This window comes from Sinohyriopsis cumingii, chromosome 9, assembly GCF_028554795.1.
Source record: "Sinohyriopsis cumingii isolate HCF-2022 chromosome 9, ASM2855479v2, whole genome shotgun sequence".
Classification (NCBI taxonomy): domain Eukaryota; kingdom Metazoa; phylum Mollusca; class Bivalvia; order Unionida; family Unionidae; genus Sinohyriopsis; species Sinohyriopsis cumingii.
Window position 1 is genome coordinate 96834505 of NC_142969.1, and position 72089 is coordinate 96906593.

The following is a 72089-nucleotide window of genomic DNA, read 5'->3' on the forward strand; positions in this document are numbered from 1 at the left end:
CCTATGATCAGAAATATCTCCTGTGGTGATCTTCACTGGGTTTGGGACTTAGTTCATTATTTGCATCAGAAATAGAGCATGCTTTATACAGAATATGCAGTAATGTTGTATCAATTTACGTGAAGCAGAAAATTCAGTTTATTTTTGCGTGTATTTACCGAAATCGCTTTTATTTTTTGTAGTAACCGTTTACCAATTATTAAGGGACGTAACTCTTAAGTCTCTTCCACTCAGAAATGAGTCAGACTGTTGTTGCTAATCAGCTAGGACACAACAAACAGAACCTTATTCTACACAATAGCCGCTAAATAAGCTGAAAAACACCGGAACTTGTGAAGTTTGAAAGCACCTCTGCATTATTACAAGTTCTATCGTAAGTAAATTTTGGTATCGACCAGAAGGTGTGTGAACTGAACTGTACACGAAACGACTGCTTGTATTCCCAGTTGAATAGGTGTGGATTGTTTACATCCGACTATAGGACTCTATTTTGATCGACAGGTATACAGTTGAAGTATACTGAACAAGAGCTTCAGTGAAGACCCAGTTAAATAACAAAATTTTTTTTTTTTTTTGAGAAACCGTCGCAGTGCTTTTGGCTGGTATTTCATTATATATTCTTGTAAACTAATACCAAAAATAGCATTATTTTAAGAAGTATGAACGCGGAATAGGATATACGAGTATTCTGTGGAATGTATCACAGTAATAAGAGAATATATCCAGCTATCATAAATACCGGTTGTATGTATGTATGTATGTATGTATGTATGTAATATTTGTTAACGGCACATCAACACAAAAGTGGCCACGTAGTGCCAACAAAAGGTTGTATTACAAAATTGCAAAGACTCGATTTAGGCTAAGATTTCTTTTAATCATAATATATACCACATGTACTTCTATAGTTGCTTCACGTTTAGCAGCAGAGAGGGCGAACAGACTCTAATTGACTCACTCGTTATTCGTAAAAAAGAGGCCTTCCTGGAAATCGTAAAAAAATTGTAGCGAAAAGAGATTGCGGTGACTGAGTGCCGAGTAGGAGACGTTCACCCTCTCTGCTGCTATAGTTAAATAAAATTATAACAAATAATTCCAGAGGGAGGGCGAACAGACTCTAATTGACTCACTCGTTATTCGTAAAAAAAGACCTTCCTGGAAATCGGAAAAAACAAGGCTTCGAATGGAAAATCGTAAAGAAAAAAGGGATTGCAGTGACTGAGTGCCAAGTATGAGACTTTACCTTCGTTGGAGCTATTAATTCAAAAAAAGTTATGTCAAATAATGGTTCATCCGGAATCTTATACTGCCCGGTTAGCTCTAGAGCGACTAGAAGCAGTTAAGAAATTTCTTCCCGTAAGAGATTCTTTCAGAAAAAACCTACAAAAAACGGCAAGAAACTCAACTTGAATACGCAGAAGGTACAGAACAGTTATTAAAACCTGTTACTAAAGTTACTGAAAGAGTTTCAACAGCTACTGAAGGTCTTCTTCCATCAGTCAAACAAACCGCTGAACAAATTGCAAAGATAGCTGCAGCTCAACCTCAGCTTGAAGATGAAGGTGACGAAACACTTAAAGGTGCTGTTGGTGAAAAACCAAAAAAAAAGGAAAAGGAAGAATTGATTTTAGGAAAAAATTTACTGAAAAAGGTATACAAGAAATTCGAAAATATAAATTGAAAACTTCACAGGATAAAGCCAAGTTTGGTGAGTTTGCCGCTAAAAATTATTATTCAAGAGATAAATTTTTAAAACCCGAATACGTTAAAAAAAGTAGATAGTGGTACATGGAACGACTGGGTGTTTAAAATAAATCAAAATGTTGATTATGTAAACAGACAAAAAATATTCATTATAAAATGTATTCAGCAGAAGCAGAAAATCGTAAAACACTAAAAGAACAAAGAGAGCGAGAAAAAGAACAACAACAAAAAGAAAGGGGACAAAAACAAAAGGAAAGGGAGCAAAAACGAACACAAAAACAAAAAGGGAACAAAAACGAGTACAACAACAAAAACGACGACAAGAACGACAACAAAAAGTTTCCCAGCAAGAGCCTACCTATCAACTTCCTCCTCCATTGCAACAAATGGAAAAAGAATCGACTGAAGACTTTTATAAACTATGTGGAGAAACTACAGAAGAAGAATCTTACGATGAGCCTGACATTGGTGTTACTAGTAGTGGTTTGGGAAGTAGTCTTGTTACTTGTCCTAACAATATTCTCAATGACGTGCAACGGTTAGAAGTTCTCATAGGTGGAGCGCGTGCTGGTAATAATTCTCCGGAAATAATTAATGAAGCAGCTGATATTTGTCGGCGATTATTTCAAGGCGGTATCAGGGATATTAGCGTTTACCGAGAACTTATCAATGAACTCGTTGATGATTACAGTGATTAGATAAATGGCAAGTAAAATAAGATGATCATACACAATAGTCAGCGTGGACCTGTAATGGTCAGAGCAGTAAACTCACGATTACCAACCTACAGTGTGTATTACGGAGATGGACTTGGTGATGTTGTTCAGGGATTATTCAGAAGGTTAGCTCCAAAAGTAGCACCTGTTGCAAAACAAGTATCAATGAAGGCTATTGACGTTGTTCGTGAAAAAGCTCCTGGTGCAATTGTCAATGCTGCTGGTAAGGCGTTCTCGGCAATCAAAGAAAGACTAGCACGATTAATACGACGAAAATCACAGCCAGTAAAATGACCAAGTATTGAAGTTATGCCTGCAAATGTCAGTAAAATAATAAATCAAGCTTCAAATCAGAAACTGGCAGCGCTAGCAGATCAAGGACTCGGTGAATCGGGGGATAATATTTCAAGTTTAATATCTGCAAGCGGAGTTTCCTGAAGAGGCTATCCACGTGTTAGACGAAAATGATTATAATAAAAATGTTTAAGCGCATATCCGACACAGCATTTTACATGGAAGCACCTGTCCTTAAAGATGAGTCTGTGCGTGATTATCAGTTTTATTCTTATGACGCACGACTACCAAATCAGCGTGGAAGAATTGAACTGCAAGTTCATGATACAAGTAGATACTTTTTATCCGCTGAGGCTTTCACTGAGATAGAAAGTGAAATTATAAAAACAGATGATACTGTATATGCAAATGGAGTAAGAGTTGGCTTTGTCAACAACGGCGTCATGGCATTGTTTGATAGCGCCACCTATATGATCGATGGAAAAAATATCGAGACGATTCAGCAAGATGTTGACGTTGCGACAACAATAATAGGATTGGCAAGATAGTCTGATGATTATACAAAATCAGCAGGCCCCACAGTGATGTTTATGAAAGACAATTCTGATCACGCAGACAGCAGACCGTATAGTATAAGACGACCAAGAAATTTTGCCAATAACGCTGACGCTGATGTGTGGTCGGTGATTCATGATGGTAATCCTGAATTTAACCTAGGATTTACAACACGTCGATCATTGTTGGAGGGAGATCGTAGAATTTTTTCATGAGCAATTCCAATGTCGCATATCTTTGGATTTTGCAGAAATGTTAGAAAAGTTTTCTTTGGAGCTAAACACACAATTGCTCTTGTGAGAAGGGATACCGACAACAACGCTATCTGGAGACCTGCTGGTGATGCTGGTAAATTAATACTAACAAAACTTTCGTTATGGATGCCGGAAATGACACCAACGATCGCAGAAGAAGAGCGACTATTATCTTTTATGGACACAGGTGGTAAATCTCTGTTGTCCTGGTTGACAACAACCACGGATAGTATACAATCTAACATTAACGGGCAATTTACATGGCACATAGCATCACAGCAAAGTGTTTCTGCACCACGACATATATTTATTTTCAGTATGATAATCGATTGAACTCGCAAACTCACTCCCATATGATATTTGACAAACTTTGTGTTACCGAGGTTTCTTTACGGATAAACGGACAACAAGAACCAACAGAAAACATATCATATAGCGCGTGTATACCACCGGTTAATGGCATTTATGGGACGTGATCAAAACGTAGATACTGGTTTAAAAATATCACAGTTAGATTATATAAATCTGTATCCAACCTATTACTTTTCGCTGGAACATCTTGATTTATCAAAACAATCTGTCGTTGATATACACTTTAGAACTCAGGTAACACAACTTCCTGTTGTCGCGGCTGGCCCACCAGTTGTTCATGGTTCTTACAGAGCAATTGCAGTTATACTTAGCGACAAAGCAATATTACTTGAAGGTGGTAGTGGTTGACTGAGAGTCGTTGATGCACCAGTGGAAAATCTTTAATCCACGTTATTTAGAAACACGAGTATTTTATAAAAATGTCAGACCATCATGCTAGTGTCAGTCTGACTCCTGGTCAGATCAAGAAGGTACAATCCACATCAGCAAAAAAAGTGTGGGACCACAATAATGCTAAAGCACAATCAAATTACAGGCGGTGAAAATAAACTGTCGTTAACAGCGCGCAAACTTAAACATCTCAATGATGCTAAACAATCCAAGACTGGAATATGATTTAAACTTTCTGCTGGTGCTATCAACAACATGGTTAAAACCGGAGGAATATTCCCACTTCTCGCGGAAATACCAGCATTGATAGCTGCTGATGCTCCGGCTGTTGCAAAAGCTGCTGCGTTAGGTGGTGTTGAAACCGCTGCTGGAATGGCATTAAAAAAAGCAACGGCAAAGGGAGTAAGACGTCCAGGAACTTATCTAGGAAAATGTCATAGACTTCCGGGAACTTATTTAGGACGATCCGTTCAAGGAAAAGTTTTGAGACTTCCGGGAACTTATCTACGTTGAACTCACAATGGGGTTTTACACCAATGTCAAATTCTGATTTACTTGATGCGGCTTAACAACTCAAAATAAAAACCTTCAGAGGTTTTTTATGCGACATCAATTACCACAACAACCAAACAACGCTGAAACAGGTATTATTATCTCGATTCACGTGTTGGACCCAGTACTTATTGGGTAGCATACGCGATTGACCCTTGTGGAATTGTTTATTTCGATTCATATAGGTTTGCTCCATCGCAGGAATTTTGTCAAGTATGTCAAACAGTCAACGATTCCGGTTTGGTTCTCAACGGATAACATCCCAGTGTTTACTGACGTCGGTAGAATGAGATATTCTTCAAGTATATCGTTTACAACCATCAGACATGCAATCGCTAATCGTTTAACTAATACAGGCGACACAATGACATGTGAACTCAGCATGAGCGGAAATAAAATAATAACGCTTGGAGACCCAACATCCGACGAAGACGCGGCAACAAAAAATATGTGGACGTTAACTACTGTACCGTAGATAATACATTATCCACGTTACGGGCCGAGTATGACGTTCATTTGAATATGTTCACGAATCTTCGTAGAAATTTTAGAAAAATTAATGAAATCGCAGATGTTTTCTTTGGTACTCCATTGACAGCTGACATGAAACTCTCTGATATCAACACGAACGTTGATACAATTAAGAAAACACTCGAAGACATCGTAAGTGGAATTTCTGATATCGTTAACAAAATTAATCTGATTAAAATTCCTCACAAACAGATCACCAACGTAGTATATACACAGTGTCATCCCTGTTCGCAACATGGTCGCAGCAAAATAAAACTCTCAAACATACTGCAACAGTTACTGGTGTGTATAGACTGTCTGTGTTCAGTGCTGCAAAATGTGAGATGTTTACAACGTATCCCTGGCGGCATTCAACCGATCCGTTTTCCGGGCTTGCGTCTGTTGTGTTAAATAGCGGAACCGAAGAAATATTTATACTGTAAGCAGCTGATAAGAAATTAACCGCAACATCTTACTGGTGGTGTCTGAAATTTGTTGCTGAGACGCCTCAATTGGTTACTGCGTAAAATAATAATGGCGTTGACAGAATCAAGTGTTCAGAAATATAGATATGATCAAGTACGTGAATGGCAATCAGCGCTAAAAACAATAATCGACAAATATACCGTGAAAGTAAATAAGTACAAGCGGCGTGCAGTTGCCATTGATGTTGTAGTTTATTCAGTGTCTACGGTAGTTGCGTCCACTGGTATAGTGTTATCAGCGCTGACTCCGATAACAGTAGCTGTAGCAACAATATGTGTTTCATCATCAGCAGCAATTGCAGGTGTTTTTAATATTATCGCGAAAAAGATATCCACGTGCACGAATACAAAATTGCACGATTATGTTACGCGGTTACACACGGCAACAGCAGCATATTCTAAATTATCATCACTGATATCATCCAGCCTCGACAACACAACAATATCAAATTTCGAATTAACCAACAAGATATACAATGAAGTAATTGATTCAGAAAACCGCCATTTGAAAGAAAATGAAAACAATAATGACCGAACTACTTCATCAAATAGCCGCAAACACAGCGCCTTAAAAACAACAATGATATCGACAAGCTCAACGAACGCTGAATTCAGTAAAAGAAATCGCTCTTGCACAGTTGCGAGTATGCCACAGTTGGCCAAATATCAGATCAAAATCAAAATATTATTACAACCAAATAATTCGCTGGTGTTTGCTAAAGAAAAATAAACCAAATGGAACCCCCGACTGGACCATCGTTGGAATACCGACCGGCAGTTATCAAATCGAACAGATCAATGATGAATTTGCACGCAGAATAAAAAATATCACAGGTCGGGAATCCGAAATAAAAATAACAGTTCATGAACCAACATTATCATCTGCAATCGAGATAACCTCTCCCGATTCCGCCGCGGATATCTATCAATCATCGATCAGAACAGTGTTAGGTTGGCCTGATGTTGGCCCCACCACCACCACCACCAGCTGAACCAGTGCGGGATGATTTTACGACGGATAATGCTTCATATCCTAAGGGAGAAAAAGATTTTCTTAGAGACTATTTAAAATGGTTTGGTCCTAGTGGAGCAACCGGATTTATGAGAAAAGATTTAAATATTACAGCATTTAGTCTTTCCAATAATGAGTTTATTTGGGCGGACCCTCAAGGTGCAGAACTTGATGGAAGGAGGATCATGGGTTTCATCGAAGCGACTGTTAGAGATTCATATGAAATAGCATTAAAAAGGTTACGCCGGTATTTCACAGAATACCTCATTGATATAAGATCCCCCAAAATCAACCCTGGAGGATGCAAAATGCGCCTGCCACGTGTTCACATGGCGGGAAGATGTGTTTATCTGTTGAGTTTCGAAAACCCCAATAAAGAAAATGTGTCCTATAGTATATATACTGGACTGATACTTGGAAATTCAAAGACAGGCATGACTTATATTCTTAATTTTTCTTAATTATAATCGCAGAAAAAATGTAGATGAACCAGAAAACCAGACGGATTCAGTAAAACATATATATCGTCTGTGAATTTTTTAAATTTATCCCAATAATCAATTACACCTACCCGTGTTGACAGTCATTGATAAAAATCTACGGGAAGTAATCGGAGATAGACCATAGTTATTTTACTTCCGTGGTAACCGTTCCCACAAAAAAATATTTCTTACAGGTTTCTGAATGGACAGAGAAAAAGACTAAACGAGGAAAGAATGATAATTTACCTTCGAGTCTATTTTACATTGAGAAACTGTAAGCGGCTCATTGATTTTGTGCTTGTGTATACAACTATAGTGATAGTGAAACTAGGATGCGGTTTAATCTGTACAGGAAACGAGGATAACTCTGTCAACCGCGTTACATATCCTCGGTAGATTTGTCTACGTTCATTGCCCGAACATGACGAAATGAGATCCAATTTTCATACTTGTTTGAAAAGGCCGATTTTTGTATTTTATCTTCGACTCTTTGTACGGAAGGCTTGCAGATGTCAAAATACTTGGCAGGTGCGGTCATTGACTTAAATATTAGTTCGTCGCTGGTTTCTATATTGAAAGATTTAGCTCCTTAGGGTGTGGACCAAGACTCCCCCTCCTCACACTTTGCAAATATTGACCGCAGAATTCCTTCACGCATGATTTATTACAAGGAGTTGAAGACCCTATCATCAACCACTTGCACTGATTTCTTATTTGAGCCATCGTATATATAATATTTTTTATTTAAATACTTGCCTGAAATATAATATGGAAGAGTTTGAGAGATTATCTACAATCCAGCCTTGGAAAACATCCAGATTCGATCTTGACAGAAGAACCCCTGACTTGCGGAGGCGAACTCTGGCTGATCCGACTATTAATCTGATTAATATTATCAGGGATGCTAAAAAAGAATTTCGTGATGATGGGGCATCTTACGTATGGCCAACATTCAAAACTGTACGCGTCGCTGACGAAGTCAATGACGACGAAGGCATTGATGCTACAATGAACGATAAGGGAGCGGAAAAGATAATCGATTACCTCTGCGATCAGAAATATTTTTTTCAGAATAAAGTTTATTGTGCTAGCAGAAACAGATTCCGCTGAGTGGATTATCCGTGACAAACGTGACCCTGTCCTTGCAAATGGAAAAACCGCTGTGTTAAGTAAAAATTCCAAGCCAGGGATGTTGACCGGGATTGATAAACCATATTACGCTCAAGCGTATCAGGTAACAGCGATTGTTTATGCAATTTCTCAGCTAAATGATAGACCCATCGTCGATGATCTTGCACCAATGAGATTTTCATTGTTGACAGAGTCAAGGCTGAATTGTGTAGCATAACGAGTAATTGAGCATTTTACAAATGCGATGCGTGGAAATGGGTTAACTGATCTAAAACGTAAAAAAATAATTGAGTGGAATGAATCGGTTAAGGATACCGGAGCTACAATAAATGATGTCGCCGACTTATCAAGTAAATTAAAATTTCTAAGAGTAGTAAAATCATTAACCGGAGAGGTTTATATAAATCAAAGAATAAGTCGAGGGGACCTCCTTTTGAAACTATTGATCATAGCGCACACGCGTGGACCAGCGCATTCACAATATTTCCACGAGATCGAACTGCAAGATTTTACCGAGGAGGTATGTTTGATGTTATTCACGAAATAAGTAAAAACGATCCTGTGTCATTATGGTTATTTTCAAGTTCAGATGATAAAAAATGTAATCAATTTGTACGACCTAACGGCGAAATATATCGTAAAGAATCTCTTCATGAAGAAATGAAAAATCTTGCGCATAAATTTCCAACAGAGAATACTGAGCAATTATTAAAAAATTGTTTTACAGTTCCGTCAGTTGCTTCCCACGCTGCCAGAGAGAGAAATTTGTGGAAGCTAACGCGATTTGAATTTCTTAAAGGATGTTCAGTTAAGTTGTTGCGAATATGGCCATGGTGGTTTGTGGAATACCAAGTCAAACCGCGTTGACGTTATTTCATTTAATATGGCCGCGTATTATCCGACAAGTTTTCTTGGAATGGGTGAGTGCGCCAAGTATTTTAAAAGTTTTGGAGACCCCAGGCATGAGATGACCAGAGTGGCAGTTAATGGACCACTACCTGATTTTGTTCTGACAGGGTTTGCTTGTGTTGTATCGTTCGAAATATCTAAAGGTCTTCATCCGATCTGTTATGTTTTTGTTTAGCAGTCATTTTTCAGAAAAACGCTGGGTACCAATAGTTTTATTAGGATATATGATTTATAGTGCAATACTGATATCGTTGAGGTCAATGAAGCTATTATATCATATCGGAAACAAACCGATGTTTGGTTACAATCACCAAAACCACTCCCTTATCCTACTGACCTTGACGACCTCGATGCGCGATTAGACATTTTCGCGAAAAATACCACCGAAGAAAGCCACGTTGAGGAGTAGTTGAATCTAATCTGTCGATTGCAGGTCTACCCGTGGATCTTACCACACTGGAAATTTTGTATGTTGTAATACTCCAGATAGGATCAGTTACTCTTTTTTTTAGCCACCTTCAAGTTCACCAGGTTCATATAAATATCTTACAGTCACATTACCTAATACTGGCTGCATTGAAAAATCACGTCGTTGTACTGGAATATACGCGCTTGTAATTGCATTATTAGGCTTCATGTTGGTTGTTCGAGTAATTTCATTATTTAACGCAGCTATCACACTTGGTAATGTTGCAACCCACTCGCGAGATCTCATATCTTGAATTATTTCCTTCGCGTATTGATATCCAAATAACCGCTCAGCAGGTGTTCGATTAAATCGTTCAACAATTGCCTGATCGCGGTGAATTGCAGTATGTTCTCGTCGTATTTTGACATTATGTTGCTTCATCAGCGCCCTGAAATTCTTTGCCAGGATCAACCTGTAGCAGCTGTGGCCATCGTAGACCACCTTGTGGTCCGAGTCCTCGTTGATAAATTCGTTTAAACGCAGAAGCTACTTCAGCAGCTGTCTTTGTCGATAACGGCTCTGCTTCTTTATATCTACTTGCAACATCAATAACACTTAGCGCGTATTTGTACGTTACTCGAGGTCTAGTATCATGTGGTAAAATAAAATATCAGCCTGATCTACTTCATTAGGGACGCTGACATCAAAATGCGCATATTGTATTGTTTTAGGTGGTGGTAAATAAATTTGCCATATTGCCTGTCGGGCTAGCCATTTTTCAGCAGTAGAACGTCCGATCCCTGCTGCATCAGCGAGGTTACTAATCACTACTTTACCTTTCCAGTATCCTCTTGGGAATAATAAATCGACTCCATTATTTTAATAATCGGACGATTAGTTACCGTTTCCTAATACAAGCTTACCCTTCATTGCAGATCTCACAAACCATTTAGCTATTGATTCTTTGAAAGATTTATTTTTATGGAATTTAGCGCGTGATTTAATTTCACATCTGCGATGTGCCGCTGATGAAGATCTTTACTTTCATAAGCTACATCATGAGCGTGACACGCTTTATCAATAGCATTTATTGGATACTCACCTGGTTTTGGTTGGTCTTGATTGTCAAGTCTGATATCAAGTCGAGTTCCAGGGCCACAGTAATTATATTTTGGGAGGTGTTTTTCTCCTGGGTACTTAGCCCATGGTGTTTTTGGTAGTCTGGCTAACTGGGCGGCAATAACACCTCCTCGCTTTTTTTTTAAAACTGACTTGTCAGCGGGAATAAATTAAAAAATGTTTGTACCGCATCGTTCACACTTACCTGTAACTGCTGACCTGTTATTTTTTGTTGTAATAGTTGTTAGATCACTTGTGGGGGTACGCGCCCTGCATTTCACACAAAATAAATCCATATTATTTATTATATTTCTATAACATGGAGGTCACTGACTTTTCGGCGGTAAGAAAACGAGAACGAGTTAAACATCATGCTGCGCAACCAAATTCTATCCGAATGATTATCATAGGTCCGTCTGGATCTGGTAAAACGTAATTGTTACTTAATTTAATAATGAAGTGGATGACCTGCGACAAGTTGTATTTGGTAGCTCCGTCAGTTGATGATCACCGATGCTATGATGTACTTAAAGACTTTAATGAAAAGGCAAGAGCGTTAAATGAACGCGGTTATGATGTTATTGAATTTATCAGTGACATCATTGAAGCACTGTCTGTAGATGATATTGATGGGTTTATTAACAATTTAGTTGTGTACGATGATGTGATGTTGGATAAACAGGCAAACCCTGCTCGGTTATTTTCTCGAGGAATACATAAAAACACAGATGTGATTTATGTAACCCAGCGGTATGCACAGATACCAAAAGTGATCTAGGATAACTGTAATATTCTTGCTGTGTTTAACGGAGTTGATACACACACGCTGAAAAATATTCATCAAACCTGGTGTAGCTGTGATATGGATTATAATCTTTTAAAAGATTTATTTAGTTATGCTCAGTTATCGCCGCATGGTTTTATAACGATAAACTTGCATGACCCACGGTCACGATATCGAGTCGGTCTTGATACCATTTTTAATTAATAGCAGCAACGAGGGTGAAGTCTGATCCTTGGCACTCAGTCACCGCAATCCCTATTTTCTTTAAGATTTTCCATTCGAACCCTTTTTTGCGATTTCCAGGAAGGCCCTTTTTTTTTACGAATAACGAGTGAGTCAACTAGAGTCTGTTCGCCCTCCCTCTGGAATTATTTGTTATAATTTTATTTAACTATAGCAGCAGAGAGGGTGAAGGTCTCCTACTCGGCACTCAGTCACCGCAATTCGTTTTCGTTACGAATTTTTTTAACGATTTTCAGGAAGGTCATTTTTTTTACGAATAACGAGTGAGTCAATTAGAGTCTGTTCGCCCTCTCTGCTGCTCGTTTACCTGTAAATAATAATGTACTATACATAGTAACGTTATTCTATGTAATATATGGTACCTACATCATGTCATTTGCCTTTCAAGCTATTCTAAACTACGTTTTCACTGTTATTATGTGTTCATATCCGTTGTTGACCTTTTCGTATGCCTGCACATCAACTGTCCGCGTAAGGACCAGTAGCTAGATCAAGGATATATTTTAGTCTGGCTGCATTAGGGTAGGTATACATGGTGTATTTGTTGGTGCCTTTACTGTTACTGAATACTGAATATGGATAAAGCCTATATTGCAACAGTAATTATTAATTATTGAACTGCCTTACTACTGAGTGTGAGAATCGAAAAAAGCATCTTACTAATACATTTTGTATTTGCATGATACAAAGTGGAGGAAAAAAACCCAGTCATGGTGTATAACTACAAGAAACAACGCAGTCCAATTGTACCTATGTACACCATCCTTTGCTCAACTGACGGTGTTCTTGAGAAAAACGGGGGAGAAACAAGAGCAGCAAAGCAACAAATCAGAAAGATTGAAGATACACCAGGTAAGGCTTAGAACAACGCTTATAGGTATCACGCGATGTAGGTTTAAACATTCTGCTTTGGAACGTAAGCAAATCATAAAAGTGGCAGAAAATAAGTTACATCTGTGGACGTAAAATCCTTTATTAATATGTTTAAAATTGAGAAAAGAAATCGTATAACCTTGCATACGTAATGCTTATAACCATGCGCTAGTCATATGTAGTATTTTGAGCATAAAGATTACCATTGTTACACATCACTTATTAAGTTGCAATACGCCGATAGGTGCAGATACAACGAAGAATTTGAATGACGGTTATTTACCTAATTTCGGTGATTCATTATCCTATATAGCTAAATGTTGCCAAACAATTATAATGTTTAGTCCATCATGGGAGCAGTCATTGTTTACATCCTACCAAGCGATATGCTGTCCGAATGGTTAATTGATATGACATCATCCTGGCGCTGAGTCAAATTATCCTTGCACCATCCTTCAATGTATATTTGTAAACCTTCAAATCTCGATCCAAAACGTACACACATCCAGGCATATAAACAATATAGGATTAAATGATCATGGTTGTGTATTGATTGATGTGTAAATTTTACCTAATCACTCACAAAGTATATAAAGTCCGAAGGACTTTGTTAGCTTTGTGAGTCTGAGTGACTTAGTAACACTTTACACATCGATAAATAGCCAACCATGATCATTCAATCCTTATAATTCCAATTTCCTTCTTTTCTGTCATCATATCAGCAGATTACATCAACAAAGGATTCACTTTTAGGTATATCCAAGTTTTCTTTCATTAGTCTTTTCACGGCGACAGAATACATAGCCCCATCTTTGCCAAGCGTCGTCAATTCTTTCTTTGTAAAATAGGGTAGAGTGTCAGAGCGGGTCATGCCAGTGATCTAGGGAGCTTGTTACGATCATTTCAAAAAAAAAAAAAGAAAAAAGAAATTAGTTGATGATATTTAACCCAGGCTTTTTTTATTTTTAACATTAAGCTTGCGTATGGCTATGTTGTTATAGCATCCGTTATTCTTGCTTTGTACGCATTTAGATTTTTCAAAAGCAAAATCGTGTGTACATATAGTAACATCCCTTGCTCTTCAGATGGCCCTGACCTTTAATAACAGCTGATAGAACATATTGTCGAGGCACAATGTAATACATTCTGAAGATTAGCGTGTATATCCTGCCATATGCCCTCGTTGGCAAAAGGGTGACTGCTGAAGTGCAGGAATGACCGTGCAGTTACATTGTTTTAACTTCTAATTGGTGATTTTAATCAGGTGTTGCAAATTTTGGACATGGGTGGTGCTTGCTATTATGATGGTGTAAGGCGTCATTATAGACGAAGATTCAAATACAATTACCTGGGAATTGGGAATCAAATTTCGTGAAATTGACCCTTCCTAATTTCTTAAGAAGAGATTCTTTGGATAATTTAGGTATACATGTTTAGTCATTTGAGATATGAATAATTCTTTGTATTAGGTGTTTGGGTCGTGTTTTGTGGTACATTGGAATAAAGTACTAATCTTCGGCTTGGAGAGGCTTATTGATGAGTCAATCAAATGTGAAACAAGGAAAACCATGCAAGTGTGAAATTAGCGTTTCATTGTGTGTGCTCATTAGGTGATTAGGAGAATATAATTTGTAGTTTTTAGACGTTTACTAAATAATCAGTTGACAACGAATGTTGCCTTGAAGTCCTTGGAAATAAGGAAACAGTGGACTAAAAGTCAGACTCAAGCAGTTAGTGAGAACATTTGCGTGTAACAGTAATGTAAGCTTGATTTTTATTCCATTGTTTTTATCTACACGTGACGTTGATTTTAAATTCGGATGGTTGACAGTCTTCTTCTTCAAATCAGTTGAAAGCCCAAATGCCGCCGTTACGTGCAGAAAGTCCTATGTGCTAAATCATCTGAATAATACTAAATCTTGAAAGATGTTGGGCCTAAAAATCGTTGGGTTCCATTAAAACAATATAATACCGATGTTTCATCACATATTGAACTATGTAATTTCCCCCTCGATCTGAAACACCTGCCATTTTCCACGTGTACGAATTAATCCGATGTTGATTGGCAACATCCGTGCGTCAACCGATTACAGTCAAATGCTGGCAGACAAAATTTGATGATGTCTCTGGTGTAAACATAACAAGCTAACACCATACCATGTTAGACTGTCTTCAGCCCAAGTTCGTCCTTCAATGTATATTCCAGCGCCCCACCAATATTCATCTGAATCCTATTTTTATCTAATACACGATTTTTTTTCTCAGATCCGCTGAAAGAGCGGGCTTGCCTCTCTTCAGTTGTCTCTCGAATCAATTTGTGCGCCATGCGCGAATGTTGTTATTAGATTAGACACTAACGGAATTTGTCGAACATATCACATCACTACTTTTGGAGCACCTTGGAAAAAGATCGGAATTACGAGCGACTTCGTCGACTGAATTAAGGGGTGGTACCTCTTAATTCTAAACTGAATATTTGAACATCGTTTAAACCTAATATCTTGATTATTTCAAAGAACGGTTTATGTCAGATAAATTTTATTTTAATCAAATCATTTCCTTCCTTCCAAACTTTAGTTAGATTGGAAAAATTATGAAATTTATGATAAATGACGACATTGGGACTTTGAAGGAATTATGTCATCCCCCCCCCTTCCACTCAGTAAGTTTATAGTCAACCATGGTCGGCAGTGGCCAAAAATTTACGGAATTCGCTTGTTAGGTCTGCAAAGAATAAAATATAATTAGCCACAACTAACATCAAATTTTTTAAAAACAAAATTGCACAGTTTTACATCTGCGAAAATTACCCATTTTTACAGAACGGTTATGATTTATTTCTGATCATAACCCTATAATAAGTACCATAGATACGAATGAATATAAATTCTTTTAAACAATTAAACATTCCATAACATTATAATATATAATAGAAGGAACGCACAAAAATATTGCAAAAATATCGAGTCTAGATTGAACTTTATCGTGAAAATCTCAAACATTAACTGGTTCCTATACTTTATAGAAGTCTACGAACACAGACGATGCTTGCCTATAAGGAAAGACAGTCTTCTGATTCTCGATGAATGAACTGATTTTGCGTAAGCTTGCTTTCAATTTTGAACGTGGTAACACGACCAAATATGGACATTCTTCTAGATACTTGTGTTCATTCATTTCGAATCAGAACGAGGCTCTCGTCCTTTCCTACGGAGAATTCTGTTGCATCGGCTTATTCGTTTAAAAAAAAAAAAAACAATGCGCGAAGCTTACACATCCATTAGGAATTTAGGAAGTTGCCTGTTCAGCAGCTTCGCGCCAAGTCTAAAATTTTCTGACATTTCGATACAAGAGAAATTTATTTTATGGATTTTTGCACTTGCTCGTAAATGCGCAATCGTTATTAAAATAATATACAGTTGTCGTACAGAAATAGATCTCAATATATATATTAGTGGAAAATTACTTTCAATATAATTTAATGAAAAATTACTTTTATACAATTTAGAGAAAATTTCAATCTTAATACTGTAACGTCGCCCTCTTAACCTGAGGGGTGGTTAATTGGATTTGGCTGACGTTATCTAGAGGATGACCTCTCTCGATATTATAGCCCGGCGGGAGTGAAAGAAGAAAATAATTTCAATAGAGAACTGAGCGGTAATACTGGGAAGAAATAAAGCAATATGAGACCCTTTGACAAGACAATAACACATTTAATCAGAACAAATTAATAACAACAATTCTAATTCAAGTTAGATTATATCAATATAATTTAACAGGAGTGTCCAATTTGGATTTATTTCATCATCATAACGAGAGGTGAAAAGAGCGCAATGTCCACGATTGATTTGCATCCCTTTCCTCCATTGAACGTATATCAACGTCCTCCTAGTTCATCAACTTCCTAAGCTCTATGCTTTGCCCCTTAATGGACTTCCTGGTCCTTTTATTCTGATCTCGTCCTTCTTTTTTCTCGGACGTCTGTCTTCAGACTGTCCCGTCTCTCTCCCTGAAAGCTGTTCCTTAAAGGACAAAATATCCCTAAATTTCTGTATACCCCACCCTCTAAGACGTATATAAAATTTCCTCACGTTACTCAGAGCATGTTGGCTACCCAAACACTGCGTAAATTCTGACTTAGTACGGTAGGACATTGTCCTTGCTTCAAGCGGCAGGTCTTAAATTACCACGCGAGCGTCTATCGAATATTACCGTATTTCTATTACATATGCTACTACACGTTCGATTACTATTGCATGAAATTCACAAATTGTAACTCACAGCAATCCTTAGCCTACAAGATTATTCAAACATTACAAAATCTGATATAATCAGGTAAGTATCGTTAACTCACGATAATCTGTGTCGTCCTAACAAACAAAGGAAATTATTTCATATAAACCTATTAAATATTACACATATGAACGCATGCAATCAATTCTACCAATGAACTAATAGCTGTAATATTAAAAGGTAAATTGCATAACAATTTTAGCATCAACACGTTCCATGAAACTGAATAAAAATAAATTGCATAACAACTTTAGCATCAACACTTTCCATGAAATTGAATGCAATAAATTGCATAACAACTCTAGCATCAACACATTCCCATGAAATTGAATAAACGATAAATAATTTGGAAACCTAGTCACAGCAAACACAATCGCATAAAACAACTAATCAAATAATAGAATAGTACTTGAAACTAAAATTGCGTACCTTATTATTGTTCTCTTTCAGAACTTGTGCGTGGTAGGACTAAAACCTGTCTTTCTTTTTACAAAACAGCCACCTGGTCCCTTTCTTGTTTAACGTGGAAAGCACTATTCTCTTTAGGCTTCCATGCAGTCAAGACTATTTTCCTCTTTCAGGAAATTTCAGACTAAAGAATTCGACTAAGGTCGTCATTTTAAATTCTGATTGTTTCTAAAGTGTACGCATTAATTTATTCTGCCCAATCATAGGAAACCGTCCCTAATTCTTCCCAAAGAAAAATTCCTTTCATCGGATTTCGACAGCTGGGAATCTGTGGATGACGGTGCGTAACAATTTCCTTTTGAAAAATGATAAGTTGACATAGGTTCCTATAAAGCGGTTTAAGTTGGTAGCTCAAATGTTTACTTTCTAAGGAACAGCTCTGGTGGCCTAGTGGTTAGAGCGTCCGCCTCGTATGCGGGAGGTCGTGAGTTCGATCCGCGGCCAAGTCATACCAAAGACTTACAAAAATGATACTAACAGCTACCTCGCTTGGCGCTCAGCGTTAAGAGGTTAGTGTTAGGACTGGTCGGCCTGGTGTCAGGATGACGTGACTGGGTGGGACATCATGCTACATATCTGCGGCATGATGCCCCGGTGCTAGACATCACTATAAACTGTCACACTTCAGACCTCGTAGCGATATGACTGATTTTTTTTTAAAGCTATGTTAAAAGTCCAAGTCTCTCTCTCTCTCTCACACACATACACACACACACACACACACACACTTTCTAAGGACCGTGTCAAGAGACCCCGGTCAATTTCACCGAGATGGAATGCTGCCCCTTTGAAATTTACACTGACATGGGGGGGGGGGGGATGAACGAAGAAAGATTGAAGTGACCCTTCACAAAGACTCTTCTGGCTTAAATGCGAAAAAAAATGTAATGCTCAATGCATTCAACTTTAAAGTTCACTGCAATTCAGAATTCGACACTTCACAAATACTCTTACTCAAAGTTTCTCTCCTAATAGAGTTATTGTGTAGTCTAACTATCGAATAATAGTGATGCAACATTACTCAGATAACAAAAGGTAACATGTATGTAAATAAAGAAGGATTACATAATTTATCATGATTAGTTTTATGCAAGTAAAATGAGGGATAATCAATGTTGTCCAAACATACGCTACAAAGTTGTGCTCATGTTTCAAATAACATTTGTTAACCATTTCTTTGCATCAAATTTCTACTACTATTGAGAAAAAAGCGTGAATTCACTAATGTTTTTGATATGACTCATAACATTGTGTTTTGTTGTTGATTTTCACGTTATTTGTAACATTTCAGTACATGGAATCTGACATTGTGTAAACAAAAGAAATGTGATACTCATGTATATCAAACTTTTCAATTCATACCACGTCAGCATTGTATCTAATAACTTCATAAAAAATATTAAAACATAAATACGCGAAGTAAAATCAGTGAATGTTATGAATTTAAAAAGATTATTGAGCCACGAAAGACCACTTTGAATAAGTAAGATAGACATTGATCATATTAATTTCAAAATAATTCAAAAGTCGTATCTGTATTTGGTACAAACTATGTTTGGGTATTGACTTCAGTTTTTAAAACTTGTATTACCAAAATTTAGAGAGAAAACATTTCCAAATTAAATTTGTGTTGGGTCAATGTTGAAAAATATGACAAAAATAAAAAAGAAAAGATAGAAAAGTAAAATTATGCCTATCTTCTCTTTCGCGACAATATAGACAATACTCTTTTCATATACAATATCCATATTTAGGTATGATCATTTGCATACATAATTGATATTATATAAGCAATGAAACATTTGACTTATTCCATCAGCATTCAGTATGTCACCAATTTGTAAACTTGCACACAAACAAACTGGATGTAGGGTTCCAAATGTAAATGTTTCTAGAATGAGTTGCTGATATTTTTGTCGCTGTTTACTGCTTACTGTATCACCTGCTTACTGCTTACTGTCACCTGCTTACTGCATCATACATCAACAAATTGCTTTGTCAGAATTCTTGTTCTCGTGTCCAACTTTTCTTTTCATCCTTTTTACTTCAATTCACGTCAAAACTGTGACTTGTCTAACTTTATACTTCAACCAAAATAATTCAGATCTTCAAATGCTACTCTTTCTTCACGTTTTCACTAATTTCTACAGCTCTACTCTACAACACTACACACTACTCCCTCACTATAAAGTTGCTAATGGAAGCCATACAGGTGGACGATCTTACAGGTGAGGTTACGTTATACTACGTTATTGTACATATGGTATTACTATAAAATGGCATCCATGACTATAAACAACGTATTAAATAAAATGCATTTTACTGAGTTGTATTATTCTGAAGTGTCAAATAGTGGAGTACCATTAATTGTAAAATAAACCAACGCTAACAGTATGGAATCATATTTGCTATTGTCTAAAAAGCTGCCTAATTTGTTTTCATGAAACACGGTTATATATATTATGGGTTTGTCTTCCGTTGTCATTGTTGGTCCTGTGAGATAGTTAAATTCTGTTCTGAATATCACGAAACACGGTTATATATATTATGGGTTTGTCTCCTGTTGTCAGTGTTGGTCCTGTGAGATAGAGAGTTAAGTTCTGTTCTGAATATCTTGTCACCAAGTCTCCAAATATAGAGTAATTCCACTGACAATTTACTTGTGTAAGTGCGAATCGCAATTAACCCGCTATCATACTTTTGAGCATTAATAAGCTGTTGTCAAGTGTCATTCGAACTACTCATGTGTTTCAGTCGCTTACTTATGACCGAGGTTGTTCTCCATCAATCTCTGCATAAGACCAATGGATCTCAAGGGTATAAATACAAGTCATGTGCTGTGTTCCGGCAGACACATTCTGACCGGCAGCGATTAAACACGAGAAGTAGGCATAGAAGAGCCAATACAACTGCGGTATGCTTATTATACAGATCACAATATACTGCAACAGAATAAAACAATCCACACTATATAATATTCCAAATTATATTAAATACACGAACAATATATTCTTCATTGTTGAAGATTGACGATCCGGTAGAAGTAACCTTGCTATATGCTGCAGGAGAGCTATTTAACTGTTTGCAATCATCTATATTGACTCGAGTGACAAAACAATAATCTAGTATTTGTAGGTTACTGCATTTGTATGGGAAAATATGAACAAGTTTTTTGGATGGATATACTGCATGACCTTGGAAGTGCAGTATATCCATCCGAGAAAACGAGTTCATATTTTCCCATACAAATGCAGCAACCTTTTTATTATATGCTCATTTTCTTATTCTACCTAAGGCTTAATTATATAAACAAAACTACACCACAAGAAACAAAGTAACTAAATTTATGCCACATTCCAAACTAGATACACAGGCGCAGATTCATCAGAACACAACAACAACATTATTAATGTGCACTTAACTCCGTCCATATAAATTTGAACTTAGTCACGTGCTAGACATTACTTGCGATAGGAAAAATGGCGTTTTGGTCTACTTAAAATTGAAATTAGATTGATATTGTGAATGAATGCGCATTGCAACAACTTTTCCATTTAGTCGTGGAATGAATAGATTTTGATATATTTGGCGATTTCTGCTAAATTTCGTGATAATGACTGGATTTATCTGTGTCAGTTCTACATGAAGTACATCTGATTTCATCAGCAAGGGAGCAGCGTGTTGACATCTGCAAGTGTGTTTCTGTTCTGTCATTGAATGTTTGAAATCATAATGTGGGAAAAATATGAAGTCTTTCAATTACAATTATCAAAACGACGCTATGGAATATAATGTTTATTTCATTATGAGTGCAGTAAGGAGGATGTAATTGCACTTGGAATATAGTCGAAATTACAGTACAATTTCGAAATGTGGTCAAGCTTGAGAATTCATGACATGGCTCATGTAATTCGGATTTGCAGAACCATGAAAGTATATCTTGAGGAAATTCAGAATGTAAAACTGTAAGTATATATTTTGCTATTATTATTACCAGCTAAAGAAGACAGTTTATACCTTGTCAGTTGCATGTTATTTGTAGGGACCCAGCAATTTTATGACCTGTCTGGTGTCTATCGCTAGCTAAATCCGAAACATTGTCTCAAAAAAGGTAACGTGGCATGTGGCAAAGCAGCTGGTATGTGGAAGTCCACGAACTATCTGCTTTAGTTCATTCAGAAACAAATTTAATCAACCACAGCGTAAAGCGTCTACTACGTGAGTTTACATGGTTTGTTTATAAAGTAGTTTCTAATACACTATTGGGTACACGTGTCGTGCACGTGAGTGCAATATGAAGTGCACATGAGTGCAATATTGTAAAACACTGCACGATTCTGACAATGTAAAGTTATCGGAGAACCAAAATGAGCATATAATAAACTGTTATATCTTAATCCATACGGAAATTCCAATAGAAACATATATTAAAATGCCAGTACTGTTACTGTGGTAAATAACTCAACAGGTATAGAAGGGATCACTCATTGTAGTGTTCATACAGGAAGTATTCATTATCTACATGTTACATTGAAGTGACCTTTAGTTAGCTATAAAGAAGAAAAACAAATATAAACTTATTTTTAAGGTATCAACGCATTCTAGGATATAACTATTATACTAACTGGAAAAGCATCTGAATGGTGTCATTTTTCATGTGTTTTATAATTCAATTTGTTTCATAATGTACTCTTTCCTGAGAAATACATTGATCGTATTTTTGTGATTATTTTGTTATGTACGTTCTTTATTTCACATTCAGCCACACACGTCACCTACATTTATGTAAACAAAGAAGAATGTTAGGTGTTTTTATAAAGGGAAAGAACATATACAACATTTCATTGGGATCTATTTCATAATAATTTTGATTGGATTGCTACAACTGTATTCCTTATTTATTCTTGCACAGTTAATTTTTTTAATCATTATTAGCGTTTATTAAATTGCTGAAACTTAAATAGTTCTTCTGTTTTTTGATTACAATCCTAAGTTGATATCAAGTCAAAGCTGGCTTGGTGCTTAAGGAAAGCTCGGGACGTTTCAATGGAATATCTGGGTAAACATTATACTGAGACCTATTGGCATTGAATACAATGACAGAGATGAGGAAACACTATACTCAGAGCTATTGGTATTCAATACAATGACAGAGATGGGTAAACACTACTTAAAATTGTACATTTGTTGTACATTTTACCTCTTTTAAATACACATACCCTTACTACACCGCACTAAAGAGTCCACCTCACTCCACGAGAGGACAAAAGCTGCAGGTATTCAGGTGACAACAGTTGTTAAAGGAAAAACAATTTTTAAAGACATGGGGTTAATTTAGCTTCTTAAAGCAATACCCATTTGGAGAATTACAATTTGCCTTTTTGAAACTGATTGCCTTCTCTTATTATTGAGATTAGCAAATATATTTCTTTGCAAATTTACAACGCAAACAGGGTTAATCTCAATTGATACTCGGCCTACAATTTGCCCATAAAGTATAAAAGTAATAGACTTCTTAATCTCTTCTTATTGAATTTTTTTCTTCATAGCCCCTAATAGCTATTCACTCCCATATATGGTTGGCAAAAGAACTCCATATTGGGGATACCGGGGATACTGGGGAAGGCCATACATTGGTAGTATCTATGAGGACTCGCCCAAGGTAACTTTAACGTAAAAATTAATTGCTTTTTATGCCTCTGTATTTTTACTCATGCACACATATGTATGTATGTATGTATGTATGTATGTATGTATGTATGTATGTATACTTTGATAGCAAAAGCTTCCTGAGAGGTTTGAAATTTATTGGAATAAATGATTATAAAGCAGGGTCTATTCTGGAGATAGAAATAATATAGGCGAGATATGATGTAAACAAAGGTAGGACTGCATACAAAATTACGTATATTTGCAGTTAATTAAGTATTGACTGTATTATATATATATATATATATATATATATATATATATATATATATATATATATATATATATATATATATATAATTTCTTTACAAACATTAGTGTTTCCAGATCGTTGGAAATAAGAAAATACAGTAGTAGTTTGTAAAAATGCCTGTCTGAGTTCGAAACACGATGTTTCATCATAATAAGTTTATTTTGACAGTATGGTAACCGTGCTGTTATAACACCCCCGTGTGCTCGGAACGGCCACCCGACCTCACAAAATCCTTGACTACCGCTTTGGACGCCCTAATTTTGTTTAAACGCTGGAGGTGTGTATTAATTCCAAAAGTTGATCTTTTGATGCAGCACGTGCTGTGTTGTATAATGAGATCCTTATCGTATAATGTTCTTGATCATATAATTATTTTTGTTGCTCTGCCGTGAGTCAAGCCCTATCAGGCCCTGCACTATAACCTTAGAGTTAAATCAACAGAAATATCGATGTTTAAGAGGTAAGTGTTAATGATGGTATCCTGGAGATCCTTTCGGTTTTCGATGATGACATGTGTGATATACATAGTCTCGGACATATTATATCGTTATGATTGTGATAATTTTAATAACTTTTTAAAGTAAGCACTAGTCATGCATGATCCACGGTGCCTTCGAATGAGATCTGAATCGTACCTGATTTTAACAATGCCGTGTTTGGATAAATTATTTTTCGTTGTTCTGGTGTCAACAAAATTTGCATGCGCGCTATCCCGATCGCTTTTTGTTAAAGTGAATTCTAAACAAATATCCACGTTATTTCTGAACACGGTGGCGATCGCTTCGTCGAGCGTCGCATGATTTTGCAATATGACGTAGGTGATATAAGTGTCCTCCGACATATTTTTATTTTTATCATTACTATTAAAATAATAATAATGGATTTGCATCAACAGCTGAACGAATTCATGTCGAAGTATCACCTAAAACAAAAAAAACTCCTGAATGGTATGATCTGATGACGACAACGATCCCTGGGTCTGATTTAACATCAGTAATAGAATGGTGTCCTTTTTTATATTTTATATCGACTCGATCCTGGGCAAAAAAAAAATTATCCTCTAAAACTATTTCTGCGTCATTGCCCTTCTTGTGCTAGTCTTTATTTGAACCAGCACTCTGCAAATACATAAAAATATCTATTCGATCGTGGACAAATATTATCCTCTTAAACTATATCTGCGACATTGCCTTGCTTGTGGGGTCTTTATTTGAACAAGCACTCCGAAAATACGCGGTAATTATGTTTTAAAGTAAAATCATAGGATACGAAACTTGCATCTATGATATTCCTGGCTTTAGGTACTCGCCTGATGGTTACATCGTCGTGAAAGATGATTGTTTTTGTTAGAATTTAAATCCTTTTGTCTGACGCGCAGGAACCATGCCCCAACACTGTCCGGTCTCCTGGATCGCCTCCCAGGTACTCCCAAGTATTATTACACAATGCAGTTTTCCGCAAATGCTCTTTTAGCCAACTTGATTTTTCACCGCATTAGGATCAGCGCTTCCACAACCGTGTTTTTGGTTGTTACAAGGATTTTATGTTTTGGAAAGTATGATGATCGAGTGGATAACGGTAAAGCAGACGGAAGAACGTTATTGTTTTCGCTAAACCAAAAATTAGAATCCGATATGATTTTATATACCAAAGAATTTGAAACTCCAAAATATGACGAATTACAAATGATATGCTCCGAGAAAAACATCGCAGCTTACATATGCTTTAAGCTGATTGCGCTGCACAAATATTACTTGGAACGTAACGAAAATTATCGTCGTGTGAATGATTTCGCCGTTTCGAGGGCTCACGAAAAAAATGTGGGCAATTAAACAAGTGGAATGAAAATGCTTATAAATAGCAATGGTAAACTGGCTTGTACGCACCGTCTTTGACCAATATGAAGCGACCGAACATATTGACGTTTGTCATGTGAGAACGAAAAAATTTATTTGCATTAGGGATTACCAATACTGGTTATTCCCTTATTTGCGTGTGCGGTGAGGGAATCCAACGTGCGACTGTTATAATTACCATTTTGTATTCGAGACACATCAAGGAACCATCGCGGCCATTTTATATGGTAGATCATCTTAATGGAAACAAACTGGATAACCGCATTAAAATTTGGATTTAGTGAGGCAACGTGAAAATGTTCATCGTAGACGGGGCCCGGAAACATTTTTGTCCTGATCGCCATGTGATCGTCACTAACACCGAATCTAATGATGAAATTGAATTTTCATTCATAAACACAACGTCTAATGTTCATAATATTAACCCAAAAGAGTTATCAGGTCTGCACTGTCAAAATATCTAAACGTGAGACTTTCTTTCCGTTGAGCTTAATCCACAGAAATTTTTTGTCGTAGGATTTCTCAATGCGCGCCACGGATATCGGCTGTCTTTTTTGCTTCTAATTTAGGTTCTAGCCTTTTTAACATCGTTTGCATGACCAATCCACATTCTAATCAACTTAGCAAGAAAGGATTGGCTGTACCCCCAGTGGATACAGCACCTGCCGTCGTGATGGCAAGCGGAACTGCTGATAGTACCAGTAAACCTGGCGTTAATATCAGTAAGCGCGGTGGTAAGAGCGGTAATAAGACTTCAATTCTTTCCTGTCTTCCTGTGAAAGATTTTCGTCAATATGATTAAAATCTAACACGGTCTTCATATTGTACATTACCAATGACAATGTAGATTTTCGAAAATGATATAGGACAGCATCGGAATTTGATTTAGTTCGGTAATGTAGTTGCTAAGATTTAAATTTCTGTCCTCGATGATTCCTCTTAGGTCTGGGTCTGGTGTAGTGGGTACTACATGATCAAAAATGTTTTCTCGGATTTTATACCCCTCCGAGAGTAGATGCATATATCCGACTGTCCGCATTGGCACGTCAACTATTCTATATAATCCACAGCCGCCGAACTTTTTCTGGATGCACAGGTTTGGTTAACGTTTGTAACACTAGAATGTAATAAGCTTCAGCGATTTTTTATGCCTCCCGCTTATTCGGGTTGAATTTTTGCGCTGCTGCTTCGTCACCCCCCACTAGAACCAGATGTTTTATCACTCGCGTCATCATCTCCATAATCGTGTCCGCATCTCTTATTCTTATTGAAAAACAATTATCAACATTATCACATAATTTTTTATTACTTTGGAAATATTTTCATTTGACGACCTTATCCATGCAATCATGATCTTCGGGCGAATTTGCGTCGTCGCATGTATGCGGTCTTGACGATGGTGTCCCCAACATCCGGATGGATCTCCTGCATGATAATTTGAATAATTAGTTCGATATTTTTAGCGAGCCTAGCCGATTCTCGCTCGTTACAAAATTTAAATAGGGCAAAATATTTATCGATGGTCTCTCGTAATTGTTGATGCCGCATTTTTTCTCACAGAAACTAACGATATGGATTGGGCATCCTCGTGAAATTCGAAGTAAGCTCTGTTCAACGCTATTTTAACAAATTTAGCACGTGGTTAATAGTATCATATACTCCATTGGTTGTTTTTAACATGTGTTTAACGTTCCTGACGATACTTGTCGTCAAATAACAACTGGTAAAATTCGATAGCGATCCTGAATATTTCAGCTATATATATATTATACTAGGTCAAAAATCTACCAAAAACTCAATCCTGGATTTGATGGTTCAGCCGTCAGCACCGCGAGTGTAAAAGCGATGCATTTAATCTCTGAAATCGGCACCCGCTACTCGAGTAAATTTGTTCTGATCGCCTAGGAACATTTATAACGCATGTCGGACCTATTGTCCTAAATAATTCCGTTTAATCTCCACGTGAGAATTCACCATGAGTTGCTACGAGCTCACACCTGAAATTTCCAGATGGAGACGGACAAGGGGACTTGGATCTCTATTAAAAAATTGAAGACATTGGCTGTAACTTATTTGTTTCCGCTAGTCGACCAAATGATACGCAAAGACGAAAAAAGCCCTATTAGACGCTGAGTATTCGGATTATGCAGCTGAAAATCCGAAGCAATTGCCTGTGTTACCGGCCAGTATGGGGCTGTGACTGTTGTTTTTGATGCGGAGCTTGTGAGCGTATTGTTTTGCAGCCACTTCTGTGTCTATCATGGATGGGTATTCGGTGATCATGAATCTTGCTCCTAATGCCATAATCACGTTTCCCGTGATGATATCACCCGTTGTTTGAACAGCGTAATTTTCGATAACTCACCACGCTCGTGTAATAGACGTAGAAGTGGCATTTTGGCTCATGATGATTGACCCGGACATGGTACCGACCATTTTACTGAGTTTGTTGGCTAACGCGACTTCGACATGGCTCCACGAAGCGGCTTCTGAAGAGAAAGTCAGAACAACTATCATCCGATCATATTAATGTTTCCTGTCATTGATCCGCCTCTCCGGGCTAACTTGGTATTTGCTAACGTTTCCACGTGCGATAATCAAGCAGCGTAATCAGCCGAAGGAGGATAATGGTTTTGCAAACCGCTAATCATGTGATCTCCCATGCGTAAATCTCCAGCCATCGTGTTCAAGTGAGATTGATTTTTTTTTGTTGAGTTCTTCCTGGGGTAGGTGTAATTACCTCTTAACCCCACTAAAGTACTAAAGTATTGTAAGACATTATTTATAAAAAATGAACATCATTCATTTTTATCCTCGAGAAAAAGAATCACAAATATCATTTTTTGTTGCCCGATTTTCATGACATGATCACGAGTCCTACAGGCCGCGATAAAAATAATTTTCTGATGAACTCTTTAAATAACACGCTAAACTACGACCGCGTTACGATTTACACACTGACCCCAAACAGAAAAAAATACAAGACGCTATCGAAATTTAACGACACTTTCTGCAGTGATTGTGCACCACACTCCTAGGAAGACGATCCTGTTTGCACGATTACCGAGCGGACTGATGTGGTTCTGATCGAAGAACTTGACCAAACCTACCAGCAAAAATTTTCGTGTTTGACAGCATTAAGATTGACTGCGTTACTGTGACTAAAATTTGCGAGTATCTTTAGCTGTCGCGTAACAAACATTGCAACAGCATTTATTTTGATAGCAATCATATAATGACGTGCCAAAATACATCTGTAGAAACAAAGGCTGTTTTGTACTTTTTTTTTCGAATTAGATAATAATTGTGATATCATTCGAACTGATGTATAATTACCTAGAAAGATTTTAAAGAGTGTTATAACGCGGCCACCTCGGGTTCTAAACATTATTTAAAGACGTTTTGTGGTAATGCTGAAACTATTCCTGAAAATACCGGAAAGGTTTTGATGAAATTAACTTTTCTAGCATTCAGAAATGCAGTGTGTAAAACGCACCAAACATAAAACGCGCCATTCTCCCCATAGGATTTTATAAAACAAGAAATCTATCGCTGTCATTATAAAATCATTTTATTTGAAGAAAAAAAAATCCAAACGTCAGCGTGATGAAGAAAATTTGTAGATCAACGTGCAGCCTTGCGCCAGCATGTGTTCAAATAACAATGTCGTATCGTCGAGGGACATTATATTTTCTGTTGTTTTATGAAATTGTTTGGTCCTTATTGACCGATTGATTGTTTATCAACCGATTAGATCCTGATACAGCACTTGGTATTGCTTACGACTAAAGAAAAACATTTGTGTTTAGTAAATGATTCAAATTTTTCATGATTTCATCATTGATTTCTACTCCCACATTATCGACTTGTTTAGAAGTGATCAGCACTTTTAACCGTGACATGATTCAGCCGGAGTTTGGTAGTAGCGGAAATCGCCGCGGATCAAAGATCCGTCACAGATTTGGTATCCATGGTGGATACCGGATCCGGTTTTGGTGCCACTTGTGACAGGTTCGGGAACAAACCAAACGTCAAGGACACGAACTGGTGTGTATAACATTACGGATATCGCCGCATACATTTCCCCGTTGATGACCGCCAGAGGCCATAACGAGGTATATCAAAATCGAGCATAATTACTTGATGCTGCATACCAGGCTTACCCTTAGTGGATACTCTGTGAGATTTGATTTACCACGCTTGATCGGGTCTATGCTTAGTTTTCATACAAATGGAATACTTCTGACCGGTTTGCACGAAGAGAAACTTCCGAATAACACTACCGATGTTAACAGTTTGCTCATTACCTGTTCGATTGCTAAAGGATCTTTATCTTCAGATGGTGTTGCTTCGAACGTGATTTATTCGACGGCTGTTAATATGCCTCCTGGGTCGTTGATACTAATCTTTCTCAATCCTTTTATATATTATCCTTTCATTAACACGTATGCGGTTTCTGAAATTACGGCATGGTTTACAGACCAATCGGAAATGCTATGGATAACAAAAAAGATAGTATCACGCACTATTTATATCTGAGAAGAAAACATTACTTTCTTTTAAATGTTTAATACATATGGGTATAAAATGAAGCAATGACTCATTACACACCGTAATATCATCTGCAGATTTTTATCTACATTATTTTCCAAGGTCCAGTTGGTGTTGACAGCATTTGCGGATAAAGTCGCACCGATCTCTCTCAAAGTTTCAGAGGTTGGGGCGACATGTTCAGCTAGTGTGGCAGGGACAGTTGTAGGCCAAGACAGCGTGAGTAAGATTATGGGGAAACCCGGTGCACAACTTCCGAGTGTACATAGTACACTAAAGCAAGAAGCCGAATACGCCCGACCAAAAAAACCGAGAATAAACCTTCGGCAGAATCCGAACAGATTTTATCAGATTTTGAGAACAGTGTGAGTGTGCATAGCACACTGACACCGACACTTTCAGTCGACAGTCTCATGTCCGGATACGGTTTAAAAAGAATATGGTGATTTAGCAGAAATCACTGGTGTTTGCCGATGATTTCTGTGAAACCTTGGATGATTCTGCATCGTTATATCCCATTTTTCATTCCAATATCTCTAATCACCCCGAACGTCCCAGATATCATCCAGCCCATATCGAAATCCGATGAAAAGCAGCTCCTTCAGCGGATTAGACGTGTTACACCTTATTAATCTCTGACCGCCTCATGATATAAGACGTGCTTGGCGGAAAAATGAATGTGGTAGTGTGGAAATGCTGTCCAAAACATCTCAGTCGTACTGTATAAAACGATGCCAAGGCGAAAAAAAGTCTTCGCAACGGCGCAAGCGTTAATGTGGTAATGCAAGAGAGGATAACACCGTTACCACAGATGGTGTTACCTGCGGAAATGCAAGCCTTTCTGGCCGATCCAATAGCGGTGTTGCCCATGAGGGGACAGGTATTGCTTCAGCGATAGGTCCTTTCATCAGGACTTTAGGATATAAACCTTAACTGTGCAGCCGTAGCGTCGAGAGCAGACTTTCGTGGTAATGGTATTACCATTACGGCAACGGAGTTTCTCGTAGAAGAAGAATGATCATCACTTTGCCTACAGGTTATCATAACAAACGTAGAAATAAACCCTAAAAAATATCAGCGTTAGATGGAAACAGCGATGGTCTTTCCAATAATGCCGTACGTTTCTGTAGTCTTAATTTTGTCGGTGTCGCAAAAGAATGATATTGCGTGAGCAGCACAGTGTGAAAAAAACGGTTATTGACTAAACTAGATGCGGCTCCGGTAGCCTCTGCCCCTAATGGTCCTAATAAACTCATGCCCACTACGCACCAGATGACCTCGTTAACCAAAACAGATGTGGCTAAAAAAGGAATCATTCTCCTATTATCTTCAGTACAGTTATCCAAACAATGGAGTTTAATCGGATAGTTATTGGCCAGCATTGCTGAGTCGTTACTGTCTGGACTTTTAGTTTTGTTCTCGGTGGAAGATGACTCCAACTTCCTGGAACGGTAAGAGGCTGTGATAGTTGTATTTCCCTGAATCTTCAGACAAAAAACAGAGATGGGGGGTGGGTGGGTGGGGGGTTGACATTACCGTGGTCGCGGTAAAATCCTCTCTGATTTTGACATTGAAAAAATTTAGCTTCTACAATAAAAAATATCCGAGGAGTTTTTTCTTAAGATCTACTCCTGGATAAAATCTATGCCGTCGAAAGTTGCGTCATCAACATTCATCAATATTATGATGGAAATTAGACTTATTGGGTTGCTGTAGCAAACGATCCTGCATTAAAAGACGAAGAATACTTTGATTCGTTTGGTTTACCCCCTCTGAAAGATATGATCCGATATTTGGCAACAGTTGCATCAAAGTGAACTGTGTACAGTTCGCTTCAGATTTAGGACGTTGACGACAGCACGTGCTGTTGGTATTGCATTGGTTATATCCAAGAGAAGAACAGCGGAAAACGTATAGTGGAAGGAGTTTTGCCGCTTCCGAAACGGTATTAAATTTAATATCAAGATCACGGTACATACAAAATGTTGTCAAACAACAGTTCTTGGTGCTTAAGGTGCACGGCGAGGACGTGAAATATCGAGGAGGTGAAAGTAACAAAAAGAACGTAAAATATTTAGGTCTCAGTGTGTTGTTTGTGGTGCGAAGAAAGCTTGGGTGGTGTCTGTGTTTATGTAATTAATATAAGACATGCATGCTCATTGTAATCTAAACGGGAAGGATACCAGCAACTACGATATCAGGATAGAAAGAAACGTGTGTGTAGGAATTTCTGTAAAATGCTGCGGACGTAAAATCGGGGTGGGTGGGGGTGCTTTTGAGATTGACAAAATCATCGGCAAACGTCCTAGACCTAAAGGAAGCTGGACGTTACCCGGGCATAATTACACTGAACCGTGGAATCCTCTCAGTGAACATCTAGATGCAAATGATCAGCTGTTATCAGGTCAAGAGCCTTATCACAGCATAGACGCTATTGCTATGCGACACACTACTGTTAACGGGATCATCCAGACAATAAAGCCGGATGCGATAAAACTATGTTAAACGAATTACTGGATTTAAAACCCAAAAGTTTTAGAGAGCGAGTCGACCGCACGTTTGTACGGGGGAGAATAGCATCTAAACATAACTCAGTGTAGGCGCCAGTGATCCAAAGGAGCACCGAGCGCCCACTGTAAATCCTAGTGTACAGTTTGCGAAGGAGCTGCACAAGCCCGTGCGAAACATTTTCCCAGGCGAAAAGTTATTACTGCTGAGGTAGATAATATTTGGTCGGCGGATTTAGTCGACATGACATATTACAGTGTTTATAACGATAAGATGAAGTACTTGCTTACTATTATCGATGTGTTAAGCAAGTACGTTTAGATAAATCTTCTACAAAATGAAAAAGTGTCTCTATCGTAAAAGAATTAGACTGCATCGTCAGTGACAGAAATAACCGAAACCAGTAAAAATGTGGGTAGATCACATAATCAATGGACAATAAAGTAATTTTGAAAAATTATACACCCTCAAAGATACGGTAGGAGAGCCTGTCGAAGGTTTTTCTTTTTTTAGGAGCAAGAATTGAAAAAAAAACTGACCAGGAAATTTCCGGATAGAATATCTGTCGACTAAGGGAACAACAAAATCTTGTCAAATAGTTAGGTTATCCCGATAAATTTATTTCGTGGATCACGATGTCGGTGTTAAAGGTGTTAGCACCTTCGACGCTTGCATCTTAGGCGATAACGCCGGAGGTGTTTGCACCTTCTACACACTAAACTCATGAGATGCAAGCGCCTTGGAAATGATTTTATCGTAAGGTGCTAACAAGTTTTTGCCCGGTACAGGCCGGAATTTGGCAGTTGAGTCGGGTAACCCAATCATGTCAAAATACGTTTAAACACGTACTCGAATTTAATAAATGTCATGCCCTCGGAAGTTGTATGCATGTAATTTGGTTGAGCGGCAGACAAAACTGCTCTCGTTGTGGCGCGTTCAAAGTGAAACGTTTGAGCTTATTTCTGATATGATGAGCAGTGTAAACCGGGACATGACCTTTATGTTCCCAACAGGCAGCGGGCTCAGGCTCATCAGAAAAACTTATCTCGGGGGTGTAATTTAAACCATTATTTGATAACGCCATGATCTCATCAAAATATTTTAGCATATCTTCATCGACAGACTCTGACACCAATTTCACAAACCGGAAAGCTATGAGGATAAAAATTCTCCGCATTCATTGTTTATATAGTAGTTAGTTTATTTAATTGGTGAACAACTAATAATTAAAGAAAACCAGTACTGTATAAGCAATGTAGTTCAGACAGCGATTCAAGGCTTTTCTGGCTTCGATACGAGTTTATACGTTTTGTTTTAAGATCCTATTCCGATGACTGATATCGCTGTAAGGTCGGAAATAAGCATACGAAGAAGTTTAGCGGCTGAGTTGGAGGAACAACGCAGCATTAAATTTAACGTGATCGTGCAGGTGCTCATTAGGAAATTGAAGATGACGAAGTCTAATTTTGCTACACGGTTACAAGCTCATTTTAAATCGGCAGATGTTGATACGAAATCTCTCGATGAAAATTGGCTGAGGATATCGAGAAATTTCAGCGGAACGGATCCGGTAGATTATGGGGGGGGGGGAGGTGTCACAGGATTCCTCGCTAATACGGCCAAGTATAATCTGCTCAAAGTCGCTCATGGTTGCCATAACCTATCGTAACGGCGAGCCAAAGTTTTATTAACGTCTAAAATAATGACATCAATGTTTCAGGTGGTCGGCATTATCCGCACTTTATCCCACAGTGAGAAATCCGTATCGGTTTAATCATTATAAAACATATCAAAAGAAGCTCGATTTTACAGGAATCAAATTTTCCGTACAAATCAATGACATTTGAAAATTTGAAACAAAAATTCGCATCGGAATTAATTTATTAGGGCATAATGGCAGCATTTACCCTCTCTGGTTGGTTGGCGGGGATTACGATAGTTGTATCGACCTTTAATACGTTCAGTGATGACAAGGACGGTCATTATTGCTGGATTTAAAAAAAATCACAGATTGCTGCAGAAACAAACCAGTAAAAGCGAGCGTAAAAGTTATGATTGCAAAAAGTGTTTGACCTGGTTTAGCAAAAAAGACCTTCAAAATCATGGGTGAGATTTTGTTCATGATATGGTGATGAAACTCCCCAAGGAGAAAAATATTAAAAAATAACGTTTTAAAAATTGCACTGCCAAATGAGGATTCTTGTTGTAGTTTATGCGGATTTCGAAGCACTGATCATGTCAGATTCTCATCACGGCAGGACCTCTGACCATTCGTACACGATCGCATATCAAGTACATGTGCCTTGTAGTTTTGCGTACAAAATCATGAGCTTCAACAAAACTTATAATTCCAAGGTGAAACTATATCGGGGCCTGATTGCGTTGAGAAGTTGGTGAGGAATTTATTGGCGGAAGTAGATAAAATAGACACTATCTTACCGAAACTATCTTATCAAATGATTTTTACCAAGCAGGACAAGATCGACTTTGATAACACTGTGGATTGTTCGATCTGCGGAAATTATTAGACCTGGATCGAGTTCAGGATCGTTGTCGTTACATATGCAGATACCGGGGAGCTTAGCATCATGCGTGTAATTTACATTTTATTTAATAAAAAACCTGTCATGTGTTCCTGTGATGATGCACAATTTGCGCAGATACGATTCGCTCCTGATTGTGAAATCTTTTGGCAAATTTAAAAAAAAATTAAATACATCCCCAACAACATGGAAAAGTACATGTTATTCTCCATAAGCATATTAAGATTTATGGATAGTTTTCAGTTGATGGTGGCGGCGTTGGACGATCTCATCAAAACACAAAACAATTTAGGCATACCAAAGAAATATATGGGGATCATATCGAGCATGTTACGCATAAGGGGGTTTAATGGTAAGAACTTTTGAGATATTGGAGCAAATTCGAGCAAAAATCGTTACCACCTAAAGACGCATTTAATAGTGCTCTTTCAGACTAAAGCATTACCGAGGCGGATTACGCACATGCGTTAAAAATGTGGGATGTGTTTGAGATGACCAATATTGGAGGATATCATGATTTGTATTTGATGGACGTGTTAGTGCTCGCTGATGTCTTCAAAAATTTCCGGGATATGTGTCTAAATTATTATGGTATAGATCCTTGCTGCTATTATTCCTTATCAGGGTTATCGTGGGATGCCGCACTAAAAGTCAGCAGGACCACGTTAGATTTGTTTACAGAAGTCGAAAAGTTCAATTTTGTCGAAAATGGAATTCGAGGAGGGATCAGCGTTATTACCAGAGATATTCGTTAACCAGCAACAAATATTTACCCGATTACGATCCTAACGAGGAATCCAAATATATCATTTACTTTTTTCTCATAACCTTTATGGCTGGTCAATGTCATAGCCGATGCCAGTTAGAAATTTCTTGTTGACGAGTCCGGAAAAATGTACTTATGCTCAATAGCGATAATGACACATGGTATTTCCTCAAAGTCGATTTACTTTATCCTCAAAAAACTCCACAAGCAGCATAATGATTACCCACTAGTGACGGAAAGTTTAGTGGTGGCTGAGGATATGATGAGCCCTCATAAGCTCCAACTAAAACCGCATTAGAATGTGTCGGAAAAGTTCCTTAGTTTAGTACTTAATGTAATGAGAAAAGAATCAGCACGAGATTCATTACTAAAATCTCAGGCAGGGCATCAGATTTGGAGTCGAATTGGTGAGGATTCATCGTGTTCTCAAATTTGATCAGCGAAAATGGTTAGAAACTTATATCAGTTTTAACACTTCAAAAGGGACGTTAGCCACGAGCGATGTTGAGAAAGATTTTTTTTTTTAAAGCTGATGAAAAACCATGGTAAATGTTCAAAAACGAGTGAATGTCGAACTGGTTAATAATGTTATATAGAGAAATAAATTAGTAGCTGATCCCACGTCAGCATGAACATCTGAAACGAAAATTTAGTGACGATCCAAAGGAAGAAAATCATCGAGCTGGTGAAGAGCAAACCCATTTGCTGCGGTTTTGTGGTATTAGATTTATCAGAAATGCTCATGTATGGTTTTCATTACGGGCATATCAAATCGCGATACGACAACAATGCTATATTGTTGTTTACAGACACAGACAGTTTATGTTACAATATTTAAACCGAGAATGTGTACTATGATATGTTTTTGGACAAATATTTATTCATTTTTTCGGATTATCATAAAAAGATTGCAACGCAAAGGTTATTGGAAAATTTAAGGATGAGACTAACTCAGTGCCAATAGATGAATTTGTCCGATTACGGAGTAAAACATATTCAGTCAAATTAGTAGAAGGCGATGTCAAAAACGAGCCAAAGGAATAATAAAAATATTGATCAGTACTTGGAATTAAAATGTTTTCTCAAATGAATACGATCAGATTGAATTGTCCTAAATTATTTATATACTCGCTTATTAAAGTGGGATTGTCATGTTAAGATTACAAACGACAGGATGGCATTATCACTTTGGCGTATGGCCATGCAGATATAAGAGAAGATGATAAAGACAATTTGCTTCATGATCTCGGATTGATGTAAACAAAATTAAGGGACTAAAGCGGTAGTCTGCGATTTGGGGGGCTTCACCGGTCAGAGCACAAGGGGTGTTATGATGGACGCTTACCATACTGTCAAAATAAACCTAGTATGATGAATTATCATGATTTGTGCTCGGACCGGCATTTTTAGAAACTGTTTGTAGTTCCTAAGAAATTTTCCAAAGCCACTGTGCCAACCTATCATCCTTTATTTTTGCTTTGCATGTTAGATAATTTCTTTTTATAGAAATGTGAATAAAGTATTTACCAGAATATTGTGTAGCATTATATAATTTCTCATAATTAGTCAGGTTTTTCTCTTGTTGTTTCAACAACACATCAATTGACAGACACATAAATATAATTTATTTTCAGAAGACCAAGGCAAAAGGTTTGGATCATCTTCTTTGATATTGTGTGTTTTTTTTGTTGTTACATATGTAAAAAATATTTCTTCCGATTTTAGGTCACCTTTTTCCCATTTTATATTTGTGCAAGGTATATTTGTAACATTTTTGAAAAAGTGCAAAACATGTATCTTCTGAAGAAAAAATACCTATATATATATATATATCGAATCAAAACAAATGTTAGACTAAATCAAACAGTTTAATAAATTGTACAATAGGATCGTAGATACGTTTTGTTGAAATCAGTTCCTAAAATGTTTTCCAGTAATATTATTAGTGTAGATTTTTTTTATAGGTCTGCTGAGGATAAAAATAAGTCTCTCTGATGAATGTTGCAACTTGGAAGGAAAAATTTGAAAAATTTATTGCCCACTCCTTGAGGCCAGTGGATGTAATCTGACCATTTACACTCCTTGAGGCCTGTGGATGTAATCTGACCATTTACACTCCTTGAGGCCAGTGGATATAATCTGACCATTTACAGTCCTTGAGGCCAGTGGATGTAATCTGACCAGTTATACTCCTTGAGGCCAGTGGATGTAATCTGACCATTTACGGTCCTTGAGGCCAGTGGATGTAATCTGACCATTTACACTCCTTGAAGCCTGTGGATGTAATCTGACCATTTACAGTCCTTGAGGCCAGTGGATGTAATCTGACCATATACAGTCCTTGAGGCCAGTGGATGTAATCTGACCATTTACACTCCTTGAGGCCTGTGGATGTAATCTGACCATTTACACTCCTTGAGGCCAGTGGATATAATCTGACCATTTACAGTCCTTGAGGCCAGTGGATGTAATCTGACCAGTTATACTCCTTGAGGCCAGTGGATGTAATCTGACCATTTACGGTCCTTGAGGCCAGTGGATGTAATCTGACCATTTACACTCCTTGAAGCCTGTGGATGTAATCTGACCATTTACAGTCCTTGAGGCCAGTGGATGTAATCTGACCATATACAGTCCTTGAGGCCAGTGGATGTAATCTGACCATTTACAGTCCTTGAGGCCAGTGGATGTAATCTGACCATTTACAGTCCTTGAGGCCAGTGGATGTAATCTGACCATTTACACTCATTGAGGCCAGTGGATGTAATCTGATCATTTACAGTCCTTGAGGCCAGTGGATGTAATCTGACCATTTACAGTCCTTGAGGCCAGTGGATGTAATCTGACCATTTACAGTCCTTGAGGCCAGTGGAAGTAATCTGACCATTTACAGTCCTTGAGGCCAGTATATCTAATCTGACCATTTACAGTCCTTGAGGCCAGTGGATGTAATCTGACCATTTACACTCCTTGAGCCAGTGGATGCAATCTAACCATTTACACTCCTTGACGCCAGTGGATGCAATCTGACCATTTACAGTCCTTGAGGCCAGTGGATGCAATCTGACCATTTACAGTCCTTGAGGCCAGTGTATGTAATCTTACCATTTACACTCCTTGAGGCCAGTGGATGTAATCTGACCATTTACAGTCCTTGAGGCCAGTGGATGTAATCTGACCATTTACACTCCTTGAGGCCAGTATATGTAATCTGACCATTGACAGTCCTTGAGGCCAGTATATGTAATCTGACCATTTACAGTCCTTGAGGCCAGTATATGTAATCTGACCATTTACAGTCCTTGAGGCCAGTATATGTAATCTGACCATTTACAGTCCTTGAGGCCAGTATATCTAATCTGACCATTTACAGTCCTTGATGCCAGTATATGTAATCTGACCATTTACAGTCCTTGAGGCCAGTATATGTAATCTGACCATTTACAGTCCTTGAGGCCAGTATATGTAATCTGACCATTTACAGTCCTTGAGGCCAGTGTATGTAATCTGACCATTTACAGTCCTTGAGGCCAGTGTATGTAATCTTACCATTTACAGTCCTTGAGGCCAGTGGATGTAATCTGACCATTTACAGTCCTTGAGGCCAGCGGATGTAATCTGACCATTTACACTCCTTGAGGCAAGCGGATGTAATCTGACCATTTACACTCCTTGAGGCCAGTGGATATAATTTGACCATTTACAGTCCTTGAGGCCAGTGGATGTAATCTGACCATTTACAGAGTTTCAGCATGTGATATGTCATAGTCAAATTTAGAAATGTGTGTACTTATGTAGAGTCCATACATTCCTTGTCATTAAGAAGTAAAATCAAGTTCTCGCCAATTTTTATTTGAAGGCAGTTTGACGTCTTTTCCAATTCTGTATCTCACTGGCCGTGTGTTTCTATTATGTGCAGGCACCAGCTCCTGGAACCTACTACACCACAGAGCCTGACGTATTCAAGAAAAAGGCGCCACACTACAGTATGACAAGCAGGAATTACATGCCGCGTTACGACAACTGGACGCCTGGACCTGGCACTAACTCTCCAGACTATGTACGATTATATGCCAAGTTTTCAAACCATAATCATCACATACATAAACTTACACATGGATCTCTTTTGAGTATTGTACTTCAGACAGGTTTTATTTTGACTACTAATTTTTATCGATTCTATAGTTACTGTGACCATTGACTTTGAAGATCCTGACGGAAGTCTGTGCCATATAAATGGCATTCAGAGTAAACAGGATAAAGTAAATTATAACCAGTGTTGGAATTGAGATATTGACTTCTTTTGAATTTAAAAATATTCAAAATTCAGACATTAGCTTTCTGCATTTTTGTTAGTTTTAATGGGACTTTTAACATGTTATTAGCCATATTATGCCGAGGCAACAGCAGCTCAGTGCTTTTCCCCAGGAAACACCAATTCAGCCGATCAACGCTGGCCTGGCAGATATCGAACTCACAACCCTTACATAATTAGTATGATTCTCTACCAGCAGAGCTACTATGACTCCCCACATACGATTTAAACAGACTTTAATTATTTAGTTAATTTAAAATCTACTTTAAGCTCATCTGGCTGATTGGCAAATGTGTTTATGGTACATAATCAAGTGTTTATCTGTCATGCATAATGTTAATAAATACAGTGTGTATCGTATGGTATGCATCACGTGACTGTCAGCAATTGCTTTCTAACCCCATTGGTTTAGTGCAGTATTCATACGATGCTAAACCTATACATGTATTTGAAGATAAACACACCCACCCTACACCCATATTTACAAACATTTGACAAATATTTAGGAACAATACTTTAGTCTGCTAATAAATACACCCTATACCTTTTGACAAATGAATTCAGCTTGCTCCCTGGTTGTATTATGGTAGAAATACTACTATCAATCTGTGACATTAATGTCACCAACAAAGGTCTTAAAATTAAGTCGGACGCAAGACATTTGTATAGTAAGTTTAAAGTCAGCCTTATGTTTCAGCCCATCAGATCTTAGGGGTCTGACTAACCTGTCATAATGATGAGAGTCTGACTGACCTATCAGAATGATGGGAGTCTGACTGACTTGTCATAATGATGGAGGTCTGACTAACCTGTCAGAATGATGGGGGTCTGACTGACCTGTCAGAATGATGGGAGTCTGACTAACCTGTCATAATGATGGGGATCTTGCTGACCTGTCAGAATGGTGTGAGTCTGATTGACCTGTCAGAATGTCGTAGGTCTGACTAAGCTCTCATGATGACGGGAGTCCTATTGACCTGTCAGAATGATGGGCGTCTTATTGATCTGTCAGAATGATGGGAGTCTGATTGACCTAGCAGATAACTTTGTAATTGTTAATTTTTTTAAATTTAAAATGTCATAAGGGTATTTTCAGACAATAGTAATGCATACATTGCGAATATTCAGTAAGACATTTCAATGACAGGGGAAGCTGGTGTGCTTTGTGCTATTTCAAGTACATTTCCCCAATACATATAATCAGTTTTATAAGCTATCTGCTTCAGATAACACGTGGTCTTCTTCATAAAAGTGACCAGACCCGAATGTAAACCCAGACTGATAAAAGGCATATAGGTCTAGCATGAGGCGCCGTAGCGGACAAAAGGTTGTCCAATGAGAAAGTTGCAGTTGAAATTTCGATGTCGTATGTCGTGAAATCTAGTATCACGTGTTGGATCAAATTGCATGTCCTTAAAGTTCCATTTTCTATATCGAGATGTTAGATTTTATATGTTGAATTATACAGTGGTGGTTTAAAGTTCTATTTCCTCCGTCGACGTTTTACAGTGTAATATTTTGAAACTTCAATATCATATGTCGAGAATCCCTCATTCATAAGTTGTATGCAACTGTTTGTGATGAAAGTTCCATTTCATATGGCGAATATTTAGATTTCCTTTGTTGAATTTCACAGCAACGAGAAGTCTCCTTGTTTAAAAATAACACGGTCCGTAGACGAGAGCGACCTCTAGGGAAGAAATTCATAGTACTTCTCGACCTGTAAATGATAACTTTGAAACTGTAAGTGCATGAAATGTAATGGCGCCTCATTATTGAATACACGAATGATGTATCTTAATACACGACATTGTTGTAATGTTACTTTTAACACCAACACATCATTTCACCATATATAAATAACAATGCTGATAAGCACAATTAAATATCCAATCACTGCTGTGTAATTCAACATATGCGGTCTAAAAACTCAACATACGAAATGAAACTTTAATCACAATAAATGTGATTCAACATGTTAAATTGAAGCTCTTGAACATATGAAATGGAACTTTCAGCATAAACTCTTTGAAACAATACGTACATTAGGAATTCTCGACAGATGACATTGAAATTTCAACCACCGCCTGTAATTCAAACGACACAATCTGAAACCTCGACATAGAAAATATAACTATCAACCACTACTGTTTAATTCAACAGATACAATCTAAAATCTCGACCTAGAAAATTGAACTGTAAGGACAAGAATTTTTTGATGGAACACGTGAAATTGGAATTCTGGACATAGGACATTAAAATTTCAACGGCAGCGTTCTGATTGGACCAGCTTTTGTCCGCTATGGCTCCTAATAGTCTAGGGTCACTTCCCCCATGTTGCTATATTTGTATCGCGGAATCTTTATCAGGCTCTCATTCGACCTAGATCTCTCGGAGTCTCGAGAAAGTCCGGTTGAAATAGATTCGACTTTTACTAGATCATAGTAAGGTCAAGATCTTAAGGATCACACTGTGACTAATTACTCAACAACGGATCTGATCGCATTTTAGTATAAACCACCAGGGATGATAACCCTGTTGACCGCTATTCACTAGGCCTAAAATAATACGTGTTTCCGGTTTCATGCTAAACAAAATGGAGTGATTCTGTCAGAACATGATTTTCTATTTACTTATTTTCCACCCTGTATTTACAGAGAGTTAACCACGGTTGTGTTACTTAGTATTATTCCACTGAGAAACGATAATTTTAGTAATATTCAACGATGGGATCTTATACGATAATTAGAGATATACTCCCTCTAAACTTACGTAAATAATTTGCATTTTTCTGATGTAACTTCCTGTGAATTTGAAGCTGAGTACAATTAGCCTAAGTAACTCATTAGTAGCCATTGCGTCAATTTCTAGCAGACGCTTAAAATAATGGGAAACGTAATTTGCGTCTTAGTGCCTGCTATGATGCACCAAAGATGAACAGTAGTCTAGAACCTTAGACTTTTTTTTCCGGATAAGCGAGTTTTGGAATTTTCCCTTGGACAATTAATCATTCGCCAGACTATTCCTACAATGTAAGACATATCACATGTTTATTTTGTTTTAGTGCTATGTTTTACTACCCAAATAACGGCATTGTATAGCGTGTTCTGATGACGGTTGACATCGGAACAGTAGTCAAAGTTTCAGGAATATCTCACACACTTGGCAGCCCATATCAACACTCTCCCACAAATTGATATGTAATTAATATACTTACTGTACTGTTTTTATCCTGGTGGAATCAAAATCTGAGACTAGCGAATTAACGCATTTTCATGTTCCGTTGACATACATTTGAATTTGTTGAAATGCGACGGTAGTCGAGGTAGGTTCATGTCATGTGCGGATATGTTTCTTGAACGAAACGAAACGTTGTATACAGTTACAATAGGCATAATATATTTTTATTCGTTTCGTTAAAGAATAATATTTCTACTAAACCCGATTTCGGCATTCTCGGCTTTCATCGCTTTCCAGCAAACTGAAATATAGGCCAACGAAACTTAAAAACAGGTTCATTTCTTTTGTGATAATTTGAATTTATTAGAGAAAAGACATCAGGGTAAGTAAAGTCTGACTAAAACAATATGACTTTACTTTGTAGAAAAGCGTCGCTATTTTAGTTGCCAGTTGTGTGAGATATTCCTGAAAATTTGAGTTTCGTTGCGATGTTAGCTGACATCAAAACACGCTACACAGCGCCGTTAGTTAGGCTGTAAGACCCAGACGCCCAAATCATAAATATCAACGTCGAGGTCTTACATGTAGGACTATCGCCTTACAAGTGATAACCATACATACTCATTAGAATAATACATCATACAAAATCACATTTCACAATAATGCCAATATGAACTAGTATTAACGCTATGTAAATCCTGAAAAGTTCATATTAATTCAAAACCAAAAGAATAAAAAAGCGAACAACAAGTTTTAAACGTTATGCCTAATTATATATCTGAATAAGACTAGCTGGTTAATCCGTATTAATCCTGCTTCAATGAATTAATAATGCATGACAAAGGTCAGGTTCAATGCGAAAACCTTATTATCACTCGTGACCTAGATTTGTATATGCAGGACCTTTCCAAATCTGTTTGTCTAAGTGATATTTAATATATATTGAATATCGCATGCTTAATCAGAGAACCTTCATGTTTTAGAATGGTTGCAATGTGTCTTATGTTGATTAAATTCTTACAGATACAAAATATTAGTGTATGACTACACTGAATCTGTCGACAGGATTTTATAATATGATTTTTACTCAGTAAAGAGACTGTGCATTCTGGATTTTCATATGATATTTACTCAGCAAAGAGACCCTGTGCATTCTGGATTCTCATGATATGACTTTTACTCAGCAAAGAGACCCTGTGCATTCTGCAACCAGAATAAAACAATCTTACAGAAATTTCAAAGATTTTGATGGAAATGACTTTGTGAATGATTTAGAAAATACTAAGTTGCTGTATCGTCTACAAAATAAAGAATTGGAAAAAAATCCTGGTAAATGTTATAGACAATCAATCGTCAATAAAACGTACAAATCCAAGAAGGAAATATTTACCCTATATGAAGAGGGAATTAAGAAAAGCTATATACGTTAAGCATAAAATAGTTGCCAAATACACTCGGCACTGATTGCGCAAAGCATAAGAAAATTATAGAAATCAGAGAAATTTGGTGAACAAATTAAAAAACAAATCTCTGAGAACATAATTTTTAGAAAGATGTGGTGGGTGCGTTAAATCTAAGAAATTATTGTCAACTATAAAGCCTTATTTTTCTAATAAATGTTATATCGAGATAAGATCATTCTTGTTGAAAATACAAAATTGTAAACAATATCACGGGAATGTGTGAAATTGTCAATAACTTTGTTTTATATAAATATGGTATTAGACATTGGTAAAGATGTTTAAATCTGAAAAAGATGTAAGAGAACTGACTGAAGAGTAACAGTTGTGAAGTTAGAACACGCGCAACCGTGCTGAGAAAACGCTTGTCGTAAATGGCGGAAATTTTAACGTTATAAGGGGCTTCATCATTCGAGAATAAATCGAATTCATGCTGTTCGCATAGATAGAAAAAATAACGGAATTATATATTCAGGTTCGTGTGGAATATCTTTAAATTTCTTAAAGTAGTTTTCATTAATACAAGCTTAGATACAACAGGGGACATAAAGAAAACAGCTACATGCATCATTGGATGCAAGAAAACAATGTATATTGTAGGTTAGTGGTTTCGTGGTGATTTTCGTGCATCTTCTATAGGAGCAGTAAGCTGTATCTTAAAGTCCACTTCAAATAATTGTCATTACTTTTAGATGGGAAGAAAAAAAATGTTATATTTTGTTCTTGCGTGTACGACGCACATCTGACATATTTACATCATTGTTTCATAAATATAAATAAGAACAATTATGCTTTCACCTTGGAATTGTGTTATAGCGCTCCAATTTAATCAAACGACGAAACCATAAACTCCTATAGTAAAACCATCGCAAAAAGGTGCATTTGTGAAAAAAGAAAAGAAAAGACATCAATGTTGATAAAGCTTTGAAAATTTTGGCGATAAAAATATATTCTATGGTAAGTAACCAATGTACATAGCTGTATGATTCTATGACGATGAAAACATCACTCTGAACAAGATATTGAAAAGAAGTGGGCCAATGAAAGACAACTGTGAGAAACTCTAATGTGATCAATTGCAACATCACTGCTGCTTGAGTGCTTAGATCCAGTATTGCCTTCACTAACTGATGTTATTAATACCTCTCTCTCATCTGGGGAATTCCCATCATTTTTCAAAACTGCCATTGTAAAGCCTCTGCTGAAGAAACCAACACTAGACCATAACGATTTAAAGAACTACCGCCCAGTTTCTAATCTCCCATTGATATAAAAAATCTTAGAAAAGGTTGTTCTATCCCAGCTTGTATCTCATCTAAATTCAAACAGTCTTTTTAGCAATGTACAATCTGCATATCGCCCTTGCCACAGTACTGAAACTACTCTTCTAAAAGTAGTTAATGACATTCTCTCTGCGTTGGATAGCGGAAAGATTACAGTCCTCACCCTCCTTGATTTGTCTGCAGCATTTGACACAATGGACCATGACATATTACTTCACCGTCTCCAGCATGTATTTGGAATTCATAACACAGCCTTACTGTGGTTCAAGTCCTACTTGTTGAACAGGACACAAATTGTAACTGCAAATGGAATTCACTCCAGCCCAGTTGATCTATGTTGTGGTGTTCCACAGGGGTCTGTTTTCGGACCTGTTCTCTTCATTCTGTACACTCAGTTGCTCTCAAGTGTCATAGATCATCATCCAGTGTCTCACCAGTTGTACGCTGATGACACCCAAATATACAAATCTAGCCACCCAATTGAAGTTGATGCTACCATCCAAGGTGTAGAGAGGTGCATTTCTGATGTGAAATCATGGATGACTTGTAACAAGCTGCAGATGAATGATGATAAAACTGAGACCATTCTGATCACAACATAAAGACTTTCTCATTCACATCCTTTACCTCAAACAATAAATATCAGCAACACCAACATCAAATTCAGACAATCAGTACGAAACCTAGGTGTTACTCTGGACAGAACTCTCACATAGCACCAACATGTCATGAACATATGCAAGGCTGCATATCTTGAGCTGAGACGCATCAGCTCAATTCGCAAATATCTTTCAGTTGATGCCACTAAAACACTTGTGTGTTCATTAGTACTTTCAAAGACTGGACTATTGTAACTCAATTCTGTCTGGTTCATCTCAATATCTACTCCAGAAACTTCAAAAAGTTCAAAACACAGCTGCTCGGATCATACTTAGAGTACCACGATCAGAGCACACCTCCCCGCTGCTCTGTACCCTACACTGGCTATCCATTCGATCCAGAATCAAACACAAAATTTGTTCTCTGTGCTACGTTTCACTGTCGGACTCCAGTCCAACATACCTATCCGACCTCACCCATGTGTACACACCAGCAAGATACTTACGCTCCTCTTCTGACAATCGTATACTCATTATTCCCGCTATGAAAACAAAGTCATATGGACAGCGTTCTTTTGCATACCAAAGCTCAGGAATATGGAATGAATTGCCCACTGAACTTAGACACAAAGACACAGTGATCACATTCAAGAGGGCCCTCAAGACTCACTTATTTCGAGTGCAGGAACAAACTTAAAGACTGGATAATGTTTCCTACCTGAAATATTCTCAGCATGTTTTTTAATGTTTCTAATTTCATGGTGTTTGTTTTTGTAATCATATCATTATGTTTTTTTTTTGTCTTATAGGTGTTGTCTAATGTTGTAAAGCGCTTAGAGCTTCTAAAGATTAGGCGCTATACAAAGTCCTCATAATTATTATTATTATTATTATTATTATCAATCCTTAACCACCTGTTGCTTACTTTTTTGTTCTGGTACTAATTAAATCTCATTAGAAGTGGAAAATCCCACATAAAAAAAAACCCGTTTAAGGCCGGCAGTTCATAAAGCAAGTTTCGTGTAATCAATCGTACGTGCTTGTTTAGAGCAGACTGCATCAGTGAATCACAAGTGAATAATAGTTATGCTTAATTAGAAATAAGACTTAAACAGTTTAATACTTTGTCAGTCCTCAACAGGCTTTGTAGATTTTTATCTGCTTCAATGGCAAAATCACGTACATCTTATTTAATAACCAAGGTCTTGAAGATTTTTGGATGCAACAGAAATAAATATGTGACTTTCTAGATAAATATACCATGTCATTTTCATCTGACTCGTATTCCAACGGTTAAGTCATGGATTAATTAGGGCAGTCTGTTCCGGTTATTTGGCATGTCCTTGTTATAGTCACTTTGAATGAATCGACGATTAATGTGTTAAAACCTTTCTCGGCATGATCAAGCAATTCATGTGTTAAATGTATCCCTGGCGTGATACAAATGTGTTATGTATATTTGATTTAATTATACCTGATTTAATATATAATTATTTCAATTTAATTTTGTCAGTTTAAAAAAATGTAATTTTCATTACATGAGTTTGTAATGTAAATGTATTCTCCAGAGATGGTACTTTTTTCAGAAAATAATTTGACCTTGACTGTTAGTTTACAAACACCAGGTGTTGATCTAAATCCTGACCTTGTTTCAAAATTTGTAGCAACCACGTAAACAAGTTTTATCTTTATTTTAAAATGATTCGTTGTTGTCGAGGTCATGATGGGACTTCGTCTTTAAGATGTAAACAATTTTTATTTTATTTCTTAGAGTAAAATGATTGGTTTTTTTCAGGGCACACTGCGTACACGTGATCTTTATCAAGTACGTAGTTTCTATAGCCTTCGAGAAGATGATCACCTGACCCCTTGTTTACGTTTTTGAAGACCATATTGCCTCTATTTTGGAAAGGTATTCTCAGTTGCAGCTAGGCCTTTTCTTATACTAGAAGTTGTATGTTGTGCTGTTTGGAGTTATTTCAAATTACTTGGATTCAAAAGGATTAATTCTGTTATTTTTCTGGAAGATACGTGTGCTCATGTAAAATTGTTCAACAAGACAGTTTTTTTGATAAAAATGTATTCAGCTATCAGAAACTGGAGTGATAATTCTTGTTTCTACAAGGAACCGTAGACTTCAAGACTACAGATTGCAGCATACGTCATCGTCCTCCATCTTGGATTCTTCGTTGGGATTCGAACTTGAAATCAGTAGAACAGTTTTTATTAGGTCTTCAAAAATTGTATTCTTGGAGAATTCTCGGAGTATTTTGGATCTGATTCTATAAAACCATAAGTTCATATTTTAGTTTATTTTTAAAACGCTCCGGTGGCCTAGTGGTTAGAGCGTCCGCCTCGCGGGAGGTCGTGGGTTCCATCCCCGGCAGAGTCATGCCAAAGACTTATAAAAATGGTACTAACAGCTGCCTCGCTTGGCGCTCAGCATTAAGAGGTTAGTGTTGGGACTAGTCGGCCTGGTGTCAGGATAATGTGACTGGGTGGGACATCATGCTACATGTCTGCGGCATGATGCCCCAGTGCTGGACATCACTTTAAACTATCACACTGCAGACATAGCAGGGATATGACTGAAAAATTGTTAATTCTACATTAGAAGTCCAAACCACACACACCACACACATTTTATTTTTACATAAGTTTTCCACAGAAATAAATTATTGTATTTTTTTTTCTTCAAGGCTTGTTGTTTTCACTCTTTCTTGTGTTACTGTTTATTAGAGCCTAAACATGTGACATAAGAATAGTTAAATGCGTCCTCGGTAAGATACGGTCGTTAATGTATTAATGTGTTAGATGCCTAATCGGGATCAAAAGGTCATTACTGTGTATAAAGTAACACCAACCAACCAACCATTACAAAAATTTCAATTTCCTGACCTAGGATACTCACTAGATATGGACATTGTTCGTGTTAGAAGGCTAGATAATTTGATTAGATGCCTCACATGCCAAATTTGGGTTTCTAATATATATATATATATATAACTATCAAGGGAAGACGTGTTTGTAGTTAAAATAAAAGATACATATTATACAAGAACAAATGGTAGAATTTTAAGCCACCTATTTATTTAATGATCTTCTTACAGAGGAAACAATCACCATGAAATATATGTCATAATTTCTTTAATTAAGTTACATTTGTTGTATTTGACAGGTCACCATCTCCAGAAAGGCATCTCCTATGTATAGTTTTGGAATTCGACCCAAGCTACCCCACGCCCCTATCATTGTAGATAAGCCAGAATGATCAGGATGCATCATGGGAAATATACAGTTTCCGCGGTTTGAGTGTGTGTGAATATGTCTGGACCGAACTGCTGTTTAATGGAAGTAAAATCTGCATCGCAGACCAAGAACATACAGTGACCTTAGAAATTCACGACACTTAGGATATTCTTATACACACATAGAGCTTTAATTGCGTCCTTGACTAGTGCACTTGGCCTTTATCAGAGAATATTGTGAATTTTCTACTCAAATATATTTGCTTAAGTACGTGTCTCTTTTTAATAATATGTATCCATTATTCAAATTAATTATATATAGGCATATATATCTTTAGTACATTGGCACAAGATAAATTTATTATAATATATTCAAATTCGTGACATTTTATGGACAAGTTCCTCGTTATAGTTGATACATCTTTGTAAAACTAAGATAATAGTTTCTGAGTAATTTGAGCTCAAAGTTGCGAAATATTTCCTAGTGTAATGCATGTCTTCACGCATATTGTATTTAGGGCAGCGCTTCTTTCGTGCAATTTAGTTAAACGCAACTCACGTCAACCACTTCATTAGGTCCATTCAAATTTGCTTGGTCCATCGTAACAACAACAACAATAGCAACAGCAGCATCAGCAATACTATTACTACTACTACTACTACTACTACCACTATTACTACTACTAATAATAATAATTTAACGACAGTGCATTTGCAGGTTATCTTATAATTAAATCACACACACACACACACACACACACACACACACACGCACACACACACAGAGGGAGAGTTTTTATTATTGACACCACAATTTCAATTGACTCGTCGTCACCATACAGTTGGGATACAGAATTTGAGCGGCAACCATTAGCAGCATTTGAACCTGTCTCTATGGATTTCGTACGTACAATCGTGATGAAGAGTGTACCAAAGTCATGTGAACTTGATCCAATTCCAACATCACTGCTGCTTGAGTGCTTAGATCCAGTATTGCCTTCACTAACTGATGTTATTAATACCTCTCTCTCATCTAGGGAATTCCCATCATTTTTCAAAACTGCCATTGTAAAGCCTCTGCTGAAGAAACCAACACTAGACCATAACGATTTAAAGAACTACCGCCCGGTTTCTAATCTCCCATTCATTTCAACAATCTTAGAAAAGGTTGTTCTATCCCAGCTTGTATCTCATCTAAATTCAAACAGTCTTTTTAACAATGTACAATCTGCATATCGCCCTTGCCACAGTACTGAAACTACTCTTTTAAAAGTAGTTAATGACATTCTCTCTGCATTGGATAGCGGAAAGATTACAGTCCTCACCCTCCTTGATTTGTCTGCAGCATTTGACACAATGGACCATGATATATTACTTCACCGTCTCCAGCATGTATTTGGAATTCATGATACAGCATTAATGTGGTTCAAGTCCTATTTGGTCAACAGGACACAAATTGTAACTGCAAACGGAATACACTCCAGCCCAGTTGATCTATGTTGTGGTGTTCCACAGGGGTCTGTTCTTGGACCTGTTCTCTTCATTCTGTACACTCAGTCGCTCTCAAGTGTCATAGATCATCATCCAGTGTCTCACCAATTGTACGCTGATGACACCCAAATATACAAAACTAGCCATCCAACTGAAGTTGATGCTACCATCCAAGGTGTAGAGAGGTGCATTTCTGATGTGAAATCATGGATGACTTGTAACAAGCTGCAGATGAATGATGATAAAACTGAGGCCATTCTGATCACAACACAAAGACTTTCTCATTCACATCCTTTACCTCAAACAATAAATATCAGCAACGCCAACATTAAATTCAGACAATCAGTACGAAACCTAGGTGTTACTCTGGACAATACTCTCACATTGCACCAACATGTCATGAACATATGCAAGGCTACATATCTTGAGCTGAGATGCATCAGCTCCATTCGCAAATATCTTTCAGTTGATGCCACTAAAACACTTGTGTGTTCATTAGTACTTTCAAAGACTGGACTATTGTAACTCAATTCTGTCTGGTTCATCTCAATATCTACTCCAGAAACTTCAAAAGGTTCAAAACACAGCTGCTCGGACTTGGAGTACCACGATCAGAACACACCTCCCCGCTGCTCTGTACCCTACACTGGTTATCCATTCGATCCAGAATCAAACACAAAATTTGTTCTCTGTGCTACGTTTCACTGTTGGACTCCAGTCCAACATACCTATACTCGTATACTCATTATTCCAAGTATGAAAACAAAGTCATATGGACAGCGTTCTTTTGCATACCAGGGCCCAGGAACATGGAATGAATTGTCCATTGAACTTAGACACAAAGACACAGTGATCACATTCAAGAGGGCCCTCAAATCTCACTTATATCTAAAGTTGTTGTTTGATTCTGTACTTCCATGTCAAATATTTGTGACAGGGACTGATATTTTGTACAGTGCAATAATGTAGAAGGGATTGTTCCATTATCTAGAGACGCCTTTATTGTTGCTATGATTATGGTGAATTCAGGTTTATATTCGTGATTCGACTGACCGAGGGCTAGAGTGGTGATTAGTATTTTATGGTATATAAATACTGACTCTACTTTACGGAAATCTAACAAGGAGAAACCATGCAGTTGTGAGTTTGCCATGCAACTGTAGAGGCGTTATGCAAATGTGAAGTTGTGGTATTTTGTGATCATGCATGGATTAGAGGAAAATTATTTATAGTCCTGGCTCGTTATTAGAACTTCCAGTAGACAACGGTCCTTGTGGAGAACTCCTTGGAAATAAGGGGAAGAAAGTGACTTCTGGCAGAATTCTCGAGAGTTTTGAGACCCCTTTGCATATTACTTTATTGTATCCTTTCTCGAATGGGTGGGTATAAACAAATCCTACTCGCTAGAACTGATTTGTTTTAGTTGTCGTGTCCCCACATAACTGGTTGTTGCAAAAGATTGACAGATTTCTTATTCTTAACTACGTTGATACCTTTCATTGACCTCGTTGGTTAAAGATCATAATTGAAAACAGAACATCACTTGATATTCAAACAGGTACAGTCGTACCTCGTGCTTGTTACGATAATGTTACCTTTATCTAGTGAAGTCGTTCATGAGTAATGCAATGCAACAGAAAAGGGCGGTTGATATTCATTTATTCCGCAAGAGGCAGGCAGTAGACGTTGTTTTTGTACTTGGAAAAATGTCAAGATGTGCAAAATGGTCATCAGATCAGTGATGTAAGTTACTTTTTATTGAGATTGGACATGTTTGACAAGTTGGCGCTTGTCGTTCTGAATAAAGTTTGTAATTGTCGCTTTTCTGTCAGATTACACATGCAACTATTGTAGCCAAAATTATGTGCGAAACTATATTTATACAGAGTTTGTGTGTCAATGTGTGTGTGTGTGTGTGTGTGTGTGAGAGAGAGAGAGAGAGAGAGAGAGAGATGAAACTTTTTAACGTAGCTTTAACAATTTTACAGTCATAACGCAACGATGTCTGCAGTGTGGCAGTTTATAGTGATATATAGTACTTGGGTATCATGCCCCACTCAATCAGATTATACTGACACCAGGGCAACCAGTCCTAAAACTAACCTCTTAATGCTGTGCACCAAGCGAGGTAGCCGCTAGTACCATTTTTATAAGTCTTTCGTATGACTTGGTTGGGGTTCGAACTCGCGACCTCCCGCATCTGAGGCGGATGCTCTAACCACTTAGGACATCAGAGCGGTTAGGCAGATTTTAGAATAACGGGACAACACTATTGACGAAGAATCAATGAAATTTCATGTCCTACAATAATTCTCATTTTGGGAAGAACAAGTATGGTAATACTGTTACATCTTTCCCTTACCTTTAAGTTTGAAATTAGATTTGTTTCCTTACCTTAGTCCATCAGCTGTTTATCTTCGGATTCTTTTCCAAAAGTGATTGAAATATTTTTCTTTGATTCTTTTTATGAACAGTGATGATAACTTTCAAGTCCATTTCCCTAGTCACATTTAGCAGCACTCAGTTATTTATAGTGTACTGCCAGGAATTCGGAGAAGACCAGCTGTTCTAGTTTTTTGGTAAATTGCAGGCATAGCGTTACATAAACAAATTTGTGATTACTTCATTATTTGTTTTAACGTTTAGTCACCGTTTCAGTAGACAATTTATATATCAAAGATTGCCCAGCTGTCCAGCTAACAATTCAACGTTGCAACAACGCTGCAGCAACGTTGCACTAAGGTTGTGGCGAGGTTGTCACATAACGTTGTGGCAACGTGATTTGGTGAACTTGCTGGAATGTTGCTTCAACGTTGTTGTTTAACGTCATAAAGTAACATTCATTCAACATTCAAAACCTTTATTAAAAAGTGAAAAAAATGAGGGCGCAGTTAGAGGCAGTGTTGCGTGATAACCCCAATAAATTAATTCAAAGTCGCACATATAAAGATGTACACTGCACTGTTTAGAATTGTTTCTTAACTGCCACGATAAACTGAATAAGAATCTAAAACGTTAATAGGAAGGATACTCTAGAATAGACAAGTGGATATGAAATATAAAATAATTCAACATATATTTTACCATCACTGTACTGTACCGTTATGTGGATTTTTTGCTTTTTATTAAACTTAACACTCAGAATAGGTATATTACACAGCATAGTCACTGTGTGTTATTCTACTCAAGCTCCAGCAAATTGAAAAATAATTGTATTGCTTGAACAAAGTCCAGTATCATCTCAGCACTACTTATATACCAGAAGTCATGTTAACTAGAGTATCGCATCTTGACTGTACTCGTGTTTCTTTTAATATCGTTAAGCAGGTTTACACTTTGCACACACTTGTCTGGTGAACTCGATTTGTGCAAAAGTAGCTTATCCGTGTTTTTACTTAGCAAATAGACTGCATGGTTTATCCGTGTTATTACTCAGCACATAGACTGCATGGTTTATCCGTGTTATTACTCAGCAAATAGACTGATGGTTGATAAAAGCTATTTGCCATGAATGCCGTGTGTATTACTCACAAAAAACTCATGTACATAATTATAAATGAAAAAATGACAGTACTCAATCGTTTACCATCAACATCATCATAATATTAAAACGAATAATATCAAAATTATGTGGCTGATTCATGTCTGCAACTGTCAAAATTTATTTACTTTTCAATGTGAATTTCTTGTTATACATCTATGCATGCACATGTGAATTATAGGTTGAATAATTACTTTTTTTTACCTTGACGCTCGAAAATAGCACATAATTAATCGTCACTGCAACAAAAGTTGTACTAACGGTACAGGAAGAGTTACAAACTTTGGTTCGTAGATTCATGAAAAGGTAATGATCATACGTCATGTCAATAATCATAAACGCTGTCGAATAACTATTTTCAAAGAAAAATTGCAACATTAATTTAGTTATTTCTTTTGAAAATATAAAAGAAACAAAACTACGAAAAGTGATTGCTCCCCCTCACAGTATAAAGTTAAACACAACATTTTGTACTTAGTTATAAAAACGTTACATATTATCTTTGTAAAAATAACACTGTTTTACATGTTCATACGTGGTATTTGTATTTTTTTTTATATATTTTTTTATATCGGAGACTGTTAAAGTTATGATAATGTATAATATATTAGCAACGTTGTCACAACTTAACCAAATGATAATCTTACAGCAATATCGTTAAACTACATGTTGAATATAATTTTCTTGCATGCTTTTTTCAAGTTACGTTTTGCATACATATTCGTACATTATTTAGTGAAATGACATCCATTTGTTTTAGGATTGCCACTAACAATTGGTTAATCGTATCAGTTGGTTAATCGCTTGTGATTAAAGGTGAGTCAGCATATATTTGACAGTCGTATCAGTATCTGACTGCTTTGAAGGAACAGACGAAAAAGCCCCACGCTATTTCATATGGAATGTGTCCTTGTCAATTGTGGATTTTACAATGTTCATTAAGGGAAATAACCATTTCATCAGGTAGGTATGTAAATTAATGATTCGATGATATTAATGAGTAGCTGGACAGGCAAGCTAAGAGATAATTTTTAAAGGCATACGTAGTGGATATAAAAGGGGGTATCTCAGCCAAAACCTTATTTTGTACTTAGACGACTGCATGATTACTCACAATGTTAGTCTAAAAAAATAAGAAAATGACTTTGTTGAGGTAACAGCGTCGATTTCATTATCAGTTACCTACCTTTAGGACCTATCATTGAATCATCATCGTCGTCATTCAAAATAGGGTTGGCTGAGGTACGCCCCTTTATACAAACGACTGCTCTTTTTACTTAAATCGCTGGCGATTTATATTTATATTTCAAGCAAAACTGAACTGCTAGCAGTTTGTGCCTTGCACTCCACTATACCTAACATTAACATACAATTTACTGTAATAGCCAGTCTAAAATATCCACCTTACAAAAATCAATACTATGAGACATTTTATATCCTAATGCAAATGTATTGATTCCATCAAAGCAGTATATTTCATCATCGAAATTACAAAGACCAAATTTGATAGAAGCATCAATCTCAATTTTATGGCAATCGGATCTCATTGACATCTTCTCTACATAACTAGAAAACCCGTCTAGCGCAGCCTGATAGTTATTGAATCCTATCACCTTACCGACTACATTTCTTTTTATCCCCTTAGCCCGTTTCTTAACTTTGTTATCTGACATTTGTAGACAGTACATTTTACTACACAATCCGATAAACTCGATGATAGGATCAAAATTTGTCTCATTCTTAAATTTTCCCATTACATTTTTATTATTGTTGCAGTGATATCCACTGTTTTTCGGATAATCTGAAAGATGAAACAGTTTTCTGCTATCGTAAAATTCTTAATAAGTATCATTAGATTTTATCTTGTACATTAGCAAGTCCGTGTCTATAACTAACAGCTCTGCACCAGGCCACTTAACCTTAACAAAATCGTAATGAAATTTGTACATTAGCCACATTGATATCTCATGTACGGCCATACCGTCATAAACTAGCTTATTCAACTTCAAGTTTGTCTTTCTTCATTGAATGGCTACCACGGTTTCATTAAATATTTTCATACTAACAAAATCATCAGATGCCACAAGTTTGTTACGACATTATACGTCATTGACGATTTGAATATTGATTCGCTTTTTGATATTTTTCATAGTTTTGCCAAAGACGCTGTTATTCATGAGCTTGAAATTGTTTTTGAATTAAGTATCTGCAACTTCTCTTCGGCTAGTATTAATGTCGATATAACCTTTCAGCCATTAAGTTTCTGCAACTACTCTTCGGCTAGTACTAATGTCGATATAACCTTTCATCCATAATGACTGATTAAATTTTAGCACTCGATGAACTTTTCTTAATACCAGACCATGATCAAGTGCCTGTTTCAGATTTTTGTTCATCAGATAATAAACTGAAGTCGATCAGCATTGATTCTGGACAAAATGGATAATCATGATACCCATCATGCAGCTCAACAGGATAGTCAACATCAATAAAATAACTAATATCATCCGGTGTAGTTTTATCAGTTTCTTAAAAAAACAAACTGTTTTCCACTGATCCAATTAAACCGACCAAATGGCATATACTCCGACATGGAATAGCCATATAAGTTATTTGATTTTAGGCAGACTATTCAACTTGATGGAGCTGTCTTGTCTTAGTCGTGTAAATATTTATTATTAGCGCTGGCATATTTGTTATTATGACACTTATTCCGAATAGGGTTCCACGTTCTATAAAGTTGAACATGTCAGGGTCCGTTAACAACTCCAGTTTTATTTTGCTATGTTTTAGTAATACGTCCCAGCCTAAATCCGGGTGCCGAATAATACCAAGATGGGTCGAGTCCGTAGTTATTAGCCCTGACATCTCTCAACGTTTCAAATGTATCTGCGAGCAACAGTGCGTCTGTGATAAGATACAAATCTAATAATCACCAAAGTTGTTACAGCCGAACGAGTCCCATATCGATCGAGCATAAGCAAAATCATTATTACTAACGCTCTCAAGATTTAACCTAGAATAAAACTTACCTTTGTCAGGTAAACTTGTTTCATCAAATCTGCTCCAATTATCAAGATATTCGTAGGGGAAAAATCATTTTTGTGTCAATAAACTTTATCACCGAAATGTTTAGTCAAATTATCCAACTTATTTCAGCATTTGATTTGTGCCATAAACTGCAGACTATCAATAAATCTCAACTTGCCTAGTGTCACTGAAATGTACTTTTCAGTGTTATTTGGAATACATGTTATTTTATCGTTGTTATTAATTTCAGACGAGTATATCTTTATTACCAAATGATTCAACTATGATATGAGATTCATATCTTCTGAAATTGTGAAAGACAACGGGAACGAAATCCGGTGTGGTATATTTTAAATTACATTTTTTTATGTGCTCGGCCTTCGATACTTTCCAGTTATATGGCAGTGATCTCTAACGTGAGGCAAAAGCGCCCCTTCACAAACATAACATATTCCTGCTTTATTTAAATCAGCTTCTTGTTTTACTGTTAGTGGTTTAATTTCTTTGTCTTAGAAGTAACATCATGATAAAATCAATCTTGTTGATAATGGTTTCTAAGTAACCAGACAGCAGGATTCTCTCCACGATAAACATTTATTGATTTTGATAAACGTTTGTCAGCAGGAAACGACCTTATACGCTGCTCCACATGAAATGTGCGCTTGTTTTTGTCTTGTCGAAGATTTGTCGGGGTTATTTCTGTTCCTAGCACAGGAAGTAGCATAGACTCGAAATCTGAGTATCTGTTAAAAAGCATTTTTATCTTGTGTCTGTAATTTGTTATTATAATATTTTTTCGTCTTCGTCAGGCATATTTATCTTCTGTACATTAGAGCAGTATTTAAAATGTCGATCGAGAACCAGTCCCGATTTATTTTCATGCAAGCACTTGAAACAGAAATATTTATTTATCCTTATGATTGTTTTACTTAACTCCTACCAGCCCGTTAATTTTTTTTTCTCAGCGCGTAATGATTTTTATAAAATAGTAAATTTACTGTCTGCTGATATGCTCGATCGCTGATCTATTTTGGATATATATTTTGTTCATCATCAACACAAAATACATTAATACATTTTGATAACAGGAGTTTTTGCTGGCTCAATGAAAACATAATTTGTCACTGTTCTGATAGTTACACAACATTTCGAGTTTTTAATTTTAGCTAGGAGCTAGACATATGAGCTACCTCGTAATGGCTGATATTTCATAGTGTGAAACAGAATTTCTGTTATTTTATCAAATTCCAGCCCGAAACATATGCAGTGTACTCATGTATTTTTCCATATTTCATGAAATATGTCATCTGACAGCGATATTAAATCTGTCCTTGTTAGAATTATAAGAGATCTAGATGTACTATAAGGATCGGAAAATTCCTCGCGTTGCTGAGCAACAAGCTGCCCTGACGTAGGCATCTGATTGACAAGCATATCCTCAGCTTTCTGTTGGGATCCCTGAGATATATTTAGTTTAGAAAACTGTATATAGAACTGCACTAGAATCTTTAGACCCTTGTGATTGGTAAGCTTGGATTTAATTGTTGGCCGAAGCAGATGATATAAGTTTATGGCAGAGAAATTTACTAGCGAACGTTTATTATGAAATCTCCAGCTGTTATCGAAACCGGAAAATGCGGTTGAATTGTTTTTGGATTGATATATTTTTGTCGAGAACATGCTTTTTGCGATATCGGCAAGTTTCAGTCTCATATACCTATTGCGTTATATTTATCTGATAGTACGATACGAAAATGTAAATTAAAGAAACTAAATTGCTATTATATAATATGAGAAAAATTATGCCTAGTGGACTGATACCGACGGTTAGTGACTAGGAGATATTCCACATTCATCGCCACTACAAATTGCTATGTAGGAAATATGCTTGGAGTGGTGATTAATCTATTAAAAAACTCTTCGTTAATGATTAGAACTCCAGTTGGTTATAAGATAAAAGTGAAATCGGAGAATGATGCTAAATACACAGAGAAGTTGATCAAGGACTTTATTTATTCGTTGTTTTGTGATGACATTCCAACTTGAATGCGAGTCTATCAGCTAAATGGTATTATTACTGACAATTTTCAGAATATTTCTAAGATCTTTCCTTGTCAGACAACAGTGAGCCCATTTGATGCCGGTGTATTTATCACATCGAAAAATAGTTTTTGGTATTTCTCAAGTTTCTCTGCCTCAGAATCAGTCAGCAACACGCTAAACTCTGAAAAGGGATCGTTTTTAACGATGGAATTATGTTTGTTCTGCATTTTCAGTATTTATATACAGCTTAACAGCGTCAAATTACACATTAATATTTACAGTTTTAGCTCTGACTTTGCTTCTTATTTCGTCTGATATTTCATTGCAATAAATTAGATAAAAGTCTTATGTATAAGAAATGTCCCAAACAGATTTTGTTGTTCGCAAAGAAATTGTCCGATCTTTACTATGATATCGATTGTGATGCTGCAAAATGCAAGCACGAATTACATCAGGATTCAAAGAATAAGAAGTCTTTTACACTCGGCGTGCTTGCACTCTAAATTTGCTCTAGAAACGTATCTATTTCCTGTTGTTGAGGATCTATTTGCTGACGAACCAGGTATAGTACCTCAAGAAGAGCAACTTTATATTGCAGAAAAAATCGCGGTATAATGTAAAATATCACTTTGCTAAAAAGAGCAAAATGTTTAATTTTACTGTCTCTGAACATCAGATATTTTGGGAGATGATAAAGCCATTTATGAATTGTTAACAGTTAGAAGTTTATGGTCGTCAAAAAGTAAAATTTGATTGTCTGTCAAGAATTTTTAATCTGATGGGATAGTGTTCAATAACAACAATGCAAAGACGATATTTGATATCATTGTTGCAGGCCTGTGAAATGTAAGTCTGTCCTTTTGAAATACGGAAATATTTATAGTGACTGGATCGAATCGCTAGCGATAATCAAATATTTTTGATTTCACTAGTTGGTATCCAGCTGTTAAAACTGTCCCCGTAACCTCTCCATTTAACCAAACTTCTCTTACGCTTTCGTCCTATTAAGGGCTCGATGAGTAATATATCCTGATTTGTCCGCTGTAACTCCTGCTGGTAGATAATTGCAATAATTTCTTCTCCTTATGAATCTATTAGCTAATACGTCACATGTATTGTTAAGATTTTATCCACAACGAATACTTTCTCGTACCAGTTTGGAGCGAATCCTTTATCGAATGTTTTCTTCACTAAAGAAATTCTAACATGAGCATCGACTGTAAGTTTGTGTCCTCGGCATATATTCTCATTCACTAGTATTGGATTCTTAACAGCCTCTTTTGGCGACATTCCAAGTGTTTTATGTTTAGTGTTATTATAATATGACAAACTCTTCGGCAGATCATTAACATACCTTTTAGTGTTTTTGGCTGTGAATTGTTTGTAGCTCTTTTCTTTTAGCGTACGATTAAATCTCTCGAGGATGACACTTTTACCTTCATTTCCGGTGATGCATTTGATAATGTTAGTTTGTTTTAGAAACTGCTCGAATTGCTTATTAAAAAGCTCCACTCCGTGATCAGTCCATATCTTATTCGGTTCTCTTTCTGTGTTGATTATAATATCTCCCATATCATTAGTTATGGGTTTTCCTGTTTTATCTGCTACAGGTACACTAAACTTGTTTTTACTAAAAGTATCAACTATATTCAATGGGTACATCTTGTTGTCATTGTACGTAGCAATATTTGACATATGAGATAAATATATTGCCCATATGTCATCAACAGAATCTGAGACAACGTTTCGTCGAGAAAACATTTTAGGTCTGTTAAGTTGAGACGCAAGCGTCTCCATTGTGAGACAACCATGCGGTCCACTGCCATTTGATACATTTACCAAGTCCAAGTTTATATTTTGCTCCAATGATACCTAGGACTAGCTTACTGTCAATTCTCTCTCACAGCCTGCAAACCAGGCCGCCTTTTGGTTTCATATCACTTAGCTCATCAAGCATAATACGGTCGCAACTAGATTTATCATTTTCGTTGTCACGGTAACAAATGTTATGACGCATTGCAATTTCATCCACCTGATTGGACGGCTCTTGACCCGGGATTGTAATATCATTTTGATCAAGTTCCTTATCTAGCGGATTCCAAGGTCCAGTGTACTTGTGAAATGGCACGGTCCATCCATGGCTAAGTTTTGGTAATTTTCCAATTAACTTATGGATATCTAAGCCTGATCCGATTACAGCTTGTTGATTACAACACTGGCGGTATGTTAGGCAGACCAAACGAATCAAAATAGTTGTTTTTATAAAGCGCCACCCAATTCGTGACAGATCCATCTTTGAAATTTTGAATATTTATTACACAACTTTGATTTGTTGGCAGAAAGCTTCGCTCTCCAGGTAGAAGTGATAACTCATCTTTAGAAAATAGTCATTGAAATCCGATGACATCTTTCAGTTTATCTAAGATCTAAAAGTGGTTTAGTGGATGGATCGCAGAGCGATCTACCTTCTGATACCGTGTAGCATTAGTCCTCTCACGTCCTATCCTAAGCAGATTGGGAAGTAGACTTCCAGCTATTTCAGAAAGCAATGGCGCAATGAATCCACCTTGGTCCGCTTTCCGGTTTGTCTTTGAGATATTCTTTTTTTTGTTTTAGTTGTTTTATGTTTCGCTGCTGTTTTACGTTTGCCTGGCATTTTGTATTAAAAATCGTTAGACAAAATCACTAGATTACTAACTGTTTGATACCGTCACCGGAAACAGCATTCTTTGTCGCGCCGGATATCACCCCCGAAGCAAGCAGCAATCCCTAATGTTCCTAGAACTGGCAGTAATTTGGGTAGTATAGATTTAGCAGTTATTGCCAGTGCAGGTCACAGAAATCCTCCACCTATTTCTTTACTTCGAGATATTGAAGTAACTTCCACTTCTGATAAATTTAAGATAAATGACTTGCGCAGTTGCATTTTATTGATTTGCCTCTGTGTTAACATAAGTTTTAATGGCAGAACGCCAGCACTCGTGGTTCCGAAATATATCTTCAGCGAAACAGACTGTCGTTTAACAATAGTTTGTGTTAGTTCTTTTAACTTGTCCCGGCGATATGTTCCTTTCATCTATAATATATTTCATCGTATTTTTTCCCCTTTGCTTCATAAAATTGGACCGCTCGTATGTATACCTGGACAGTCATACTTCCTTCTGTAGAATCTATCGTTAAGACTCTATCAGACACAATTAGTGCGTATACATAATACGCAATTGGAATCTGTCAAAGTGTCCATATAACTTCTATATCTGACGTTGACCCGATAGCTCGTTCGCTATGCTAACTAACGTCAAAGTGAGATGTCGGATAAAGTGTCCTTTGATTGAAATTTGACATCCAATGTCAGCATCCTGATACTTTTGCATGGCTTCCGTGTTATGCATATACACACGAGATACATTTCTATTTGCGTCAGCTGCAAAATTACATTCGATTATTCGTTTGACATATGGAACTGAATGGTTTTGAAGCTGATCTCCACGTCTATTCTGTAGTTGAAACACAATAAAAACATGCCTTGGTAACTGTTCGCTCGGTGCTGTCATTATGCTCCATGCGCTATCAGTAGACTTTGGTACTGCTGTCTGATGAATCTTATTTCGCATAAAATACAATATCTTGTTAAACGTGGTCAATATCGTCTCAAGTTCGATTGTTTTATCGATAGATGGAACGGCTAGTGGCATCCATAATGTTAGTGGTGAAATAACAAACCGGTAATTTGGATCACCAGCAGCACCAACTCACATCAGACAATCATTGTGTTAAGCTCGATCAAGTATAAGTGTATGCTTGATACCACAAAATACTTTATTATAGTCTCTGCAAAATCCAAATATTGTGCTAAGAGGAAGCATCATAGTTATTTGATTTGAGCTATTTGTAAATAAGAAGTTTTTAACGCTCCATATTGGTATTATTCGACTACCAACTGCTAACATTGCAGTAGCATCTGCGACAGCACCTTGTGCAGCAATATTAAGAGCATTACAAACTTGTCTAATTGTATCCCTTACAGTGGCATCATCGGCAGCTGGTGCGGCTATTCCTATTTGGGGGCGATACCAACCAAATAATTTCTTACTAAAACTAGATCCACCGCATCATCAACTTCAACGCGAAGTGGAATAAACTCATTTGAAACAACCTCTCCGAGTCATGTATATTTAAACCACAGCTTCTGTTGTTGATATATCTATGGTTGTTTCTTAGGTGAGGTGAAGGTAATTTTTGTTAGAAATTTGTATTTAGTAATTGTTAGATAAAATCGTAAATAGCTCTACGGTTTGAGGTTGCAAAGCAATATGGAGTTGTAGTTACTAATTTGTTAAAAATAATTTCTTAGCCGGATGGAGATAGCATGATTGTGTCGTTTTTATCGACGCTGCAGTCGTTCCTGATGTTGGTAATATTTCAGAAATTGTTTGTCTTATATCCCTATCGGTTGCGATAGGTGCACTCAGTGGTCCGCCCTTAATTTTATCAACAATCTTCTGTCCAACAGCTGCACCTGCTGCAGAAAAGAATTCTATGTCAAAAGCGTCATATGCGCATAACGCAATAGGCGCTACTTTTTGGCAATTCCAGGTACATTTTCAATTATTTTAGAGAATTTATTTCCAAAGAAACCCCGTACGATATTTCTGTGATAAATGTTTCGTTGTTTCATTTTGTTATACAAAACTTTCTGATATAATTGACTTTGGTGAGCTAGCTCACTGTGATTTGTTAACTAATTATAATGATCTAACTCACTGTAGTTAACTAATTGTGGTGAGCTTGCCGACCGACCTCAAGTACAGATAATTTACGATTTCGCTTTTGAAGTCAAGCTGTCGACCTGATTGATCAGTCAGCATCATCGTGATAGACGATATTTGATTTTCGACACTTCCAGGACAGTATTGTATCTGTCTTGGATTTACTTGCATGAGCTATTCTGGACTAAAACTATAAAGAATTTGCCCTTGGCTACCTCGTGCGGAATACGATCCAGTTGCAATAGAGAAGTTTACTAAAATCGTATTTACATCTGTGACAGTGATGACTGATTCACTATCATATGATACTGTTCCAGTTCCATTCTGTTGTTTATTTAATCCGATTACTGATCCGATTGTGTCTTGGTTACTGAGATGGATGAATAAGTTATTTTTAAGTGTTATTTTTGACTGTAATGCGTTTGTTGATAACATTTTTATGTTATCTGATAGATAAAAATGAACTCGTGGTAGTTTGTGCTTTGCGGTTATCGATTCTAATCACTATGTCAAATATAAAATTCGTCAGATATTAAATAACCGTTTGATCTGAGATTATCTAAAAAGTTTAACATTTCGTTGTCGATTTTCCTATTTTCATTTCCGGCTCAACAGAAGACAAATGTACAACCACTACGGCTGGCGCAGATTTAACCAATCAAATTTTTAAAAATCCGGTGATACTATTGGGGGGGGGGAATCTGGACCTGGGTTCGAATAAGATAGCAGCTACGTCAATTTCATCAGCAACATTAAATTTAATAGATAAAAATACGTCGACGGTATGATAGCAGGGACTATTACATCACGGGTAGCAAAATCCGGTGATACGATGACAGGTATGTTAATGATGGGCTCGAATAAAATGACAACAACTAATCCAGTTGCCCCATTTGATCTTACAAATAAACTGTACATGGACGTTGAGATAAGTGCAGCATCAGCTAGTACAATTACTTCTGCATATGCCAATTACCTTAAAAAAAGTCCGGAGGTACAGTTACAGGTGTGATCGATATGGTTGCCAGAAAAATAACTCCTATATATGTACCTGTTTCTTCATCCTATCTTACCAATAAACAGTGCGTAGATAGTTTTACCCAATCGCTTGCGATTGGTGGAGTACAAAACAAGATACAATCAGCGTCGATAATATTCCACACCTCGCTCATTCTGTAAATCATCGTTATGGTTTATTTTGCAACAGTGTCAAGTTATTATTTGGAGAATAATCCAAGTTATGCGTTTGCTATCTAACAGCCCTCGAGTCAGAGTGAATCTCAAACGGAGAAACAAGTGACTTTTGGATCAAAATACAGACGCCATAGAAATATGGAAATTTCAACTACGACATACATTTAATTTTAATTTTGGAAGAATGTATAGCTGGAGATTAGAAGGATCGAATGATGATAAAACATGGGCTATGTTGTATACGGCAGGCATCGAATGTTGATATCGATACTGCTCCTCAGCATTTTAGACTTAATACTACACCAATTGTCAACAAGTACTAGTATTTCCTGATTTATATTTTAGGAGCTACAGGAACGTACTCAGGTCTTATAGTGTTTCAGATATATACACTCGATGGCCTAGTATAGGTCTGGCGTGCGAGCACGCTGTGATTTAATGTAATTTTAATATATAATGTCTGTTGATCTCCATCGATCAGAGTCGCAAAAGAGTTTCATAATTCTATACTAAACCCTAAAAAGAAGATCGAAATAGCTAATGTTGATCAGCTAGACCCAGAGAATGCTGAGGAGGCAAGAACGATAAATATAATGGCTCGAATGAAAAAATTAACTTTACGTTCCCCCAGTTTTACTGAGAACAGTGACAACAACAACAACATGTCACAAAACAATAAACAGACACGTTTACCTTTCTCGTGCTCAACATGACAAAATCAATCTTAAGTAAATGTTACATTTTATTAACAAATTTGACACTAGCTCTTATAAATTGTTGGCAAAATGTACAAGAGGCGTATAATTTATAATCGAATCTTCAATTAATGTTTGGCACTTGCGTTTCAAGTGCAAATGAGCAAAATAAAGGTTGCACATTTGGATGGTTTCCTTATTGTTTTAAATAAAGCATAGGCTTGGCGTCAGTAAGTGACCGTTTTTCTTAAACCCTACTTACTTAATACACACCTAATAACAGCAATTAAATACATTCGGTTTCATACTTATTTCACAGTTCTTTTAAATTCTTTATATTTAGGTTTTCTTTTAATAAAGAAATTATTGAAGCATTGAACTTATAGGTGATATTTGAAGCATATATTTTTAAGAAAACGAAGATTCGATCTCTCTCTATAACATGCGTATTAGACTTTTAATATTTATTTTGATATTTTAACCAGAAAATTCTGAACAATATTGTTCTATTTTCTTCTCTTTATTTTCTACTCGAATAGTCGCAAGAATTGAAAATGTAAACACAGATACATTTCCCTGTGTGTGATCCACTGATGAATATGTCTCAACAACATTATAGCAATAATTCATCTAAATATGCGTCACAGCTGCTGATTTCTGTGACAAATCTACTTTTACGTTGCAAATATTTGTCATAGACACTATAGAAATTTGATTCCTTAGTAATATTAACAGACAAATTAAAAGTTCCTCCACTGAAATGAGTAATTTGGTATTTTGGATGATTTACACTGTGGAAGGTCTCTTGTATTTTTCAACAATGCCGTTGCTGGGAACGAGATCGACGGTTGCGCACTACTAACCTTTTGGTTCGTTCATTTTTGGACCCGAATTTAGCACCTTGTGTCACTTTGCAAACTCATTTGAAGATCAAATGATGTAACAGAAGTTACTGCCCCTTAATTATCTGTCTCTAGCTATGTTGTAACTATGAACAGTATCTGGTTCATGGTACAAACCTTCCGGTTTAATTAAAGAAACCAGGTAGGTACCAGTTTTTAAGTATCTGATTAAACAAGAGTAATTGTTTCTTCGAATGTGGGGGCATTAGTAACAATGACTCCCTTAGTATTTCTTACTTTGTCTAGATCTTGTAAACTTTCAATGCAAGATTTCATCGGCAAAGTACTTGGTGTCTCTTTCTCCCTTATGCTTGGTTTCTCTCTCAAACATGCTTGGTGTCTCGATGGACACCAGCTTAGTCTGAAAACTCATTGTCAAACATTCTGTCCAAGATATTGTTGTCGACTTTAACTCAGATTTCTTGACAGTAGACCGTGAAATACTTATAAACTGCCCATTGGTACTTACGGCACCCCCTCCCCCATTGTGCCCAGCGGCAAAAGCGGCCATTGTCAACTAATGTGACTGTAGTTCCTAAAGTCACAAACGTGTTTGGGCAATTTTTGGTTTTTAATAGTTTAAAATGTGTAGAAATAAATCATACACGACAATTTATACGAGGATTATTTTTCAATATTCAAGTTGTAATAGTAGTTCCATGATTCGTGTACGATATAGAAATGTTAGGCTTACAATACGGAATCGCTGAATGAACATCTGTATCGAACGCAAGATCAGCAATGAAAGATTAAATGTCTCTGTAATAAATGCTAATGTTGGTGTTGTTTTTTCACTTTGAATCTTAAACCCAATCAGTCGAGCTTATTATGAATCTTTGGACTGGCATGATTATGATTTGTCTCAGACCTCATACCCATTTTCAATCGTAACCCACCTTCGGTCTTCGAAAGTGTTTGCCTAGCAAATTAACCGTCTAGCTGAGGATTATTTACTCCCTTTTAAACCAAATCTTGTTATCTTAATGAAATTATATTGTTAGTAGATGTTACAATCTGCGTCTTCAGAAGTGATGAATTCAGGGAAGTTTAAGACGCCATGATCGCTTTTTGCTTCGATTGAAGGTGTGTTTTCCTGGAAATTCTGTGTTATTCAAGCCTTTCAGGCAAATGGTGGTGTGTACCAAAGACAACAGATTATCGGCTATTCATTTATCTTTGTTTGGGTATTGAATGGCGTATACATTCTTCAAACACCTCAACCGGTCATCGGTTGTGATATTTTAAGTTATCAGTTTTAACAGCGATACTAATCTGAGAACCTGTCGACTTTGATGAAAACTCTTCAAAATAAACATGCATTAAATAAATTAAATCGACCGGACAGTTCAGTCAAATATAGCGGTTCAAATTTCCAGCAATATGACACTTCCCGTGACTTTGTTGGCCATGGTAGCCTAAATATACAATGTAAGGTGCATGTTGTGACGCGTATGCTCGCGCCGTTAAAAGTAAACTTCGTTACATTGACACAATATACAATGTGCAAGATACCAACTGTTGTTGTTGTAGTGTTTAATGCCATTTTTCAGCACAAGATAGGCTATACATGGCGGCCAGTATCAATGGTGGAGAAAGCACCCGGGAAAACCCCGGAAAGAACCCCCGACCCCCGAAAAGCTACTGGCAAGCTTTCTCACATACCCACATTTGCCGAATCCGAGACTCGAACCCACGCAGCGGAGAGATGGCAGTGATCCGTATCGGTGAGCGCTTTAGACCACTTGGCCATTCGGGACCAAAGATACCAACTGCTATAAGCTATACAATTTAAAAAAATAAAAAAAGCGAAGACTCTACCATGAAATATGTTCTGAATCAGAAATATAATATAAGTAGAATATAGATTTTACCATTGTTTCATTGCACACCACACATTCCAAAACAATGCCATCTGAATAAAAATTGGGTTTTTCATAAATATTTTTTTGTAAAATTCACAATTAAGTATCGTTTAAAGTAATGACGCTTTAAACTGCTTTGACTGCATTTACAAAATCAAGTAAGAAAATTATTATTATTATTATTATTATTATTATTATAAGAACAAACAAAAAAAGGCATCATCATCAGGGATATTGTGATACCCTCAGTATGTCCATTACTACGTCCATTACTACATGTCCTTCTAAGACCATTGGGTAGAAATCCCTCAGATATTGTAGTTGAGTTAGCCTATGTTGACCATGTTGAAGACGGGTGTCATTAATGACTCCAGCACCACTGCATAGCAGGTTTGGGTCAAAGGTCGAATATAATTGTTTAAAAATTTATAATGATTTTTCAAATATTTTGTGATCAAAGTTTCTTTCTCTCTCTCTCTCTCTCTCTCTGTGTGTGTGTGTGTAGCCATAACTAGATGATGACTGAATTTATTTAAGAACCATGTCTTCATTGTATGTGTCGAAAGACAATAAGATAAGATTTCATTTGATCTGTGTGATCGTTGTAAGTAAAACAATATTTTTCTTTTGCAGCAATGACACATTCCTGCTTTCTAGATCATGGCAAAGATCCCTTCATGTGCCTACAGAAATCAATACCTGACAATAGTGCGGATCCATCTACAATAAAATGTCATGAAAGAAAGTCTTACTTTTCTACTTTATTTCAGATCAATGTATGCATTTTCATTACCAGACTTGTTCAACTGCTGTAACTGCCCAAACTTCTATTGCTTACTATTAGATGTCTTATCATTCATCCATTCATTGGAATGCTGGAAAAGAAGTTTTTTTTTTTAAAATAAAATTTGTAATTTAATTCTTTTTACAATAGCATCTTCTCCTTTGCAAATTTTATAAAATTCAGTTAAACCATTTATAAGTATTTTTGTAACTTGACCGCTGATGAATGATTAGTAAGGTTAAGCGGAAATAATCTGAAGCACTGTAGTGTATTATTAACAACACTGTAGTGTATTTTTAACAACAATGTCTAAGTGCTATAACACAAATTATGCTGGTTTATGAGGGATATACAATTTAATATGATGGTGAGGGGGCAATAAAACACCAACAAAAAAAAAATAATTTTTTAAAAAAAAATAAAACAGAGGTCACTGAGGGTAGGTACAATACAATGGTGGAATAAATAACAATCTTATCAAAATTTAAATTGCCAGTCTTGGCGATGATGGTTATAGGTTTTCAAATTTGGTTGCCAGGTATTATTGATCACCCATCCAAGGCCATTTCTAGTATGTGCTACTGCACGATTTGTGTTAATGTACAAAAGTAATGCACACAAAAAAATTAGACCGCACAAAAATCATACACCATATTTGCAAGTGCTATCTTAATTTTTGCATTAAATTATTTCATTATTTCAAGTGCTGTAGAGAATTTTGCCCCTACATTTTTACTAACCCAGTAATCTGCAACAAAATATTGTTCTCTTTTTGTATTTAGTTATAATACTAATGCTGGTATTCGCTAGAGGAACAAGACATTAATGAGTGTCAATGAATTTATTTACATATATATGAATTTGCTGTGGTTTTGCAAAACATTATTTCCCTATGAATACATAATTCGATTTATTTTATTTTCGGCTTTTTCTGCACCAAACTGATCTATTGATAAGAAATAAGTGTGTTAGATTGGATTCTACACAAGACTGCTATATTGATAAGAAATAAGTGTGTTAGATTGGATTCTACACCAGACTGCTATATTGATAAGAAATAAGTGTGTCAGATTGGATTCTACACCAAACTGATATATTGATAAGAAATAAGTGTGTCAGATTGGATTCTACACCAAAATGATATAGTGATAAGAAATAAGTGTGTTAGATTGGATTCTACACCAGACTGCTATATTGATAAGAAATAAGTGTGTCAAATTGGATTCTACACCAAACTGATATATTGATAACAAATAAGTGTGTTAGATTGGATTCTACACAAGACTGCTATATTGATAAGAAATAAGTGTGTTAGATTGGATTCTACACCAGACTGCTATATTGATAAGAAATAAGTGTGTTAGATTGGATTCTACACAAAACTGCTATAATGATAAGAAATAAGTGTGTTAGATTGGATTCTACACAAGAATGCTATAATGATAAGGAATAAGTGTGTTAGGTTGGATTTTACACAAGACTGCTATAATGATAAGGAATAAGTGTGTTACATTGGATTATACACAAGACTGCTATAATGATAAGGAATACGTGTGTTAGATTGGATTCTACACCAGACTGCTATATTGATAAGGAATAAGTGTGTTAGATTGGATTCTACACCAGACTGCTATATTGATAAGGAATAAGTGTGTCACATTGGACTCTACACCAGACTGCTATATTGATAAGAAATAAGTGTGTTAGATTGGATTCTACACAAAACTGCTATAATGATAAGAAATAAGTGTGTTACATTGGATTCTACACGAGACAGCTATATTATAATGAATAAGTGTGTCAGATTGGATTTTACACCAGACTGCTAATATTGATAAGGAATAAGCGTGTTAGATCGGATTCTACACCAAACTGCTATACTGATAATGAATAAGTGTGTCAAATTGGATTTTACATCCAACTCGTATAATGATAAGGAATAAGTGTGA

The 72089-nt window shown here is 36.7% G+C and overlaps 1 protein-coding gene across 1 annotated transcript; it reads left to right on the forward strand.

Annotated features, from left to right (window-relative positions):
- The first annotated feature begins 227 nt into the window (after positions 1-227).
- Positions 228-50062, forward strand: LOC149792293 (ciliary microtubule associated protein 1A-like). The gene is made up of 5 exons (XM_089970858.1): positions 228-373; positions 12612-12773; positions 23108-23220; positions 39664-39804; positions 49760-50062. The coding sequence occupies exons 2-5, from the start codon at positions 12632-12634 to the stop codon at positions 49850-49852; spliced, it is 489 nt and encodes a 162-aa protein (XP_089826984.1). The 5' UTR covers positions 228-373; positions 12612-12631; the 3' UTR covers positions 49853-50062.
- Positions 50063-72089: the final 22027 nt, after the last annotated feature.

Bases quoted from the DNA above. Each gene is read 5' to 3' on its own strand.
- LOC149792293 (XM_089970858.1), top strand. From the start codon at position 12,632: ATGGTGTATAACTACAAGAAACAACGCAGTCCAATTGTACCTATGTAC. The intron at 12,774-23,107 runs GTAAGGCTTAGA...TTTTCTTCATAG, and splicing joins AAAGATTGAAGATACACCAG to CCCCTAATAGCTATTCACTC. The intron at 39,805-49,759 runs GTACGATTATAT...TGTATTTGACAG, and splicing joins GCACTAACTCTCCAGACTAT to GTCACCATCTCCAGAAAGGC.